The 72,089-nt window shown below is 38.0% G+C and overlaps 1 protein-coding gene across 1 annotated transcript; it reads right to left on the bottom strand.

Annotated features, from left to right (window-relative positions):
- Nucleotides 1-30,428: 30,428 nt before the first annotated feature.
- Nucleotides 30,429-32,112, bottom strand: LOC113346668 (U-box domain-containing protein 26-like). The gene has a single exon (XM_026590153.1). It carries the CDS (start codon nt 31,877-31,879, stop codon nt 30,632-30,634), a length of 1,248 nt encoding a protein of 415 aa, XP_026445938.1. The 5' UTR covers nt 31,880-32,112; the 3' UTR covers nt 30,429-30,631.
- Between the last annotated feature and the right edge of the window lie 39,977 nt (nt 32,113-72,089).

Here is a 72,089-nt window from a genome sequence, read left to right as displayed (position 1 = left end):
TTCATGTGGCATGGCATGCCTTGGCGCGGTTTGGCATGGCCAAAACTAGGGTTTTGGGCCAAAGGTTACCATGCGTTGTTTGGCGACCTTGGACGGCTAGGATTTGCATCTAGGATGGAAGGGTGGTTGTTGATCGTCGCACGCCTTCGTTTTGGTAGCCGCATAAGGAAGGCCGGCATGGTGTGGCGCGGCAAGGTGGTTGGCATGCCATTGGAACATGTGGCATGGCATGCCTTGGCGCGGTTTGGCGTGGCCAAAACTAGGATTTTGGGCCAAAGATTACCATGCATTGTTTGGAGACCTTGGACGGATAGGATTTGCATCCAGGATGGAAGGGTGGCCATTGATCGTCGCACGCCTTTGTTTTGGTAGCCGCATAGGGAAGGCCGGCATGGTGTGGCGCGGAAAGGTGGTTGGCATTCCATTGGCACATGTGGCATTGCATGCCTTGGCACGGTTTGGCGTGGCATGCCTTGGCGCGGTTTGACGTGGCCAAAACTAGGGTTTTGGGCCAAAGGTTACCATGCGTTGTTTGGCGACCTTGGACGGCTAGGATTTGCATCCAGGATGTAAGGGTGGTCTTCGTTTTGGTAGCCGCATAGGGAAGGCCGTCAAGGTGGGGCCAATGACAATGGCGTGGATGGCTTGGAATAGTGGGGCAAGGGTTTGGTACGAACGACTTGGCATGGTGGGGACAAGGAAAGGTGAGGTTGGCTTGGCATGGCGGGGCCAAGGTTTGGCATGCCATTGGCGCATGGTGCGGCTAGCATGGTTGGGGGAAAGGCAAGGTGTGGTTGGCTTGGCATGGTGGGGCCAAGGGTTTGGCATGTCATTGGCGCATGGTGCGGCTAGCATGGTTGGCATGCCTTGGCGCGGAGATGTGGCTGGCATGGTTTTCCATTGGCACAGTGGTGCGGCTGGCATGGTTGGCATGCCTTGGCGTGGAGATGTGGCTGGCATGGTTTTCCATTGGCACAGTGGTGCGGCTGGCATGGTTGGCATGCCTTGGCGCGGAGATGTGGCTGGCATGGTTTGCCATTGGCACAGTGGTGCGGCTGGCATGGTTGGCATGCCTTGGCGCGGAGATGTGGCTGGCATGGTTTGCCATTGGCACAGTGGTGCGGCTGGCATGGTTGATATGCCTTGGCACGGAGATGTGGTTGGCATGGTTTGTCATTGGCACAGTGGTGCGGCTGGCATGGTTGGCATGCCTTGGCGCGGTAGCATGAGTATTAGGGTTTGGCATAGATGATGTCGGTCAGTTTTAAGGTTTCTGTCGTGGAACATGACACATAAAAAAAAAGGTACCCTGGTAATTCTTACATAGGTATGCTGATCGATTCAATAAATGTGCTAATGGTCATAGTGACGTCATGTCAGTTGTACAGTTTTACGATTTTAACTCTAAGCTAAAAACCACCATCAACATTAAGTCCCCTGATTAGCTTGGAACAGGAGCATTATTGCGAGGTAAGCATAAGATGGTGACGGGAAAGGACAAAAATCGAAACGACAAGTCGTGGAAAGATGGTCAGGAAGGTCCGATTAACCTTTTTCGAGAGGTAAGGAGAGTCCATGATCCTCGTGTTTGGAGGCCTTGCATAGATTCTATTCATGGTGTAGACCGTGAAGTAGTGAGATGAAGATCGTCGGATTAGTATGGCTATGCATCACCTTGGATGGGTTAGGGAACATCATGACGCTGGCTTGGCAAGTTGTCGGTGTTGGTGCGGCAAGTCATGGCGCAGACGGCTTGGCATGATGGGGCCAAAGGAAATGTCGCAGTTTGGTAAGGCAAAGCATGCAGATGGCTTGGCATGTGGGTCCAAGGCATGGAGCGGTCCTGGCCAGGAAAGCATGGCGGACGGCTTGGCGTGGTGAGGCCAAGGCAATGGCACAGTTTGGTGAGGCAAAGCATGCGCGGACGGCTTGGCATGTATGGACAAGGCATGGCGCGGTCCTGGTGAGGCAACCATGGCGGACGGCTTGGCGTTGTGGGGCCAAGGCAATGGCGCGGACGGTCTTGGCATGGTGATTGGTCTTCACGGGCCCGGTTGCCTCTTTTCCTTACTTGACTTAAATATGAAGTCCTTTCCTTATTCAAACCCCCAAGTATCACGCCTATAAAAGGAGGGTCGGCCTCTCCTTTTACTTCACACCTATATTTTTTTTTTATTCTGGCCGTGTGGTAATAGTAAAGCGGACGAGAAAATCCCAGGTATGTCTTCCAACACTTCCTCTTTAACTTGTTTTTCTTGTTTTGTTTTTTTTTGTTAGTGCAAACCCTAGCTATAAGCGTACCTTTTCGTGAACTTGTAGAAATGTTATCCTTCTGCGTTGGTATGTATCCTAGGCGTAGGTATGCTTTGCACGAACTTGTAGTAACATTTAGGCGTGAATACCGTAGTGATGTTGGCCGCCTCAATTACCGTGTAAAGTAGGCATGCATGAGCTGGTAACTGTCATTCCTTTCTCGCGAAAACCTAGCTTCTAGGGTTTACTCCTTTTTCCTGGTGTGACTGTGTGTATAGTTCCCGTGGTGGGGCGCGCCTCCTCGGCCGGGCGCAAATTTCCCGCTGCAGGGTACGGTCTTGGAATGAGGAGGTGATGCAGGGTCTGTCAGTCCCCATTTATTTGCCTATGCACATTATGACTTTAAAACAAATTGACTTGCATACAGGATGGATCTCCTGTGTCTGATAAAATAATTTCCATGCACTTTCCGTAATAATTTGTATTTGTATTGTTCCATTGTAGTTATTTCGAAGGTGGAAGTAGCGTGAGAGAATTTTCGCTAGGATGTCATTTGAGAAAATTTCTGCCGTACCGAAAGATGTTGGCAATTCCAAGCCAAACATAGATGATGAGTTCTTTACAACATCCGCCACGATTAGGAGAAATCATCTCAAGTATGTGTTGTTTCTTCTGACTGGTCCGGAAAGTGAAGGAGAGGCCCGGTCGGTTCGGCCAGGAGGTGTAATAAGCTTTTGTCTTCAGAGGAAAGAGCATCATGCTTCTCCTATTGAATTTAAAATCTTTGTGAGTCTGTTGCGTCCCTTTGAGAAATGGATGAGATTCATGATGAGCCAGGAATGTGTAAAAGCCAGTTTGACCAAGGCGCGGATCATTGATGCTGTCGCGGCTTCCGCAGTACTTCAAATTAGGAAATATATTCCAGGCTTGGTTGCTTTTATTTCCAGATGGTGTCCAGACACTCACACGGCCATATGCAGGTGAGGTGAAATGACTATCTCCTTAGAGAGCGTGGCTGTGTTGCTGAACCTTCCTGTAAAGGAAACCTCGATGTCAAATTGTCTGCAGATGAAGAAGAAATGCGCGCCGCTCTGGTTGCGAAATCAAAAGGATTCATTCGGAAATAAAACGAGACGAGGTGCTTATATGGCTGGTGGGTGTCTCAGTTGTTTCCGGATGGGTTGGAGCCGAATCAGAAGAATAGTACGCTTCATGTCGCGACGTTCTTGGCTCTTTGGTTATCCAGAGATATTTTCGATGAGGACTCGGGTAAGAAGGAGATAAGACATGAACTTATCAAGTTTGCCATAAAATTGGAAAAAGGTGTCGTTCTCCCTATTGGCGGCTTGTTTCTTGGTTCTCTGTATACACACTTGGATCAGCTGGTCGCGTACATGTGCGCTTCAAATGGTTACATGAAAGTGGATTCGTATATTCATGCCGCCTTTCTCCAAGCGTGGATGTGGGAGAACTTCGAAAGGTATGCTCCAAAACCGTTGGTCGTACTTCCCGGGTCTTGGGGTGGCTCTAGGATACTGCGCTGGTCGAATATGCGCCCAAAGATAGGTTCGAACCTGGTTGGATTCCTTGACAACTCGCACACGGTCAATTTTTCGTCCATGGGCTCCGGTGCATGCATCCATAACTCAGATCAGTACCTTTGCTCCTGCTCCGATCATGTCTTTGTCTTCTGATAAAGAGGATATGAGTGTTGGAGAGATGGTGTTCATGCGAAGCTGCACGCCCGGTTATGTGTCGTCTTTTTTTCGAGGATCTTGCAAAGCAGTCTCTTATAATATTGATAGGGCGGCTCGGCATATGGGTTTTGAGCAAAGGGTCCCACTTGTTCGTCAGCCGGTTGTTCCAGAAGTCTCATTGCCAACTGTTCTCGATGCTACTATTCTTATGTCGGGTAAAAGTCTCCCTTTCCTACTTGTGGAACAAAATCCATCAACAACCTCCAAATATAACATATTTTGGCAGGATGAGTTTCTCGTTTTCTATGGATTCGTGAATAATGCGGTAGAAAACTATCCCGGTAAGCCTTCTCCTGCGGTTTTAGCGGAGCATCCACTGCTGAGGGATCCTTCTTCGCCCAAGAGAAAATCCGTTATCCCGAATGCAGATAGTCCCCAAGTGAAGGAGCGAAGATCTAAAAGCCGTGCAGATGGTTCCCATTCAGTTTCGACAGCCCTAACGACTTTCAGTTCGTCCAATACGCGGGTACGTGTGATTTTCCTCTTGACTTTAGTTGGATCGTGTATATCCTTGTTTCTTTCCCGAGTATCCGTCTTTGTATCTTGCCTAGGATCTCAGCAGCGCTAACGCCTTTACTAAACTTGCAAGTAGTCATAAAACATCGCTTCTCGAGATGGATGGTGGCGGTGCTGAGCCTATCCGTGGCGATGGGGAACCCGAGAAGGATGAAAGCTCAGAGTTCGGTGATGGCGAGAGTAGTTCTTCCGACAGCAGTGCTGAATCTTCCTCTAGCCAGTCTGAAAGCGAATCAGTGAGTCTCCCGCATGTTTTTTTCTTTCTCTTTGGAAAATATCTAATCCGTGATGTCATAGGGGGAAATCGTTTCTGAAGATGACCCCTGGGACGAAGAATGGTGGTGATACAGCTTTGTCTTCAATTGTGGCAGCCGCACCGGGCGACCTTGAAATGGATGTTGATCGAGATGAAAACGTCGTTGTGACTCAAACAATGGAGATTACTCCAGTGGCCGCAGGTGCAATTGTCATTAGGAATCCCTTGTTGGTTGCTGATGTAGACGCGGGAGCCACTTTCAACCCTCCATACCTAGTTCCTTATCCGGATCATATGTTGATCGGGGGATTTAGCATTCCAGCCAAACATGCGGCGCTATACACCAAGATATGGGAAAGCTACGGAGATATCTCCACGACCAAGAAGGTTACTAGTCGATTTGCATTGGTTAAGCGTGTGGAGGAAGCTTTGTCTTCGATTGACGACATGTGCAACGTGACCGGTAATAATGTTTCTGAGGATGTAATCTCGATCTGGAGGTTCCATCGTGACATGTGTGTAAACTTCGAGTTCAATGTTCCTTGGTTCATTGACGGTTTATCTGAGGTTGAATAGTTGATGGTCGAAACAGTCGAAGGTCCTTCTGCTGATATGGTGAAGAAGCAAGAAGCGTAAGTCGACTTTTTTCCAAGAAGCTGAAGTTGAAGAGGGCGGCTCTCCAAAGAACGAAGGAGTCTCTTGCTAAGAAGAGCAATCCATTGTTGAAAAACTTTCCTTGAATGTATTTCTGTCTTCTGAAATTCTTATTTTTAGGGTTTTTTTTTTGAAAGGCAAATGAAACGCCTAGTTTATGGTTTTGATTTCCTGGATTTTTGGGTTGATAGACAAATGTTACCTTGAAGGTTTTGGATTATTCTTTTGGAATGAATTTTTTTGTAATGGATTGTTTTAGGAATGATGTTATCTTGGTTACGATTGCAAGTGACACAAACATCCCAGGAAAACCATAGAACCGTGAGCATTGCGTGTCGGTAGATGACATGGGGTGAAATATAACATGGTTATCGGTTTTATCATTCCCGTGAAAACTTGAAATATCAAACCATGTATTTTTTCTAGGTAAGACTTACTCGGTGTTTCAGGTCTCTTGATGAAAAGGGAATCTTCCGGGTGTAAGACCGAGATTTACGGGAGGCACCGCCGTGATTGTGGAAAGTCCCCAGTCATCTCATCTAATAATTGAGTCGTCGATTCCTGGTTGGATCGTTCGATTTTAACCTCTAGGCAGTCCCCAGTCATCCATCGTCGTGTCAATACTGATAATTGGGTCGTCTGGTAACTGAGTCGTCGATCTCTAAGCGGATCGCCTGCTTCTACTGCCTTGAGGTCTGGATCGAATCATGAGATCGATGGTCGAAAATTTACGTTGTAACCAAAATATCAATCTCCCACTCTGGTCGCCAATTGTTTGAGGGTGAAAACGGTTTCTGCTGATTTCGGTAATTTCGGGCGTGTGGGTGTGAAACGAGTCTAAACCCTAAACAATGTACTACAAGGGAGTACTTTAGATTCGAGAGATTAATCTGTACAAATCCGTCCTAACCCAAGAAATGGTTGTTCCAGACTTTCTTCAGTCATAAAGAGGAGGAGAAGGGTTGGTTTTTGGGAGGGAAGCGAAGAGAGTGTTGAGACCAGAATAGTTAATTCTGGAAGAGTAGTTGTTTTGTGACTTGTATCAGAAAGTGGGAAGCTAACAGATGGGAAAGCTATCAAACATTTTCTGAGTGTTGTATGCACCTGACTAGAACTTGTTGTTCGGTGAAATAGGTAATGCCTATTTATACAAGTCGAAGTGAAACGTATTCTGGTCTCATTAAGAAATGGAAAACGGGTGATTAAATGGACGGAGGTGGTAACCGGTAACGCTTGGAATTGATGTTCCATAAAATAAATCGTTTCACCATTAATCCATGTATTTACTAACCGCCTCGTCCTTATGGCACTTTCTTATAACGAGCGTAGTGTACGCCGCACGCTGTAAACCGCCAAACTAATACCCAATGAGCATCCCCCAGTTTGTGACATGTGTTGATGTCTCGAGTGTTTTCGTGGAAAACATGTAGCATGTTGTTGTTGTCTGGCAAGTTGATCTAGGGAGACTTACCGGATCGGTGGTGACCTTAAACGGTCGAGATTTTGCATCTTAAGAGGAAGGTATCCGTTAACTATTACAACCTTTCGTTTGGTAGCCAGTGGCATGAAAGTATGATCAGTAGGGCTTTAATGTGGCCCGATTTAAGCGCGGCCAAAAGTTAGGGATTTGGCTTTGTTTAGGCGCGACCAAACTAGGTCCAAAGGTTGTCATGCGTTAGCTGGTAACCTTGGACGGCTAAGATCTGCATCTTAGATGAAAAAGTGGTCGTTGATTGTTGCAGGCCTTCGTTTTGGTAGCCGCATAGGGAAGGCCGGAAAGGTATGGCGCGACAAGGTGATTGGCATGCCATTGGAACATGTGGCATAGCATGCCTTTGCGCGGTTTGGCGTGGCCAAAACTAGGGTTTCGGGCCAAATGTTACCATGCGTTGTTTGGCGACCTTGGACGGCTAGGATTTGCATCTAGGATGGAAGGGTGGTCGTTGATCGTCGTACGCCTTCGTTTTAGTAGCCGCATGGGGAAGTTCGGCATGATATGGCGCGGCAAGGTGGTTGGCATGCCATTGGCACATGTGGCATGGCATGCCTTGGCGCGGTTTGGCGTGGCCAAAACTAGGGTTTTTGGCCAAAGGTTACCATGCGTTGTTTGGCGAGCTTGGACGGCTAGGATTTGCATCCAGGATGGAAGGGTGGTCGTTGATCGTCGCACGCCTTCGTTTTGGTAGCCGCATATGGAAGGCCGGCATGGTGTGGCGCGGCAAGGTGGTTGGCATGCCATTGGAACATGTGGCATGGCATGCCTTGGCGCGGTTTGGCGAGGCCAAAACTAGGTTTTTTGGCCAAAGGTTATCATGCGTTGTTTGGCGACCTTGGACGGCTAGGATTTGCATCCAGGATGGAAGGGTGGTCGTTGATCGTCACACGCCTTCGTTTTGGTAGCCGCATGGGGAATGCCGGCATGGTGGGGCCAAGGCCAATGGCGCGGTTGGCTTGGCATAATGGGGCCAAGGGTTTGGTACGGACGACTTGGCATGGTGGGGCCAAGGCAAGGTGCGGTTGGATTGGCATGGTGGGGCCAAGGGTTTGGAATGCCATTGGCGCATGGTGCGGCTAGCATGGTTGGGGCCAAGGCAAGGTCCGGTTGGCTTGGCATGGTGGGGCCAAGGATTTGGCATGCCATTGGCGCATGGTGCGGCTAGCATGGTTGGCATGCCTTGGCACATGGTGCGGCTAGCATGGTTGGCATGCCTTGGCGCGGAGATGTAGCTGGCATGGTTTTCCATTGGCACAGTGGTGCGGCTGGCATGGTTAGCATGCCTTGGCATGGAGATGTGGCTGGAATGGTTTGTCATTGGCACAGTGGTGCGGCTGGCATGGTTGGCATGCCTTGGCGCGGAGATGTGGCTGGCATGGTTTGCCATTGGCACAGTGGTGTGGCTGGCATGATTGGAATGCCTTGGCGCGGAGATGTGGCTGGCATGGTTTTCCATTGCCACAGTGGTGCGGATGGCATGGTTTGCCATTGGCACAGTGGTGCGGATGGCATGGTTGGCATGCCTTGGCGCGGAGATGTGGCTGGAATGGTTTTCCATTGGCACCGTGGTGCGGCCGGCATGGTTGGCATGCCTTGGCGCGGTAGCATGGGAATTAGGGTTTGGGATAGATGATGTCGGTCAATGTTAAGGGTTCTGTCGTGGAACATGACACATAAAAAAAAGGTACCCTAGTAATTCTTACGTAGGCATGCTGATTGATTCAATAAATGTGTTAATGGTCATAGTGATGTCATGTCAGTTATACGGTTTTACGATTTTAACCCTAAGATAACAACCACCATCAACACACACATATTGGTTGTTCATCATATATGCAATGAATAACAAAACCAATAACACCTGGAAATTTCCTTTTCGGTTCATAAACAAGTTTATGAACTTACTTCCTTAGAACACATGTAAACATTGTTCCCTAGGATGAATCCTCACCTCATACCTATACATAATCACAATAGCATTCAAATAATTATGGCGATGTCTTATCTACAAAGTTTAATGGTTAAGCAATAAACCTCGTATTGTATTCCTTAATAATATGTCTATCTAGAGTTCAAATAAGCTTCGCAGTTATGTTTTCAATATGCACGACTTGAAAGATACGTTAGGGAATGAAACAGCTCAAGTCAAATATCACTAACCTCAAGTGGAAGGATGATTTTTGTCGTTGTAGCTCCTTGCTTCTTCACATCTTCAAGACTTCGCAATACTTGTAATGTTTCATATCCTAATACTTTCAAGCTAACCTATACATAATCAAGCGACTCTTAACATGAGTTTTGATTCACTAAAATATGACAATCAAACTTGACATACCAACGCTTGGTGGGTTCAACCGAGCAATGCTCTAACAATCTCCCACTTTGTCAATTTTAGTGACAAAACTATTACATCATATGGATAAACAAATTACAAGAATTCATTACAATCCGCTTGATTCCCGATTCAACAGCACAGTAAAACTGCTTACATTCAATCCTTGAAAATGTCGTTGTTGACATTATAATAACAAAGATAATACCCCCCTAAGGAAGATAGGTAGATATTCAATCCACACGTCTTTGTTATACCAATTTATATGACATGTTACCCCCCCCCCCTTAGTCTGTGCTTTCACTCTTTCGTTAGATAAAACATTCAAGTACCAATTTTCTTTTTCCTAGCGATGCCAATCAATATAAAATCAGTGCCAGCATCACCTGTTTACTCCATATATTTCTCCCTCTTTTTGTCAAAAAAATGACAAAGAAACGAAAAAATAAAGGACAACACGAAAAGAATCTTACAAATCTAATAGACTTGCAAACCTGTAGAGTTAGGCACGAGGGTTCCACACATCACGTTCTGATAACCAATATCAAAACCGAAACTACAAGTAGTCTTATTTTGATATGTTACCAAGGAAACAATTGTCTGAAACAATTTTTCCAATTTAGTTTTGCAAACAAAAAACAACTAATCACATTAGTCCCTTTGCTAAACCGATTGTTCAAAAACAACCACTTAATTCGATAAGACCAAAATAAAGATAAACTCCATTTTTCTCATCAGGTTCTAATTATCTATAAAATTAGACCTTTTAATTTTAAACAAGACAAGTACTAGGTTAGTTAACTAGCATTCCTTGTTTAGGCATTCGATTAGACTTGAATAACCGAAACCTCACTTTGATAAGACAAACTAAGATCAAAATTAACTTAGTTTCTTATCTGGAATCGAATTGGACTAAACAACTCATCCCGTACACAAATTATTTTGTTAATCCATAAATAATTCATATAAACCAAAATAAATCAAATTGCATAATTTATTCACCTCAACCGGAAGCAATTGAAACAACATAGACATTAAAAGCATCGCAATTGCATCGTAATTTTGTAAGCCTAAACAATTGATACCATACAAAAGCAAGGTAAGAATGGTTTTTCTTAAACATAACCAATTGAATCACACACACATCAATTGTACCGAAATTTTGTAAGCCTAAACAATTGATACCACACAATAAAGCAAGATAACAATAATTTTTCTTAACCGGAATCAATTGAAACACACATCCACACACACATCATGGAATAAATATCAATTCAACCGAAATTTTGTTAAGCAAAAGAAACAAATATATATAATATAAACTCAGGCTTTTCTTAAACAGGAAAACAATTAACTAACAAGATTGTTACCTCAAATTTCGCATCCACTTCTCCAATATGATAACATCTTCGTCCAGGGAGAATTATTATCGAAATATCACCACGTTGTCATCCTTATGCATAAACAAAGGAATAACAACACACCTCAACCTTTACCATAGAAAGGTTGAAAAACGGTTTTAACAATTGCAAGCAAAAGTTGAAAACCGTCGAAACACATATGCTTTTATGTTAAACCAAAACCGATTCAACATATTATGTCTTTTTCACATATTGTTTCTATCATAACCCCTCATGATCCTTTGGTAAAGCCCACCTACTAGGGCTGGAACTTAATCCCGCTAAATCAAAAAGTCACCCAAACCATAAGGGTTCACAATATATGAGATCGAATATTAAGGTAGTAAAACCGAAATCAAGCATCCCATAAACATACATAGCAATAAGGTAAAAGAAATTAAGCACAAGCAATGTAAACCGAAAACTATCACAAGAAAAATTACTCAATCAAATAATTTTATTCATAATAGACCAATACAATCAATGAAATAACTCAAAAATTGATGTTTATTATACTAGATTAAGTATTACAGCAAATCACTTAATCTCTGGTGACCTTATGACGGGAGTTTTTCAAAGGTCATCCTCAATTTCCTCAAATTTTTAAGGATCTTCATCAACAGCATCTCGACTAATATCTCGGATTCTGCACAGAGTACCTTGGTTATGTTCACAGGCTAAAGCATTAACCTTTCGACTAATATTCCTAGCATACTCCCTATTACCGATTCCAAGTTTAATCAGCTTCCTTTGGTTACGGATAACAGTTCTTAGTAATGCTGCCTGTCTATGATGAGTTTCGATGGTACTGATGAGGACTTGTCGAAGATTGATAATATCAACCTTAGCATCCAAACTGTTTTGGACAAGAAGATGAGTCATATCATCTTTTTCATTATCGATGTTTTCACAACCAGATTTCTTGAAGGCATTATCAAGATGTAAATTTTCCTTAGAAGTCATTCCACTCAAGGCTTTCAGAAGATGTGCTTGAGATATGGTTTGAGAGTACATCCTTTTGTATAAGTTCTCTGACACTTTGAGTACTAATACAAGGAATACCTTTAACACATTCCAAATTTACATATCAGCCTTAAATTAATAGTTCTGACAATATTTGAAAAAAAAAATCGCATCTAATGTGTTACAACAACACAATATTTTTCAAAGAGATTATCCCCAAAATCGGTATTAATAGATACTAGCTTATCCTTTTTACACAAGTTGTTGTAAGACAACCTTTCTACACATAAATATGAATAACAAATCCTTAAGGTAGATTGTGTAATCTCTCTATGTTGAATAAGATATATTAGTTGGATACCAGTTGCCCGGGTATGTGTGCTTCCTTACATCCGAGGATTGGGCAAGGTAAGGATGCACACTCCAATGCGGTTAAGCACTGGGATGAGAATAATCCTCATCATACACTTCAGGAGGAGATCTTTCTCCCTTTTGAACACAATCATGTTCTTCTTCGTGGGTTCTGAACCCATCCTTTTTGTTAAGGAAATTACGAGATACAATATCCTTAATCACATCTTGTGCCCAGGATGGTATGTTCCTTGAACTTGAACCCGTTTTGTCTAGATCTTCCAGTCGAAAGTTTGCTAACATCTCTTGTTCAAGACGTTCTATATGTCCTCTTAAGGTTTTCATCCTTTGTTGGAAATGTTTTTCCAAACGCTTGTTCAGATATACCTCTTGACATGTTTCAGTAAGAAGTTTCTCAATAAGGACCTTATTCCTTATCTGTGAGTGTTTCAGCGAATGAGTAAGATTTTCACACTCTATAGTCTGTTGATGAACTTCATTGCATAAAACCATTTTTTGTTCCTCATAATCTATTAGATTATTTTGAAGACTAAGTGTTTCTCGCTTTCCTTCACATATTCTTACATTCATTTGAACAATAAGTTATAGGACATCATCTAGACTGTCAATGGATTTACCCTTTTCTGAAATTTTTTCAATATGTTTGAAAAAGCTTTCCATCATTTTAGCAAATTCAGAACTCGGGCTAACAAGTGAATTGAATCTCTTTTCAGAAGATTTCTCACAATGAATTGGAGATGAGTCCAAACCATGTTTCTTGAGTTTCGAACTCACCCCTTTTTACTCAGGAACCTGATTCGTAATCAAATTATTAGTCATAGACTTTTTCTTTGATTTTCGAAAAGAATTTTGAGACCAACTTCCATTGGTTTTCCTTGAGATCTTACTCTCACTATCTTGTCTTACGTTAACTGAATCATCCTTTGGATTCATTCTTATAGATTGGATCGCACCAAACACAGATTGTTAGATATTCGTGTTTGCCCGCTCTGATACCAATTGAAAAGGCGAGGGTACCCAAATATACCTCAAGCTAAAACTTTTCCAACCTATAAGTCCTTTCACCAAAAGTGATTGTCTATGGACTGAGTCAAGACAATACAACTAATCGGTTCACACTTCGTGTGATCGTCTATGGATACGAGATCGAGACAGTACAACAACGAAGTATGTTTACTTGATACAAAGGTTCGGACTTAACCAAACACAATAGAATTGCTTATCAAGTAAATAGGAATTAACGTTTATGTAATTTACTTTAATTATAATAAAACAATTATAATGTGGAATATAAAAGTAAATGACACATCAATATTTTGTTAACGAGGAAACCGCAAATGCAGAAAAACCCCGGGACCTAGTCCAGAATTGAATACTCTCAGGATTAAGCCGATATACAAAATTACACTAACTTCGTATAGTTGATACCAAGTAACTAACCCTATAGTTCACCTAGTTCCTTCTGTATTCCCATGCGGCCTCCAACTTATAAATAAGTCACGTACTTGGAACAATTCCTTTGGTCCGTATTCCAAACAGTAAAGGAACAACAAATCTGTTTGGTATCAACTTTATTCAACCAAGTGATACGAGTCGGACAAAGGCTCTTTCGTTTATCTCAACATAAACTCCTTCGTCAGGTCCTTAGATCTATCTTATGTTCAATCACCCAAAGGTAATCGAATAAGATTAAGCCAACAACACATTTAATCCGAAGAACCGTGTTGATGCCGATCTACTCAATTAATCAATCCAATCTACCACAAGGATAAACCGATTATTAATTGGACCCTCTTTTACCGAAACAAGTATTGTGCACACCAAAGATTATAAAACCCAATTCAGATCTTCAATATCTTCTTTGTCTTCAAATCTTCTTAAATCTTCAATAAAAACCTACATACAATCACTTGAATCTCTTGTGATCAATAACGCACAGAACAGAGTCTGTTAACAATGGGTTATCACAAGATCGTCTTTAGAATTAATAACAGTCTAAATATCCCTGTAAAACTCTGAACTAGTTTGAGTGAATCTTATATCAGAATAGAATATTCTCAAGAATAAACAAACTAGATGCAATTAGATTTCAACCACGGTTAGTCAATCAAATCAATCGAAAATAAAAGATAAACCGCAATTATCTAGTTTCCCACCAACGGGTCGCGCTAGAGCTTCTCAATCCCAAAGAAGACTTTAAACTGAGCGGTCGTAAGAGATTTCGCCTAATTACGTTACTCTCCTCTCCGAATAGGCGGCTACACCAGTAACAACAACAAAAGAGTAAATTTGTTGTTACAAAGGATTAGTTTGCTAGAAAGGCAAACTTCAAGTATTTATAGACAAGGAAGTTGGACACCAAGGAATTTCTAAAACCTAAAATATTCACAAGATATTCACTAAAGCACAAATTAGGTTTCCATAATTCATGGAAATGCTCTGTCCAAAAATAACGATCGAAATCTCCCGGAAAATCTAATTAGTAAATGCACATTACTAATTCTGTAATTTCCCTACAAAATGAAATTAATAACCTTAATTAAAAGATTCTTAACTTATTTATGTTTCGATCCTGGGATTCTCTTCCCTTATCCGTTAAGGAATATCTTTGAACAATTAAAGAAATAAACATTCACAACACATGTTTAAAGTTTGTCGACATCTTAACTTTGTAAGTTCTCTTTCACACTTACAACCTTGTAACCAATTTGCCACACTTCCAAACAAGTTTAGAATTGGTTTATCTGACTTTCAAGAACTATGTATTGATCAAACCAACATTCAATCACAATCATGGGTTTACGGTTATACCAAAACAAGTTTCGGTTCTACCTCAATGTGAGTACTATGCATAGTCACACTAGCTTTCCAAAAATTCGGTTGACTAGGTACTAGGATCGGTTCCCCACATATATATATATATATATATATAGTATATAACTTATATGTGTTGCACATGTCCATAGGATCGGTTACCCTTTGCCTAAAAACGTGTTGCACATATCCATAGGATCGGTTCCCCTTTCTGCCATAAACCTTGCTGCACCCCATATAAGGATCGGTTCCCTTTGATGTACTGCACCCCTTACAAGGATCGGTTCCCCCTTTCCTTTTAATTGGTCAGACATACAAAATCCGATCATACCACAGGTAATTACTTAAGATCGATTTTACTAATAAAAGTTATACCAATATATAAGTCAGGCCTTTATGAATAGTTCTACCAAGAACACAACAAGTTGTGAGCGGTTATACTCTATCACATATATTGGTTGTTAATAAGATATGCAATGAATAACAAAACCAATAACACCTGGCAATTTCCTTTTCGGTTGACAAACAAGTTTATGAACTTACTTCCTTAGAACACATGTAAACATTGTTCCCTAGGATGAAATCCTCACCTCATACCCATACATAATCACAATAGCATTCAAATGATTATGGCGATGTCTTATCTACAAAGTTTAATGGTTAAGCAATAAACCTCGTATTGTATTCCTTAATACTATGTCTATCTAGAGTTCAAATAAGCTTCGCAGTTATGTTTTCAATATGCACGACTTGAAAGATACGTTAGGGAATGAAACAGTTCAAGTCAAATATCACTAACCTCAAGTGGAAGGATGATTGTTGTCGTTGTAGCTCCTTGCTTCTTCACATCTTCAAGACTTTGCAATACTTGTAATGTCTCATACCCTAATACTTTCAAGCTAACCTATACGAAGTTGAGTCTAGTACATAATCAAGCGACTCTTAACATGAATTTTGATTCACTAAAATATGACTACCAAACTTGACATACCAACGCTTGGTGGGTTCAACCGAGAAATTCTCTAAAAATAGTTGTAGTTAAAGTAATAGCGTTGTACGTTAATCAAACACTTGGTTTGATCCGCATTTTGGTTCGGATTCGAACTTACGCTATATAACAAGTGTACATCCTGTTTAAGTAATCTCTGTGATAATTCTTGCTTGTATTAAATTACACAAGGTGTTTCTTGAATAGGTTGGTATATAAAAGATGATGGTGCACATGGTAACCTCGTTATTTGACTTAGTATATAGAGTTGAAGTAAAAAAGGTTGTAACTCCACCATCTCAGAAAGGTTACATGTATTGAAATGACCCTTTGGTAAGGCATAAATGAAAAAACTTGCAAAAATCACGTATACCATATAAATTGATCTTTCATACAAATCGATGACTTACATATAAAGAGTAGCTTCTCAATGGAACAAAGCCTGATTCACAAATATGCGTTTGAAGACCTCTTCTTACAATGACAATAGTACTATGAGATGCAATAATATGGTATCGTATTTTTTAACCTGCATGGATAATATTGAAGACATTTTAGAAATGAATTTCAAAAATTATGGATTTTTATGTCAATTTGGTGTTAGTTTTTTGTTATGAAAATGTCACTTCATTTGGGAAATCAATCAGAAAATTCCTGAATTTATTAGGAAATGACCAAATCCAGTGATATTGTTTCTATTTACACAACTACTGTTATCCAAAATAATGAGATTTTTGAACTGGCGCTACAGTTACTCATTCATAGTTTGTTCCTAAAACTGCAGAGTGTTTTCCTAAGTCTAAAACTAATTGTGTCGATAATGCATTGATATTGGAATACATTAAATATTTACATTGTCGAAACAATCCGCCTTCGAGTTTAGTCCTCCTTGACTGTGGAATATTTTATTTGGTCGTTACAATACAGATATGTCTTCAACAATGCAAGTGTATTCCATGAAGACATACTTGCATTGTAATGACCAAAAAAATATTTCATTGCCTAGACGTACTTGTATTGTATTGTAATATCACACAGTAGTGATAGGTTAGGCGAATGCAAACGTAGATAACACTTGGAAAACATTGGGAAGGCTGATCGCTTTCAACAAGTTGAGGTGCAAATGATGAGTGCCAAATATTGTATATATTTATCCCTTTTTGTTGGCATTTTAACTCATCTTTTGTGCAGTAATTCTACATTTTATCCCATATTCTGTATTTTCATTGTTTTCAAGAATAAATATTTTTATTAATTAATTTTGAATTTTTAGGTAATAAATAAAGTTCGGATGAGTCGTGGAGCGAAAAGAGCAGAAAAGTAGTGAAAAGCCGGGAGGAATTACGCAAGGAAGCCGCGAAGAATGGTGCGCACAACCTCATTTTCTACACACAAAAGCGCCTCCGTTCTCAGCCATCAGATCAGTTCTCAGGAGCATCCGACGGTCGCTCCTTCATAAAGCATCAAAATCTGATGTCTCCGCCGAGCACCACAGCGCTGAAATTCCAAGCCTTCAGATTAGATGGTAGTTGAATCCAACGGTCGCTCCAATGCCTGTGCATCAAATCCCGATGATTCCGCCTTACACTACAGTACCTAACTCCATCTGGTGCCGTTAACTTCGTTGCACCTCAGAATCCGACGGTCGCTTCACACATCCTTCCATCTATCCGTTCGATTCCACTCAGAACCAATGATCCAACATCTCAGATTCGCCAACATCTAAACTTGAGGTCTCCGCCTCACACCATAGCAACACATACCCTATTCCCAACCAAACAACCCCTAATCCTAATCCCATCGAGCTCTTCTTCCCCTTCTTCCCAAAAAAATTGCAGAGCTCTGCAACACCACCTCCCCTCTCTGCCATGCCGCCAACACCATCACCTCCACAGTTCTGCCACCACCACCAGTTCCATCACTGCCACTACCATCTCCAACACCCGACAACACCCTAGCCTAGCTATTTTCTTCATCTCTCAACCTCTGAAACCCTAGGTTTTGGGGTGAGTAAAATAGCTAGAAATTAGGGGACAATAGGAGCAGGAAGAGCATCAGAGGGACATCAAGAAGCATGGGTCGATCCAATTTTGGGAGATTGTAAGCAAATTTTATGTAATTTAAAATTGCCCTAATTTTCTGATTTGGGGAAAATGGGTGTAAACCCTAATTTGCTAATTTGGGTATAAAAGGGGATGTGTATGAGATGTTAAAACTTGTTCTTGGACTAGCCAAGTTTCCCCCTAATTGGGTTAGGTTTGATTTTAATTTCATTGTCAATTTTCATCATTTGCATATTTTTCTTCTTGTTCACTGTGTTGTGTTGATGTTGTGTAATTGTTGATGTGTTGTTAGTTTAATGCTCCTGTTCCTTTGTAATTGTTCCTGTTTAGTTCTAGGTGTTAGCATGTTCTAATTCACCACTAGGGTGAAGATGAAACCTTAATGCCACTGTGTAGGAGACTACAATTTTGGCCTCTCATCACTTTGCTCTCACATTGTATGTCAGGCATACATTGTAGTTAGGATACCCCTGTGATTGAAAGTGCAGCAGCCCATGTTAATTGATTATGGTCCAAACCTCAGACTAGTTATGCTCTAATCAGATAGCTAGTACCTTGGGAGGATAATTTGGTTGCAATTGGAATATCCGACTTAGTCTAGGTTAAGAGGTGGAATCAATGCCCTAGTTTGCCATCAACCTTCATTCTCATCCACAATTCCATCTTCTACTGTTTAACTTTGCTTTCTTGTTTTCTTTCATTTGTTTTACTTTCACTTCTCATTTGCTTTACCTGCACTGCTGCATTACTACTTGCATTTCTGTTTTGCACTTTCTTTACTACTTGTTTGACCTGCAACTCTGTTGCATTTCTGCTTTGCATTTACTGCACTGCTGCTACAGCTCTGTTGCTACTGCACTGCTGTGCATTTTCTGTTGCTGCTGTAGCTTCTTCAGCTGCTGCTGCCTCTCTTGCACTCCTGCTGCTTGCTTTGCTCTCCAAGGCTCACTTCACTCCTGAGCCCAAGTCCAATTCAGTGAAACCAAAGGCTAAAGGCCCAACCAACTGAGCCCAAAGCTCAGTTCACTCCCAAAAGCCTCTGAAGCCCAGTTAAGGCCAAAGCCTAGTTCACTACTAAGCCCAACTCACAAGTGAATTGTTAAGCCCAACGCTCAAACCAGTTTCCAGAACCAAAGCCCATTTGCACTTCAAAGATAACTGAGCCCAAGCTCAGTTCATTTTATTTTTAACAAACCCACTAAGCCCAATTCATTCAAAGGGCATTCAAACCCATTAGTACTCAAGCTCAATTTAAGCCAAAAGGCTTCTAAGCCCAAAGCAAATCTAGGAACCCAATTAGCTAAACACTCCAAAACACACCCGATCTCTGTGGATCGACCCGTACTTGCACGAGCTACAACTGACGACCGTGCACTTGCGGTATTACTGTAGGCCCGTTTCCATTGCATCATTTCTATACCCTTCCGGGGCCTGCCAAGTTTTTGGCGCCGCTGCCGGGGATTCGGGTTGTTTTCTCTGTGTTTTTTTTATTAGCTATTTTTGCATTTCACTGCATAGCATTTGCATCTGCATCTGCTTCATTTCATTTGCTGTTGGACCTGCTGATTCTGAACCTGTTTTTCCTCTGCTGGGACGCCACCAAGGAAAAGAACCAAAACCCAACTGGGTTTTTGCAACAATATCAGAGCAGCTGGGCTGTGCTAAAAAGGTAAGCCTAAACCCATTCATTGAGAGAACCCAACCTGTGGGCTTCCAAATTTTTTAATTGTGGGCTTGTAATAATTAACCCAATTCTTTGGGCTTTTTATTTTTCTATTTTGGGTTTGTAATAATTTATTTGTGGGCTTGTTGTTTAATTTGTGGGCTTGTATTTATTTTGTGTGGGCTTGTTTAAATTTTTCCATTGGACTTGTATTTTGGACTCTGGGTTTAAACCCAGCTGATAACCGATTGTGGGCCGCAGCCTTCCTTCCATTTCATTAGAGGCTAGCACAGGGGCTTGCTCCCATTCAAAAACCAAATTTTAATTTTATTTTCAAAAAAAAAAAAAAAAAAAAAAAAAAATATTCTACTTGCTCCCAATTTTAAAACCAAATTTTTACTTGCTCCCATCTAAACCAAATTTTTATTTTTACTCCCATTTTAAACCAAATTTTCAAATGTCTCCCACCAAAACCAAATTTTCCCAAAAATCCAAACCCTTTAAAACCAAATTTTTCCCAAAAATCCAAACCCTTTAAAAACCAAATTCTGAGCTTTGTAACATAGTTACTTAGCTTTTGAGCCAATCATGTCTGGATATTGGTCTGCTCCTGGGGATGGAAATAAAACTCTTAGAGAACTTGCTTATGGGCATATGCCACGTTATGAACCTTCCACGGACCATGATGTCAATAGTCATAGGAATTATTATGGACATTTTCAAAGTCCCGAGCCGCAATACATGAACCCTAATGACTATTCATACATGCATCATTCGCCACAACGTGAAAATGAACATTTTGCTAGTGCCTCACTCACACAATCATCACTTATGGATCAAATAGAAGCTCGAATCACAGCTTTAGAAATGCAATCACATGAGGAATCTGTCACATCTAATTTTCTTAGGCAACCTGAAATCTATGCATGTCCCGCATGTGGTAGTTTAGACCACCCTGTTGAGAATTGTCATATTTTGCATAATTTTAGGCAATCTAGAGAAAATCCAAGGTATGAAATGCCCATAAATTGTGAGAATGGTAGTCATTGGGACCATAATCAATCCTTTGAGGGTTGCGATCAATCTTTTATAAACCCTAATGACCATGCACACATGTACCAATCACCACAATTTGAACATGAAGAATTTTGTACTCCCATGAATTTAGACTCCACCACAGAAGCTTTCAGACTTAGTGAGCAAAACTTCGATAGATCTACATCACGAATTCAGGCAATTTAGATCAGATTTTGCTTCACCTACAAAAGGAGGAAATTCATGAGGAAATGTATGTTGTCCCTAATGAAGTGTCTAGTCCCATTCATATAAATAATGTTGAATATGAACCTAATTTAGAGGAACATGAATCGACTAACGACACCACCACTTTTAATGAGGACCAATATGCATGCTACCATGATGATGATTATGATGATATGTTAGAAGAACATGAAAATATTGTGGAACCTGTTGGTTCAATAACATATGGCTTCTCGCCCTCGACCTTCATGAATGTTGTTTTTTCTAATACTCATTGTAATTCATATGATTTTGATATTGACATGGGATTCGTACAATTATTCTGTGAAGATGAGCATGACATAGGAATAGTTGAATCTTCTGTAGACACTAATATCATGAAAATATATTTGATGTGTCTGATTCTCTACCTAGGTCACATTGTGATATTTCTCCTGATTTGCCGATGCATGAGAATGAATCTGTTGATGATGTTGATGATTCTAAGTGTGAACTTGCCAATGTGAGTGATGATTGTGAGCATGATGTGACATGTGTAGATGAGTTAGAAGATTTTGATTTGATTGATAATGATATGCCTATTCTTCTACCTAAGTCACAATCTGATGGCCTTCCACCCAACCTAGATTTGGTTTGTACCAATATTATAAAACCAATTTCTCTGAGAATGCCCAACTAGGTTTGGAACTGTGTGCTTCCAAGTCCTCTTGGACTATTTTGCTTCCAAAATAATACATTTGAGGAACCACAGTTGGAAATAGCATGTTTGCCCGTCCCTAGCACAGTTCACTTTGAGCTAGACCTTTTGCATGATGAACCCCGACGAAACTGCGCGATTTTGTTTTCAAAATTATATCTTCTGTAAAATCCAGGTTTGGGGGTAGCTCATTTTGTTTCACAGTTTCACTTGCGTTTCTTTCCTGTTATTATTGTGTGAAGCTGTTGAAATGTCTACACTTCGTCTTTGGGTTGATCCTCAACTCTTTAGATTGTTAGTGTATGGTGAATTTTTTGTATATAATCCAGTAGATAAAATTTTAAAAACCCTTTTGTTCCTTTTGTATATATTTTGCTAATCCAATATGATCTCGGCTGAAATATGTTGGATTTTGCCTTGAATAACGGAGTTTTAATTCTGCTTTCGCCGAAATCGGGTATTCTCTCTCCTTTTACTCTACTCAGCATGTCCCTTTCCATATGTTGCATTTTAATTCTTTCCATATTTTGAAACATTGAGGACAATGTTTAGTTTAGGTTTGGGGGTATAGAGTAGATACCACGATAATATGCCATAATTGAAAACAAACTCCATCTTTTTGAAAAAAAAAAAAAAAAAAAAAAAAAAAATCCAAAAAAATTAAAAAAAAAATGAAAATCATAAAAAATGGAGCTCATTTACCTTGAAATGTTGACTTGTGCAAATATGTATTTTTTTTATTAGGAGTCTTAGTCTAGATATTTAGGCACCCTGATTCTAGCACAATTCACATAGTGATAAGAAATTTGCACGCGCACGATCTACCAATACATGTATGGCCTCGATCTTCAAGGTGTTGGATAGGAAGTTACGATTGCCAATCACTTTAGAATACTGAACGAAACTGGACTAGCTTGTTCTTTGGTTGGTTGGGATAGAAGGTGGAGGTTACATTAAGAAAGACAACCATCGAATTTAACTGGGTGCATCAAAAAGGGCTACCTCTTGCAAAGTGTCATGTAATCTTTTGTTTCTTTTTGTTATGTATCAAAAGTGTTTCCTTCGAAAAAAAAAAAAAAAAAAAAAAAAAAAAAAAAAAAAAGAGAAAAAAAAAAAAATCAAAAAACCAAAAAAATCAAGTATTTATCAATTCCATCATCTCTTGTTCCAAAAATAAAAGAGATTTGTCAATGTAAATAAGAGTCATGTAAATAGTCATTTTGTTGTTTCTTGTAATAAGCAAGGAGGGTGTATGCCATTGATGTACAACGCGAGTAATTGTGAAATACCTCCAACTCATTCACAATTCTCGTAAAGTCCGGACAGCTAGCTAGATTTCGACCTCAGTTCTTAGCCTGAGAAACTATCTCTTGGTGATTAGTAGTCATAACTTCAGATCTTTCTTTACACATGTGTAGATACACTTTACACTCTTATCACATGTCCTTATTTGTTATCAGTGCTAGGATTGTGCCTTCGATAGCTAGATTGACATCTCCATTTTGCTGTGAGCTTAACTGTTTTGCACATGTCACGTTTGATGGAATATGAGCTTATATTTTGTCCTTAGGTTTTGTAGGCACACCTCTGGTAAACCTTCACGAGACTTCAACTCGTCCACTAGGGACACTTAGTGGTTTAAAAGGCTTAGTGCATACGCTAAATGCATTCGAGAGACCAGCGACAGTGGTATAGTTAGGATTTCCTTAGTTTTGTTTTACTTGAGGACAAGTAAAATTCAGGTTTGGGGGTATTTGATGAGTGCCAAATATTGTATATATTTATCCCTTTTTGTTGGCATTTTAACTCATCTTTTGTGCATTAATTCTACATTTTATCCCATATTCTGTATTTTCATTGTTTTCAAGAATAAATATTTTTATTAATTAATTTTGCATTTTTAGGTAATAAATAAAGTTCGGATGAGTCGTGGAGCGAAAAGAGCAGAAAAGTAGTGAAAAGCCGGGAGAATTACGCAAGGAAGCCGCGAAGAATGGTGCGCACAACCTCATTTTCTACACACAAAAGCGCCTCCGTTCTCAGCCATCAGATCAGTTCTCAGGAGCATCCGACGGTCGCTCCTTCATAAGCATCAAAATCGATGTCTCTGCCGAGCACCACAGCGCTGAAATTCCAAGCCTTCAGATTAGATGGTAGTTGAATCCAACGGTCGCTCCATGCCTGTGCATCAAATCCCGATGATTCCGCCTTACACTACAGTACCTAACTCCATCTGGTGCCGTTAACTTCGTTGCACCTCAGAATCCGACGGTCGCTTCACACATCCTTCCATCTATCCGTTCGATTCCACTCAGAACCAATGATCCAACATCTCAGATTCGCCAACATCTAAACTTGAGGTCTCCGCCTCACACCATAGCAACACATACCCTATTCCCAACCAAACAACCCCTAATCCTAATCCCATCGAGCTCTTCTTCCCCTTCTTCCCAAAAAAATTGCAGAGCTCTGCAACACCACCTCCCCTCTCTGCCATGCCGCCAACACCATCACCTCCACAGTTCTGCCACCACCACCAGTTCCATCACTGCCACTACCATCTCCAACACCCTAGCCTAGCTATTTTCTTCATCTCTCAACCTCTGAAACCCTAGGTTTTGGGGTGAGTAAAATAGCTAGAAATTAGGGGACAATAGGAGCAGGAAGAGCATCAGAGGGACATCAAGAAGCATGGGTCGAGCCAATTTTGGGAGATTGTAAGCAAATTTTATGTAATTTAAAATTGCCCTAATTTTCTGATTTGGGGAAAATGGGTGTAAACCCTAATTTGCTAATTTGGGTATAAAAGGGGATGTGTATGAGATGTTAAAACTTGTTCTTGGACTAGCCAAGTTTCCCCCTAATTGGGTTAGGTTTGATTTTAATTTCATTGTCAATTTTCATCATTTGCATATTTTTCTTCTTGTTCACTGTGTTGTGTTTGATGTTGTGTAATTGTTGATGTGTTGTTAGTTTAATGCTCCTGTTCATTTGTAATTGTTCCTGTTTAGTTCTAGGTGTTAGCATGTTCTAATTCACCACTAGGGTGAAGATGAAACCTTAATGCCACTGTGTAGGAGACTACAATTTTGGCCTCTCATCACTTTGCTCTCACATTGTATGTCAGGCATACATTGTAGTTAGGATACCCCTGTGATTGAAAGTGCAGCAGCCCATGTTAATTGATTATGGTCCAAACCTCAGACTAGTTATGCTCTAATCAGATAGCTAGTACCTTGGGAGGATAATTTGGTTGCAATTGGAATATCCGACTTAGTCTAGGTTAAGAGGTGGAATCAATGCCCTAGTTTGCCATCAACCTTCATTCTCATCCACAATTCCATCTTCTACTGTTTAACTTTGCTTTCTTGTTTTCTTTCATTTGTTTTACTTTCACTTCTCATTTGCTTTACCTGCACTGCTGCATTACTACTTGCATTTCTGTTTTGCACTTTCTTTACTACTTGTTTGACCTGCAACTCTGTTGCATTTCTGCTTTGCATTTACTGCACTGCTGCTACAGCTCTGTTGCTACTGCACTGCTGTGCATTTTCTGTTGCTGCTGTAGCTTCTTCAGCTGCTGCTGCCTCTCTTGCACTCCTGCTGCTTGCTTTGCTCTCCAAGGCTCACTTCACTCCTGAGCCCAAGTCCAATTCAGTGAAACCAAAGGCTAAAGGCCCAACCAACTGAGCCCAAAGCTCAGTTCACTCCCAAAAGCCTCTGAAGCCCAGTTAAGGCCAAAGCCTAGTTCACTACTAAGCCCAACTCACAAGTGAATTGTTAAGCCCAACGCTCAAACCAGTTTCCAGAACCAAAGCCCATTTGCACTTCAAAGAACTGAGCCCAAGCTCAGTTCATTTTATTTTTAACAAACCCACTAAGCCCAATTCATTCAAAGGGCATTCAAACTCATTAGTACTCAAGCCCAATTTAAGCCAAAAGGCTTCTAAGCCCAAAGCAAATCTAGGAACCCAATTAGCTAAACACTCCAAAACACACCCGATCTCTGTGGATCGACCCGTACTTGCACGAGCTACAACTGACGACCGTGCACTTGCGGTATTACTGTAGGCCCGTTTCCATTGCATCATTTCTATACCCTTCCGGGGCCTGCCAGCAAACCAGATATGTTGGTATAGGGAAGGTTATTTGATAGTCGAGAAAACAATCCAGAAACTTACAATTATGAACATAACAAGTAGTTCTTTCAATAAAGATGATAATATCGGGAAATTTACAACACAGTCATTATGAAAATGGCTACATTAGTAACTCCTCGTCAATGAGGCATCCTCTAAAGATATTGAAAAATTGATTGACGGTGTGATGAACCGTAAAAACTAGCCGGCAGCGCCCCATCGTACATGTCAAAACTTTTTATGCGCCCTTCTGATGTAATGACTGTGCCATAAATCTTCAAGGCTTACCAGGTAAATGTATGTCGATTTTTCTTTTCAGACATGATTCGTAAGCATGATACTTTAAATGTATTTTCTAGACGTAGTTCCACACCATTCTGACTTATCCTTGTTCTACTAAAGGTGCAAGTCCATAACCGGCTAATGATTATGCATTTGACATGCATCACAGACTTTCGACTATTGTCGAGGCATTGGTCCTTCCTTGGGCTAGCGCATAGGCCATTACAAGCCTAACCTTTGAGTCTTTACTCCGCTTCAGTCATGTACTGGATGTATGCACTGATTTTGTTCGTTCTAAAGGTGCAGCATCTAGGCTTATGTCATCCATGTTATACATTATCTTGGTGAAGCAATTGGACTTATGTCATTCGTTTAGCTTTATTTTTTGTCCATGCCAATTCACAATGGATGCATGTCAACAACGCATAGCTTGATAGGCAATATGAAAATCCAGGAAATAGAATGCAATTACCGCATCAAGTGTGGTAAGCATCTCTTGTATAGCATGTGAGACATATGATATGAGATGCCTAAGGTGCTAGACCACAAGTGAAATATATTGTGGCTGCCTACGCACCCTACCTGTACCATGAAGGGTTTGAGCACATATCATAGTTCATCAGAGTCGGGACTAGCACCCAAAACCAACTCATGTTGCAAAGCCAAAGTCCGAGCAAATGTTATTTCATATAGGCCAGAGGACTTTCGCAAGAGATACATACACAAGATTGTGTTATCAAACATGCACTCTCTTGTCTGGGACATGCAAATCAGAACAACATTGATATTTCCTTCGAATTGCATCAAAAACATGCAATTTAGGTTTAGCAACGTAGTAATAATGATGCCTACTCATAAGCTTTCTTGAGTAAGTAACATGTCATAATGATGTGCTTTTGGATAAAATGTGCTTTATCGCCTAAACTTTGTAGCTTAGAAGTGCATTTTCCCTTGATGCACCTTCAACCAAAACCCTTTTATATATATGTCCCGTGAAATTTATAAAAGTAAAAGATTTAGGAGATGTTGGACACCACCGAGTCCCGTCTTTTTTGTTATACGATACATGTTAGAGGATGCATCTTCGGCAAGCAACATAGTACAATGTTACACCACTTTGTAAGAAACAAGCATAACGATTTAGTAGTATCAAAATGCTTCCTTGGGTAAGCTTCATAAAAAAAGGTTGCATCTTCGAGCAAGGGACAAGATTAGTATAAATATACCAAGCTGATGAATCATTTGCACCAAGTGTGCATCGCAAGTTCGAACCGATGCATCTTTTTCAAGGGCGCATAATAAACGGCACACTATTGCCGAATGGTAACCTTCGGGACAAGATGCATCAATTTACCAAGTGTGCAGCACAGGCTTAAGGAGATGCTTCAATGACACATCTCAGAGTACCCAACATAACCTGAAGGGAAGCTTCATCTCGTGTGATAACGCATTCTAGAGTTTGTGTCATGCGAAAAATACGGGTGTTTACAGATGGTGTTACTGACAAAGATACTACCATTCCTACAAATATCATTAAAGTATTAGAGAGAAAAAAATACCCATCTCATATATTTTAATCTACTCCAAATTCTAATAAATCGAAGGGGACTTATTGACTATATTTTGACATATGCAGAAATAAACAGTTATTGTCAAGCTCTGATAAACCTACAATGATTGTCGGTGTTGCTATTAATGGCTTTAGGATGCTAGCTATAAATATTTATTAAGAATATTACGAGTATCATCTATCATTATGTAGTGAAAAATATGGCGGTAAATCAAACTCCATAAAGAGTACCAATAAGTTCTTTCCTAGATGTTTTCACTATGTTTTGAATGGTTCTACGAATAAAAACGCTAAGTAAACAAATGGTGAATTTCAAAAAAAATAGTTGTCTTCGTATTAAAAGCTTAAGATGAATTCGTAGATGTTTTCTTATCCTACTTCTCTCTTTCTTTTTCTTAAATAGTGTCCGAGCTGATATATCTTTTTCAGGGGCGCGTAATAAACGGCATACCATTGCCGAATGGTGAACTTCAGGACAAGATGCATCAATTGACCAAGTGTGCATCACAGGCTTAAGGAGATGCTTCAATGAAACATCCTAGAGTACCCAACACAACCTGAAGGGAAGCTTTATCTCGTGTGATAATGCATTCTCGAGTTTGTGTCATGCGAAAAATACGGGTGTTACTGACAAAGATACTATCATTCCTACAAATATCATAAAAGTATTAGAGAAAAAAAATACTCATCTCATGTATTTTAATCTACTCCAAATTCAGGTAAATCGAAGGGGACTCATTGATTATATTTTGACATATGCACAAATAAACAGTTATTGTCAGGCTCTGATAAATCTACCATGATTGTCGGTGTTGCTATTAATGGCTTTAGGATACTAGCTATAAATATATATTAAGAATATGACGAGTATCATCTATCATTATATAGTGAAGAATATTGCGGTAGATCAAACTTCATAAAGAGTACCTAAGTTCTTTCCTAGATGTTTTCACTATGTTTTGAATGGTTCCATGAAGAAAAACGTTAAGTGAACAAACGGTGAATTTTGATAAAAACAATTGTCTTCGTATTAAAAACTTAAGATGAATTTGTAGATGTTTTTTTATCCTACTGTTCTCTTTCTTTTTCAAGGCTGCTAGTAAGGCAAACTGAAAAATAGTTTGTCTTATATAGAACTTGGTACCATCCTGGTAGATTGGTTTACCCCATTAATAATATTGTTTTTTCCCTCTTTTTATTTTTCCTTCTACTTTGTGCTTCTTATATTACCATATGTAGGTCGAAATTTTAAAAAAAAAAAATTCCCGGCATGAGAGCACGAATTCTTATCTTGCTACGGCCCTTAGACCTGATAGTTATAGGTCATAAACCATTTTTTTCTTCGTGGACCGTTGTTAGAAGGAGATATGAGAATGGTTTAGGGTATGGTTTTTTATGAGCTACTTCCTCCGTCCCAAATTAGATGAGCTAGTTGGTTTTAAATTTTGTCCCATAAATAGATGAGTTATCTCACTAATTAGGGGATACTTCTAAAACTACCATTTTAATTGATTATTATTACTATAAGAAATATGTATATTTTGATAACCATGTTTATCTTCGTTATGTAGGTGTTTTAAAATGCTTTTCAACGATAGAATGTTTACGAAAAACCGTGGTATAGTTTAAGAGATAAATCATTTCTAAGTTTTACTAGTTATTATCCATAAGAGTATAATCGTAAAAAGCATTTAAACATACTCGCATTTCCTCCTTGTCTTAAGAATTATGTAACCGTGAGCGGAAAGCCATGGAACAGTTTGGTATAGGACTTCACGATCTAAATAACGTAACCCAAGCCGAAAGCCATAAATTTAGCAGCCAAAGCTCGCATGCCCACATAATTAGATTTCAAAATATTGAGTCTGCTGATAAGGTTTCGGCGCTGAGTTGCATAGCATTATTGTATCTCAGTCATTGACTTCTACTTTGATCCAAACTCTCACCCTTTTCTTATCTTTTCCCTTTTTAATAAGACCCGGGCATGTGCTCAAGTTCTTTCTCTACGGCTATTGGTCGTTGTTCTGATAATCTTTTTTTTTATTATTAGTTTGGAACAGTGGTCCCTAGACTATTTCTAAATCTCATTCATTTAGTAATTTTAGTAATTATAAGGATTCGAATCTTGACCTCAGTAGTGGGAAGGATCATGAGAACCATCAAACCACTTTATGATTCTCCATTGTTCTGATAGTGAGTTGGTAGCTTTCGATACTAACTTTACTAATTTGTTCTTCATCTTTCTTAATTAAGGTTTCTTTCTTAATTATATGTTTTATAATTTTTTACTCTTCTGCTAATTTATTATTCCCTCAGTACCACATATATAAGCGGAGGGACCAATTCTCTTATATTAAGAAATTTTTATTGATTTTATTCATTTCCATGTTTTTTCCTGTTTTACCCTTAATTATATTCCCAATGTTAGAGACATATACTTATTTGTGATGATTCCCAAACAAATAAACAAGGATAATATAAATAAAAAATTATTTTGAAATTTGGACTCCTATATAGTGGTACAAGAAAAAATGAAAATTCCGCTTATATAATAGATACGGACGGAGTAGTTTTAGTACTGCTATAACTATTATCCGAACTTTGTTAACTTTTGACAGCGTTTGTGCTTAAAAGCTACCGAACTTAACAACTACCACAACCATCCAATTTACTGTTTCATCCATTTTTTTCCTATCCAAGGTTTGGACAACTTTTATATGCCAACCATGCGCCATAAATGCCAATCACCTCACTTTGCAAGTACAAAACATACCTATTCACGTTCAGAGTCTCATGCTGTACTACCACATATTATCAACTACTTTGGGGGCAAAAGGATCCTAATTAAGAGAAGTAATGAAGGAAAGTAAAAGAGATTACGAGAATACATAATTAAAACCAGCGCAAAGTTCGGAAAACTGTGGCAATTCTAGCTCAAACAACAGTGTCACGAATTAAAAAGAACAAAGCGAACCATTTATACTCCTCAAAAACTTGTTCTAATACTTTTGTGCTACCATTTAATCATCAAAACAAAAATTCTTAAATACAGAAATACATTACATACACATGTTTATGTACCCTTTCATTATGGAACTCTCTCACTTTCTCTAGAAAAATAAGCTTCTTCGATTAAATTTTTCGGACTAAAATTAACTCAAAACGGAACAACATCACTGCAGTTATAATCATCAGAATTAGCAATGGAATCATCTGGCCATGAATCCCTTAATAATTTAAGCAACATTTGTGCTTTACGTTTCGCCCTTATCGTACAATCACTCTGAACAAGTAACAACAATTGTGTGACGATTCCAGCTGCTACGGCATCTCTTTGTAGCGCTTCTGAAATGGTACATAGCGAAAGTAAAGCTCCAGCTGCGTACTCAGTTGCACGATCAGATATCTTCAATATAATTTTTACCAACAACGGCACCGTCAAGGCATGTGCCGCAAATGCAGCGCAACCGGCGGTGACTCTGCATAATAATTCGACCGTTGCTAATGCACGCTCAGCATCACATTTCTCAAAATCTGCCAGACGATTTATTAACGCTTCTGGAGCTCCGGATAAGACCGCCTTTTGTCGATTCTGTTTAACTAAACATAACGCAAAGAGAGCTTTAATTCCAACTTTTAACGCCCGTGGATAAGCTAATGGATAATTCAGAATTCCAATAATTCCTTCCATTAGTCCATCGGCATTTCCAATTTGAATGCGTAGATCTATCGACCGGGTTCCAGCCGCTACGATTTCGATAAGAGCAGCAGAATTTACCCGAACTTCAATAGATGGATGCGAAAGAAGAGAAGATAGGAATTGAATTCTATCTGATTGAGATGCTATAGAATTGCATTCTGACTCACTGAGCTGAAACATTAAAACTAACGCAAGAGATTCATAAATCAACTCGTTCTTTTCTGAATCAGAGAAAAAAATGTTTAGAAGAGGAGTTTGTGGGTTATGAGAGGAAATAAGAGATCTATTTTTATCGGAATCACGAGCGAGTCCTCTGAGTCTCCGAATAGCAGAAAGACGAGTTTCGAACAAGATTGATTGGTTTGAGAGTTGAGTTAATAAGGAACGAACTAAAATAGGTTCAGCAGGTTGTTTGGGTGTAGGTATACGTTCAACACCAAAAGAACGATTAGAAACACACCAGTTTTGAATTAAACGACGAAGTGTATGATTAGGAATAAGAACAAAATCAGAAAGAGGAACTCTCGTTACCGGACAAGTAGTATTACCAGTTGCAATCCATGATTCGATACTAGATCTATCGTATGTCTGACCTGTACTAACTGTAACTGGATCACTCATTAATTCTAATGAAATTGGACATCTGAAATGATATGGAATTTGAACTCCAATTATATCTAATGGCTCTATACTTCCTCCTCTCATTTTTTTTTCTTGATCTGATCTGGATGATTCTCTGTTGTTGTTGTTTTGTATTTCTCTCTGTTTAGAAATGAGACATTCTAAAGGACGGATTGTGAGGTTCTGCTTTTTCTTTGTCTCCAAATCTCATCTAATTGGTTTTACACTTTGCTTCTTTCTTTCTCTGCTATATATAATACGAATCTGAAATCCCCCAACAATTTCTGCTGTAAACCTCTGCACTTGTTATCTGACTATAGTTCTTTCTAATACCCTCACACACGTGTGTGTGTGGAGTTAGATAAACCTAACCCTAGGTTTGTTAAATAAACTATGGTCAAAAGTGGTCCTAGTTCCTAGTCCTACTCTTACATTGTCTTTTTTGAAATCATACACTCCCGTCACCATCTGGAAATTTGAATGTGTGAAGGTTAGGGAAAGGAAGTAGAGGTGGTGGTTGATGACTTGGATTGGGATGTGCTTCATTATTTTGGTAACTGCAAATTTCTATGCTTTTTCTTTTAAAGCCTGTAGTATTATTGCGTATGGTGGGTTTGGAATTTGGATCTTTCTGTTGTGCGGTCAAAGGTCAATGTTGTAATGCGCTGTGAGACCCACTTGATGTGTTTTCTTACCACCAAATTTCAATTGCTTTCGTTAGTTTGGTGGTGAGGCAGTGAGCCCTTTTGGTGTTGGATTCCACAAATCACTTGTGCAGCAGCCTAGAGAATTACTGTTTTAGCAAATATTTTGATTATTGTATTGTTAATTTCGTTTATGAATTTTGTAGAAAAGAAATTTGGAAAAGTTTTGGTTTAAAGAAGTCTTCGATTTTGAGAATTTTGTAATAAAAATGAATAATTTTAGTCAAATACTTCTAAAGATTGAAATGCACGAGGTTTTGTTGGTTTAATTCGTGAAATGATTACATGAATACGGACTTTCAGAATTTATTTCTGAAAAATTGACATATTTGACTGAAGAAAAAAAGTATGTCGACGAAGTACTTTCAGAATTTAGTCCATGAAAAGTCAGTATGCTTTAATGAAACAAAACATGACGACCAAACTTAATCGGCATGCTCGACTAAAAAAAACATGACGGCCACACGTTGGTTTTTAATTTTTCCGACTTAATATACCATTCAACGACAAAATAAAGTTATAAATAGACTTTGAAAGAATTAATCAAACATATAAAAAATCCAATCGACGATTTTTTTTCATTTAAAGACGATAAAATATAGAGAAGGAAAAGGAAATTGATCATTAGATTGATAAAGACGGAGAAAAAAAAAGTTTGGATCTGAAACCAAAAAGAGACTAGTTTTAGTTGTTATTAAGGGAAGGGTAATTAGATAAATTTATATACATTACACATCCCTTAGTATTTAATCTAGATATAACCCAATTAAGCTCGTTGAAGTGAAATTCCTTTTCAAAAATAATTACATAAATGAAATAAATATAATTGTCACGATTATCAACAATAAATTGAAGAAGAAAGGGTTTAGTATGTTCAAATATTTCGAATTACGTACTTTGTTGAATCCTAAAATGATAGATATACTTCGGAGAAATCCCAAATTATCTTCCCATATAGACAAAAAAGTGGATCCACTTCCCATGCATTCATCCTGATATTGAAACAGCTGCGCAATATCATTGAATTTCCCTTCGGGAGAAAACTCAAGATCATTTTCGGTGTGTCTAGCACCATTTATTATTTGGTACTTACTCTTTCGATAAGTACTTAAGGTACTTATTTTTTCTACAGTTCCTGGTCATCGTTATAAGTACTCGCCCTATTATATTGGTTCGATGTGAAGCTAAAATTTAAGTCTAAAAGAGGACTAACCTATACATTTACTAAGCCAGATAGAGCGGCATACCTAGTTTTGGGTAGTGGGAATATGCCTTATCATAAAACATTATGTCGACCATCGGACTTTTTAGATGACCATTTCAAGTTGAGGTGAGACTTATCTCAAGAATTTTCTACGACAACAATTAATTTTTAAAAGCAAAAAAAAAGACGGGTTAAAAACTCAATCTTTTTTACTGTTTTTCTCCACTAAAAATTCTTCCAACTTTTATTCAACTTCTTTAAATTTTCTCAATAAATATGTTCCAATCTCAAGATATTAGTCGACAAGTAAATAGAAAACCACCTAGGGATAAACCAATTCAACATGTATCGGTAACATAATCAAGTGTTGATAAAGAGAAGAATCCAAATCTGCCAAAAAATCAAGAGGTTGTTAGTACAAAGTTAGCCAAGTTTATGCAGAGCTACCTCATGGTGCTAAAATTATTGTCAATAAATTTTCTTGGTTACTTTGTACCATATTGGTGTGAAGAAACATTATCCAAATTGGCATTTGTGTTGGTGGAACGTTGGTGGTATGCTACACACATTTCATTTTACAGACTTCGAAATATGTATGTCAAACATTTTGATTTATAGTTTTAATGCAACCAATATGAAAATGTAAATAAAGTTAACAAAATTTAATGTTTTTACTGGAACAACACCATTATATTTGTATTTCCAACTTGGTATATCCTGCACTGTGGGAGATAATGTTTTATTTGAACAAGAAAGCATGTTGGCAGAAGACAGATGTAATAACGAATTTACCGTAATAACATCGACGAAACACAGGAAATTAAGAAGTGATGGAATTCCTAATTTCGGTGTAAAGACAATAATAATCAACAAATTACATGGGTGAGGCATTTTCTATTCAGATACAAAATGACCCTATTGGAAATTGATTACATTTTTTATGTCTTTCAGTCCCAATCCTCACTTTCTGTTAGCAATGCAGACACCTTTTCAAGCTTTCAGATAAACTCTTTTGTTTTTTTCCTTCATCCATAAGTAGTTTTTTTATATGCAGTTAATTTTTTGTAGCAGCTTTATCAGAAGTAGAGGAAATACTCATTTGTTGTTGAGTAATTGACCACAAGGTAGCTTGAATCTGTGTACTTCTTCCAGCTTGGTTAGTCAGTTTTTCTTGCCAGCCTTGCAATCCGAACTTCATCTTTTCCACAAACATATTAAAACATTGATCTCTATTTCTTAGTGAATAAGTTAACCCCCAAATATTTTTCCTCCAGTTTCACAATCTTCATCTTCAGGAGTCCAGAAATGTCATCACAAGCAGCTTGACCAATGTTGTCGCTGAAGAAAACACTTGATTTCTCTGGATTTATTAGCTAACCGAAAAATGAAGTGAAGTTGTATTAGGTTAAGAATTGAGCTTCCTGTGGTTTTTGTAAAAAGCATGTAATTTCTCTGGGTTTATTAGCTAACCGAAAAATGAAGTGAAGTTGTATTAGGTTAAGAATTGAGCTTCCTGTGGTTTTTGTAAAAAGCATGTAATTGTCGGCGAATAACGGATGTGTTGTTTTTTTGACCTTGTTAAGCCGGTTGAATAAAAAGGTTAAAGTTCTTTTGAGCTGCATTAGAGAGAAGTCTTTTGAAGCCTTCTATTTCCAAGATAAATAGATATTGTGAGATTGTATTTCCTCGGCGTAAACTCTTTTTCTTATAGGAGTAAAGAAATCCAATGAAAAACCATTTAACATTAGAAATATTTTGAAAGTACCTATGCATTTCATAGTTAGGCTACACTGTTTTGGTCACAAGAACAACTCGTTTTACCGCTATATGTTGACGAGACAATGAAGAAAAATGCGAGAGAAAAAGAAAAAGGTAAAATGTCATATGAGAGCCGGATGCTCATTATCGGTTGGAAGATTCTCTAATTCCATGTACAAAACGAATCAGGGAACCATTCGATCAGAGATATTTTTGACCAACATTTCAGCTCTTTTTAACAGAAAAATTGCTTGGATATGAAAAAAAGTTTTTTGCACCAATGTGGTTGTTCTCAATCTTTCACTCACATGGGATGAGATTATGTTAAAAGTTCGAAAAAGAAGGGTGCGAGTGAGTTGGCGTCGTTTAGCGGCGCAAACAGGCGTGCGAAATAGAAGTTTGTGAGCGAAAGGTGGCAGAGACAAAGTGCGGGGCCACAACCCACGCCCCAAAGGCTCCATTGTCGGTGGTCAACCAAACAGGATTGCTGGGTCCAGCCCAGACTTGGCTTTGTTTCCTCCCAATGCACGTGCTTGTACACTAACACACACACGAGTTTACAGCTAATAATCTTTGACCCCGTTTTTTACTCCTAAAACAAGCGGAAAACGAGATTGATTCTTTTTTACTTACATATGACTTCCACTCTGCTGTTAGTACGGAAACCCCACATTTCCCAACATGAATTCTCATAACCCTATTTTAATCAGCAGTAAGCCGATCTTCATATTACGTATTTGTCACAACGGCTCATGTGAATGTGGCCGGTGAATTATACTCTAACAGTCGTACGGCCTAGATACTTAAAGATTTTGTCTCTTAGGTGTTTTACAAATGGATGTGACATGGCACTGGCAGCAGCATATGAATAGATAAGATTTTCACAAATGAAGAGATGATGGTAGATTTACTATCTTGGAGATTAATCCAAGAGTAAAAGTCTTGGTCATGATTTGGGTTAGGGTTTTAGCAAAGTTTAAGGACAAGTCAAGGTCTTGATGAGTTGTGTGAGGGCCACACACAGCAGTTATGCATCCCACTTTCCCTCCCAGTGAGGACTCCTCCTACCAAAATGTGTTTATAGTATTATATTGTACTGTATTAGAATATATACTCTAAATAGTTATCAAAAGCAGTCTGGTTTCGGCACCGACCAGTTCTGATTCGCTGGAGAATTTGTTCTTCCCTAGTCTAATTTGGCCCCTAGTGTAAACGTAAGTAACGTACTCTTGGTTAACTGCGGTATCGATGTTAAACAGAAGGTAGTCAAAGTCATACATGGTCAAGCCCAAAAACCAACCACTTCCTGGTCTTTGTTTTCTTACATAGCGTGGTTCACGAATTCCAGGCAGTTCTTGGTTGTTTCCACTTTTAGGATGTACTTTATATCTGTTAAAAGTCCGGTTCTTAGAAATCTCATGTTAACATATCATAATATCCCCTTAACATAGCAAATATTCCACTTAATCAACTGAGCAAACGAGTAGGAAGTGCTTCTAGGTAATGTTTGTGCTTTACCAATGAGTAGGAAGTGCTTCTAGATTCCGCTTCTCTTGAAATATGTAGGGAAAGATTTAAGACTTTGAAGTAGTAGATAATAATCTTTAAGAGTAATTAAAACAACCAAGAAATATATAATATGAGTCTGCTTGCGTAGGAGTTGTAGATTATTCTTTCTCCAGCCTCCAGTACTCTTGTTTTTCCTTCTGGAGCCCTTTTCAAATCTTTAATCTTCATTAAGAATACTGGTTGGTAAATATATGATGGTATTTTCTTATATACGCTACGTGATGTTGGTGATGATTGAAAAAAGCAGCGACGTAAGACTATAATGGTGATTGATAATGACGATCATAGTTAATTGCTAATTTTTTTTGTATTCGTCTTTGTTTTGACTACACGGTGATCATGTCGATGGTGATGATCATGCATTGACCCAATTTTTACCTACTCTTCTACTACCGCCTAAGTCTACATTAACGATACAACAGAAAAACAAGAAACAGGAAACAAAAGTTTAAAATCTATAGACCGGAAATTCAGCAGGAACCCAACGAGGCACCCACAATGGGAAATATTTATAGACACAGTGAGAGCATATGTTCCTTTTGTATATACCTAAAATTTGATTCTAGGGTTCTTTATGTTCGGGATCAAAATTGTATAAAACGAGTCTAAACCAAAAAGATGTCCGCTCATATTTTGCTTCGATTACAACAAGAGAAGATGGGTTGATCTTAGAGAAGGGAAAACAGAAAAAGTTGATGAAATCAGTGGTTTGTGTGCAAGGTTATCGGACTATGAAAGATCAGAGCTTGAGAATAGTAAGCTTGTTTTGTCTTGTTGGATAGACAAAGGAGTCTATTTATAGTTGTAACAGTCAGACACTGGTTCCTCGCAAGTAGTGGAGGTAGTGAAGGGATGGAGACCAGGGAAGCTTCTACACCATCATTCCTTTAATCGTTGTTATCTATCACCATTACTTGTTACTTCCTCATCATGGGGTGTTGCCACGTCGCATGTTACTGTAAACCACCAGACCAATGCGCCATGAGAATCCCCCAATGGAACATGTTTTGATCTCGCGTATGAATTAGTTGAGTCATGGACTACCTCTTGCTTTGGTGAAGTCACAACTTCACAATGTTGTGGATGTTTGCAACCTTGACATTGGCCAAAATACAGGGAAGACTAAGGTGTCATGGATTATTATGGTTTGGTTATGATTGAAAGAGTATAACCACGATGTTGTAGCCCATGATAGCTTGGCCATGTTTGGCCATGACTGAATCGATAACTTGGCCATGGTGTTATGGCCTAAGATAGCTTGGCCAAGGCTTGGCCATGACCGAATTGATAGCTGGCCATGGTGTTGTGGCCTAAGATAGCTTGGTCAAGCTTTGCCAGCACCGAGAGGCAAGAAATAGCCAAGGTGCTGTGGCTGCTAGCTTGGCCATGGCCGAGAAGTAAGGATGGCCACGTTGTCATGGATTGCTAGCTTGACAAAGGCCGGGAAATAAGTGTTAGAGCAATGCTCGGTTGAAACCACAAGTTTTGCTATCTCAAGCTTGTTATAAATGTTAGTTGAACATAACTATATCTTGATTCAAATCTCTCCTCAAAATCTCGGATAGATTCACATGATAGGCACACGCCTTACCTAGTTCTCAAGCCTATTTCTCATCCTCTCAAATACACTCACGGCTAGTAAATTGAGCCTGAACTATACATGGTTATCCAAAACGTGGATAAGCTCTCTTGAGCTCCGCATGCTCCACAAAGGGACCCACAAACAATACGGAAAATGGGTCATTTGTCCAAATATTTTTAAATCACTGTTCAAATGGACGAGTAAAAAATAGTTTGGGTGAAATGGCAAAAAAAAATAGTAAGGATGAAATTGGATACATCCTGTGTAAATTAAAAATAAGAAAAAATATTTGAAAATGGGCACGATGAAACTGGTTACATCCTGCCTATTTTTACATTTTTGTCCATTTAAACAGTATCAAAATCTAACTGTACATTTCACCCAGAAATTGTTGATTTTGATCTTTTTAACCAATTTTTTGCAAACAATAATACTGTCTTCACATGACATATGTGATCGGCCACGGAGAGAGAGAGATCAGTCTCATCTCTTCTCACACTCTGCACACGATTCCTAAGGAATTCCATGCCTTTTCACGTGACTCATGTTAGTCATTCTCACACATCATAGAATATCTCTTTATCTTGTCCAACTCGGCTAAAGAGAATATTTCTCTCTCAACATATCATCACAAAGGCTGACTCAACTTCACACAAATGGGGGGATATCAATTAGGGTTTTGGTATGGCGGTCTACGGCACGTGTGAGAAATACCCGGCTTATTTCTCACCGCAGAAGAGAATAAAGGCGGTGGAATAATGAGATAAACTCAACCTAGTTTATCCCTATTCCTGAAGAGACGGGAGAATTGTTCTGCACGGTACGGAAAGCAATCATTATCTTCATCGACTTGAGATTAGAGAATTCAGCTATAAACAGGTCATCTATTTTCCAAGATACGATCATCTTTCTCATAACCGCTCAGAGTAATAACTTGTTCTCTGATCTATGTCTTCATCTGCTTACCTCCCTAAGACCATCCCTAAACCTCCATCCTTGTGACTGAAGCAGCCTTTGAACGACCATTGTGCGTGGTTTAGGCGAAGACTGTACGTTCATGCTCAACCTCTCGAAACTCACTTTCAAAACCCTCGAATCTCATCTTTAGCCTCTCACCGATTTTAGGTAACTATATTTTGGCGACCACAGTGGAAGGTTGTCCACTCAGTCACGGTTGCAAGTCAATCCCAGATCGTATTCATCAATCTTAATCATGGTCACTACCAGGGGAAAGGAAGTCGAAACTTCAAAGAAGAACGATGTTGTTTCCAACACTATTGGGACTAACACCAACACCGAACGTCATGTGGTTACGAAACGTCCTAATGTTAGTCCTGATGTTACTGAATGTCATGTTGTTACATAATGTCCCAATATTGGTCCTGTTGTTACTGAACGGTCTAATATTGGTACTACTGGTATTAATATTGGTAGGTAATCCTAATATGGCTAATGCAAGCACTAAGCGTCCTGTCACCAACCTCGAGCGCCCTGTAGAAACCACCCAGTCAGATCCACTGACTCTGGAAATCTTGGCTACAAATCAAGAACAACTTTATGAAGCACAGAAGAATATGAGAGAAACTCAAATAACAATATTTGATAGTTTGAAAACTCTGATCGAAAAGTCAGCAATCCTTGATTCTTCGCGAGGGAAGTTTTCGTCCTTATCAGCACAAAGAACCTGAGTCTTCCAGAACTAATGATAGCAGAAACTCGTGTACACCGATCCCTATTCGTGATCACGTCAATTACCGTACTAGTGATACTCGTGAGTCCCAGAAAGACAAACAATCACCTGAATATTTGACCCTGGCAGATCTGGAGAGGTTGCTGAATGCTCGAGAAAGAGATAGAGACAATGTTGATATGCTACATAGTCATCGTCATCCTTAGCCAGTCGAAATACAGTGTATCCCTCTTCCCAGGGATATACGTCTCTGTCGTTCACGCTATACAATGGAGTTGGAAACACCCGTGAGCATGTGTCTCGATTTTTGGAAGCATTAGGAGAACACGAGATAAATCATGTCGTGTGGATAAAAGAATTCTCCAAGTCTCTAACTGGAAGAGCTTATACGTGGTACAAAAATTTAACACCAGACAGTGTCGCTAACTGGAATCAGATGGTGGATATCTTTTACAAGAAGTACTTTTTTGTCTCTGAACATACTATCCTGTCTGATCTAGGAAGAATAGTTCAGAGAGTTAATGAGAATCCCAATGATTTTGTGTTAAGATTTAGATTTCAGGCTTTGGATTGCCATGACCCGAATGCAACATAATCTCATCTCGTCTAAGTATGCATCAAAAACTTGCTTCATGTGTATCGATCCCTCCTCGAGAATCTCGGTTTACAGACCTTTTCGAAACTCCATGATGCTGCAAAGCGATCTGCTTCGTCAGCACCCACGCTACTGGAGAAACCAAGAATGACCAAAACATAAGATGAACATCGAGTCGATCCTAGGAGGGGAAAGCATTCGTTTGAGAAACGTGTCGATTTTCATCACTCAGCTGTGGTCACTAAAGTAAGTAACAAGAAGGGACAGAATCAGGACACCAGCCCTTCGAAATGCCCAGCTTATGATCACAGCAATGTCAAAGGCCCTCCAGACTTTCCGTGCAAGTATGAAGAAGTGCTAGATTTGTTAGATCGTGGATCCGAGATGAAACAATTAAACTTCTTTTTATATGAAGAGAGCCAACGACAGAATCTATAGCCAATACAAAGTAATGTCACTTTTATAGGTGTGTCGGTCATCCAACCAGAGATTGCAAAACATTGAAATATATTTCAAAGAAAAGATTGAGTCCGGAGAAGTTATACTGGATGACAGAGAGGGCGTACATAAGAATCCTTTACCTCAGCACCAAATTAGAAGTATCTCTGCTGATGAGAAACCAGTCGAAGAAGTAGCTGCCTCACTAATGCATGGTCTATGCGAACTCCTCCACTTCTCCAAGCAACAACGAAAAGAGGTTTTTGATATGGTGAGTCGTATTTCACTGGAGACTCTCACCTCACCGCCCGAAGATGTTCAAGTTTCATTTGCGATGACAGCTGTTGTACAAGACATTACCTTCACGTCCAAGGGCATGATGACGGATAAAGGGAATAACCGTGCTCTGTATGTCCCAGCATTCCTTGGAGAAAAAGAATTTAAGCGTGCCCTGGTAGACACTGGAGCCTCGGTTAACCCCTGATAGCCCATATTGTGTCAGTAGAGAACCATGTCGAAATCAGGCTTATTGAATACCTTACTCTAAAGTTTCTAGCCGTTAGATCTTGCTGAAATTTTAATTTGTAATAGGCTAGGTTCTTATGGGTTTCTGATGGTTTTTCAAATGATGTTGTAGTTGTGGTAAAAACAGGGTTCTTTTCAGACTTGTGAAGGAAATAATTTTTAGACTTAATAAAAATAAAGATAAAACAAATTAAATTCAAAGGTGATGTAAATATTATGGAAAGACCAGGGTTCGGGATTTCACCATACACCAAAATTCATGTGATTCAATGATAATTCTTATCATGCAATTCTAGACATTATAATTCCAATCAAAAGTAATTGTGATTCTAATCATTGCCTAAATCAGATTTTCAAAACATCCATTGTTAATCGCAAGCATGAAATATCAAAAGCAATATACTAAGCATACTCCATCAAGAGAAAACACAATTGATTCATAAAAATCATTTACTCAATTTTCATTCGGTGCAATTAATCATAAAAGAATTGCATAAATAAATTTTACCACATAACTTTTGGAAGAATGGCTTCCTCCATCACCCCTGAGATTGGGTTTAGCTCCTCATTTTAATAACTTGCTCAAGATACATGATTATAGCCAAAAAGTTGATTAAAAGATGAAGAAGTACTAAAACAGGAAGTTTAAGACTCACAGAAAGTGTCACAGATAAACGACACAAATAAACTGCTTCTGTCTCCGTTATTCTAAGACCGTACAGCCACTGTCGTTGTTACTGTTGAAGAATGACGGACTCTGCGAGTCTATTCTTCGTCTTCTTCTTCCTCCTCGAGCAGCAACAGCAGGTAAGTTTCCTGTAATTGATTTCTTCGGCTCTAAACTTCTCCTAAATCTCCCCTAAAACTTTTCCCCCCTCTTTATGACTCGACCCAAACCTTTTATAGCTAACAGCCTCCAAAAATCTCGAGTAAATTCGAGAATATTTCTGTTTTCTTCTCCCGTGTTGTTGAGAGAAAATCTCACTTCAATCCTCTCTGTACGCGTCTTCTGGCCTATTCTAACTCTCCAAACTTCTCCTATGACTTGAACAAGACTAGGTACATCTTTATCCAGCGTAAAACTCTCCCAAAATTCTTCACAAAATCTTTGAAAATAAACAGAAAGAATACGTATCCCTGTTGAACTTTGATTCACTTCTCCCGGCCATTCTATCCCAATATGTTCGACCCAAACACACACACAAACCCTGTTTTGCTCTAGTAAGTCTAGCCCAATCGAATTCCACAATTGAATCTCTTTAAAACTGCCCAAAGATTCTCACACAAAAATTGCTCCCCGCTGCTGCCAGTTTCCCGCCAAAAATTATATTTGAATTACGAAGATGACCTCCCCATATCCATTTCGAGAGTCCCTTTAGTACATGCCCTGAAATGGGGTGCCCCTTATCCAACTTAGGGGTGCCTTTAGCAATTCTTCTAGGATGTTTTCCGCACTTTTTCGGGGTTCCTCCGGGGTATTTCTGGGGTGTCTCCAACATACTTCTGAGGTGCTTCTGGTAGTTCCTCTCGGGGTGTAAATACCACTTTTCGAGCCCATTTCGCCGCAAAAGCTTATTTCTCCAAAAACACCTACAAAAGCGCAAAATAACCAAATAAGTACAGAATCGAGCACTAACAATACATGTAAATGAGAGCAAATAGACACATAAATGCGTCTATCAAATACCCCCAAACTTATTATTTGCTAGTCCCAAGCAAATCAAAACTACAAAATAAAATCCTAACTCACTAGGTGTCCCTAGTGACCGAGTTAATCTCGGGAGGGTTTACCAGAGGTGTACCCACAAAACCTTTACTCCAGACCCTAGATATCTACGCAGATCCTTGGAAAGCACTAAAGAACCTCCTTGATTGGCATACTTATTGATTATTGGAGGAAGTACCCTGACGCGAAATTCCAATTGTTGTACACGAGTTTGCACTCAAGCATACTAAAATTCATATAAGTGACAGAGCTCTACTAAGATAGTTTCACTATGGACATCATATTCGGAGTCAACAAATCACATGGATAGATTAAGAGATAGATATAGAAAAACATATATGGTTTTGATGTTGACTAAGTGAATGGTAGGGCTGCACATGGTTCGGTTTTTATCGGTTTTTGGCAAAACCTAAACCGAAACCAATGTACTCGGTTTTCCAATAATTAAAACCAATGAAACCGTATAGCCTATTCGGTTTATTTGGTTTCGATTTCTACTCGGTTTTGTTAAAAACCAGACGGTTTTTGGTTAACCGAATGATTTGTAAACAATAATGTGTCAGTGCTTTAACTCGAATAATCCTCCTAAGAGTCCTAACCATTCATTAACTATAATTCATCAGTGTGAAAAGATTCATTCTGCTATGAGAAATTGAAAAATAATAGAGGTTCGCAGTATCGAGCTAAGAAAAACCCCAAACACATTTTAATTACATATTAATTGAAACAAAACTAGTGCAGTTGCTGGCTCCCAAGCTACCTCTCCTCCTTCCACGGGAACTCCTGCGAATGATAAACAAACAGAGATGAGCATACAAATGGTGGATTCACAAATCATTTTCAACATTCCCAAGCAATAACAACAATAACAAATAACAACATTCCCAAGCAAAATAAACAAGATCAGCAGCACATGGTCGACATATTTCCAATCATTTTCAGTCGATAAGCTAAGTCTTTCGCAGAAGGACTGATCACTTCTCTGCACTCTTTTAATTGATCTACCAAACCCAAACCATACTCAGAGTACATAATACGGCCTACCCAGAATCAAAACTTCCAACCTAGTTGAACTACCAGGTGTAAATCATTCTCATTGGCATAATGGGGATTTCGCAGGAAAACAATGTCAAGAGTCTACTACCTAGTCAAAGCTATGAATAAGCAATTAACAACTACTGATTAGTCAAACTGAGGTAACTAACAACTATAACCTGATGCTAACCAACATTTATAGGCAAGTATTTCTCAACTTAATATAAAAAATCAAAGACATATCTATTCACAATATCTTAGGGCACTACGAAGTTCAGAGGATATAAAGTTTAAGGTTCATTAAAAGGAATATACATATGGAAAACAAGTCAGTACACAAGCCCAACATAAAGTGGTGTTTTGGATGATCATACTGTTGTGTGTCATAGTGCTACTAGAAAAACTTACCGCTAACCCGTTAAATCATTTATAATCAACTTCACGATAACAAAGTTTAATCTTCTTCTTCTTCATCATCTATGTCAATGCGGATGAACTTAGAAGTTGCAAGAGAACCTAAAAATTCTGCAAGAAATTACATCAATAAGTGACAAACAATGAGTAGAGAAAATAACAAATCAGAATTTTACAAAAGTGAGTAGAGAAAATACCTGAAACATCTTCGGCATCATCAGTTCCTAAGGTGTTTGGATCAAGATCAACCGGTTTCCGTAACCAGCTTTGCGTGCAAATCAACGCCTCAACTGTCTTAGGCAGCAGTGAACTTCGATATGAATCAATAACTCGCCTTCCAGTACTAAAGGCAGATTCCGAGGCAACAGAAGAGACTGGTATGGCTAGTATATCTCTCGCCATGTGTGATAATACAGGATACCTTGTACTATTAGTCCCCCACCAACCTAAAATTTCAAACTGAACACCGGTAGGGCTAATTCTCGGTTCACGTTTCTCCTCTAAATATAACTCCAACTCAGTTTTCCCCTCAACATTGTCATCCTCCTCATCTTCTCTTGATCTCTCTGCTATTAGACTAGCATACGCGGAATCTTCATCATCAGTAACCCCAGAAGATTGAGTAACATTATTACAATCACTTGTGGCACTAGACATGTTTTCATCATTTGCATAGAGACACTTGTACTCTTCGAAAAGTTCTTGAAAATCAGTTCTCACATAAGTCGATAAGTGTTTACGTAATGACGGACCCATGATATCTAAAGTATCAAGAATAAAATTTAAACCTTTCATTTTCTCACGTGGATCAAGCAAAACAACAATGAACATGAGAGTGTTTATTTTCTCATATTCTCCCCAATACTTATTAAACTTGTCTAGCATTTTAGTGCCCATACCATATAGAAATGGATCTGAACTTTTTACCCATGTGTTCATTGTTCTATGAATGACACTTACGTTAAAAAAGAACTCATGTGAAGTAACACGAGTACAGTAAGAAAACTTGACAGTCAAATCATAGAATACCTTTAAAATTTTTCTAAATGATCTTGCATTGGCCCAATCTTCCATATATGGAGCATGTATAGGAGGCGGAGGAGGGGCCTTCTTCTTGCCTTTGTTATGAGCAAGAGTACAAGATTCTTCCATGTCAACATCATCACTAGCACCGGTAGAAGTAGAAAATACAGGAGGGATGGATCTTTCGTTGAAACAAAACTTCTTTTTGAAATCCTTATCTCCCGTGCTAGCCTTTCAAAAGCTTTCTGATATCTACAAGCAGCTTCCAACATCATGTAAGTGGAATTCCATCTTGTATCCACATCTAAAACTAAACCTTTTTCTGCAATCTATCTTTTCTTGTTTAGCACAATCCATAAACTTACTCAACCTAGCAGGAGAACTCATCACATGCTTCACCACTGCCCTTACTCTCTTAATAGCCATGTGATACTCTCCCAAGCCAGCATTCACAACAAGCACAAGCACATGAGCAGCACATCTAACTTGCATAAACTTAGTATTCAGTACACCATTTGAACTAATCACTTGCTCCTTTAAATGACCATCCTCCCTTAGATAATCAATAGCTAAATCATTAGCACTAACATTGTCAAGCGTAGTAGTAAAAACCCCAGGAAGTTCCCAATCTAACAGACATTCCTCTAACATCTTCCCAATTACCTCACCTGAATGACCTAAAATTTGGAAAAAGTTGATTTCCAGTTTGTGCAGCTTCCAATCTTTATCAATAAAATGCGCAGTTATAACCATGTAGCTTTTGTTTTGGGCATTTGAGGTCCATGTGTCAGTGGTGAGACAAACTCTCACATTGTTTTCCTTGAAGTAGTTCTTCATCTTCTCCTTTTCAGCTTCGTACAAATTTAATACACCCTGCGAAATGGTCATATGAGAAGGGATCTTGAATCTGGATTCAAGTACCCTACAAAGTTCCTTGAACCCTTCTCCTTCAACCACTCTAAACGGCTGCTCATCTAAAATCACAAATAAAATCACTGCCTTTGTACATGCATCTTGATTAAAAGTTGCCGCAACCAATTTTCCTTCTTCTCCTAGCCTAGCCGGTTGAAAATCAAGAGTTTGTTGTCCTTTTTCCTCCTTGGGCTTCTTTTTACATATCTTCAAATGATTATTCATACCACATGTCCCATACTTGGTACCCTGAGCTGCAATCTTTGTCTTACATTAGCGATATTTTGCATATTCCGAAGGCTTGGGGTCCATATCAAAGTGGTTCCACACATCAGAACGTTTCTTTCCCTTTGGTTCTGTCACTTCTGTGTCATCTTCAGTTGCATCTTCAGGGGTTTTACGCTTATTTCTATGTGTTTCTGTCACTTTTATGCCAGCTTTAGTTGCATATCCATCTGCACTAGCATCTCCAGCAACACTAGCATCTTTAGCAGCACTTGCACCTCCAGCTGAATTTGCACCTCCATCTGAACTTGCATTAGGTGGAGGTCGAGGTGGACGCTGATTAGAAGAAACAGAGGCAGTAGGTGTCGAACTGGATCCTCGCATTGTCAAAAGGCAAGTCTGCAATATGATAAACCATACATTTATGTTAATCGTAATTTATGTCAAAAAGAAAGTCTGCATTTAGCATTTGTTCTAGCAATTTAATCGTAATTTATAAATAGAAAGGGAAACAAAATAACTCAGTTAAACAATGTCAATGTACAACCACTCTAAACGGCATACTAGCAAAAACAAGTATCAACTATAGCAAAAATCCAGGTCAAGTGCATACAAATATCAACTACAGCAAAAACAAGTATCCAATTCACAAACAAAGCATCAAAACAGACGGGAACGAGAAGTACATTTCGTAATCCGTCCTTGTGCTCAAATCTACACCTAAGCTTACAACTCCACCACTAACAAATTCAATCTGAATTAACTTGTAAAATTTATTAAAAATTAAGCAAAACCCACTGTGTAAATCAACCTAAATGACCTTAATTTGAAATCCCCAATTTTTTTTCAATTTTACAAACCCTAATATCATAATTAAAATCATAATATCAAAATCATTTCAAATGATACACACAAATACACAATCGCAATAACTTTATCAAAATCAGTTCAAATGATACACACAATACCTTTTTCAATTTTCGGTCTCTTCTACAGTTCTACTCCAGCTTTGTTCGACTGATTAGTGATTAGGACTTCGATAGATTTGTTACTTATCAAACTAGAAGAAGAAGAAGAAGAAGTAAAACTAGAAGGTGATGGTGGGACTTTGATGGACTGGGAAGACTCAGTCGTGACTCGTGAGGAAGAACCAAAGAAGAAAAGAACGAAAGAAGAGAAGACTCAGTCGAGTGAAGTAAGTTATTAGGGTTAAATATCCCCATCCACGGCCTAAAATCATTTAATCCTATGGTCACTATTAATCGGTTAACCAATTGGTTTTTGGTTCGGTTTTGAGATAAAACCTAAACCGAAACCGATATTGTCGGTTATCTGAAACTGGAAACCATTAATGAACCATATGAATATGGTTATGGTTCGGTTCGGTTAAAAATATTCGGTTTCGGTTTTCGGTTATGGTTCGGTTTTGTGCAGCCCTAGTGAACGGTGTTTCTCATATCTGTCTGAAGGCCTCTGCCAAGATGAACCTAACCTAAATGACTGAGTTATCGGTCTGACTAATATCAACACACTGGCATATACAAGGGAACCAATGGTCAATAATCCTAACTCTAGGTCAACACAACTGGCATATACAAGGGTACCAGTGGTCGACTTTATTGAATTTTATTCCGTTTGGTCTAATGGTCTGGTCTCAAATTATTATTTTTTTCTTCATCATTTTTTTTTTATCTCAGTCACTCTATTTCACCCTAGCAATGGTAACAACTTGAATCATGAGCTCCACCTAATCACTTAGAGAAACATAGTTTAAAATGAAAAAAATAAAAACAGAAGTGAAAAAGACTCGACGAGATATGGTGAAACTATCATGTTATTTCTAACACATGAGCTCTGTGATTTTATGAATAGACTCTTTAGATGTTTCCATCTAGTCAGATTGGTTCCTCAACTCCTAAAACCAAAATGCTTCCATCCACTTAGATTGGTTAGTGCTATCCTTAATAGGCATAAATTTCTAGGTTCTGGAGTTTATTTATTGCAAAAAGGTGACAAAAAGTGTTTCTTCCCCACCCCCAAACTTAAATCTAACATTGTCCTCAATGTTCTAAAGATGAAATTAAAAGCATGAACAAGGAGAAACTATTACCACTGGAGGGAAAAGAAATAAGGAAGGATATTACCGTATCACATGAACGCGGGAGCCTCCCAGTAAATGCTAAATTTATAGTCATTAGCTAGACATCAAATACCTCTAAAAGAATTGTCACCTTCCAAAGTCGTATACCAATAGTCGAAAAAATTGTGAGTCCATAAGACCAAATAGAACTGCCACGAATAGGAGACAAATGCTCAAGATCAGAAAAATGAGCAGATAGAGCACAACCTAATCTAAAGTTTCTCGCAAGACAACTGGATTTATCTGAGGTCCCCACTTGGGCTTCATATGAGTGTCTCGGCAAACAGATTCATCCGAAAAACGGGTCTCTAACATATGGATTTTCTCTTGGACAGTATCAGTAGGATCGGGTTGTGGATTCTGAATAGACTCAGGGAATACCTCACTAGGCTTGAGTCCCAAGTTAGGGACTTCCAATGGGGATACTTGACGATCACAAGAATCATTACTATCCCCAAACTTAGGGTTTTCACTACTCTCAGACGAACCTTTAATTATTGCTTGGATTTCCGGATCTTCCCAGTCCTTAAAATGCTCAAGAGATTCTTCTAGTTCTCTACCCCCAAACTTAGAATTTTGGGTGCCTCTACATAGACTAGTCACAATGTTCCTAATTTCTAGACCATCGGGTTCTTGAAAAAGGTCAATTGTTTTCTCTAAGTTATAATCAGGTTGTTCATCCTCTACTTGCTTCATAGCTACTATGGTCCACTCTAAAACTTCCTTATTTTCTTGAAGCACGGTCTCTGGCCTATTCTCCTGATCACTATCCAAATCGTATGCTACAATCACAGGAAAAGACTTGGGTGGGCCTAAAAATGTATAATTAGGCTCCAACTCAGGAGGCTCTTTTAAACAAGGTATTAAGGTAGACTCGGAAGCTAGTAATGGTTCAAACCTATATTTCCATATATCAATATCTAACACAGGAATGAAATCTAACAGAGCATTTACTTGTTCAATGTTACTACCATCGTCGAAATCCAAGATAAAATGGGATAGATAACTCTCTAACGGATCTTTCGATACGATGTTTGGTAATGACTCCTGAACTAAGGTTCCTATCATGTTTACCTCTTCTACGCTCGATTCATCTAGCTCGGAGGGTAGCTTACTAATATTAAAATTGTTCAGCTCAATAGTCATATTACCAAAAGACAAATTCATTATACCATTTCGACAATTAATGATCGCATTGGATGTAGCTAAAAATAGGCGACCTAAAATCACTGGTATTTGGTTCTCTGGGTCAGGGACAGGTTGGGTATCTAGGATAACAAAATCCACTGGATAAATAAACTTGTCAACCTCTATGAGAACATCCTCGATCACACCACGAGGAATTTTAACGGACCTATCAGCTAACTGAAGTGTCATCTGGGTAGGTTTCATCTCACCAAGTCCTAGCTTAAGGTACACATGATATGAAAGTAAATTCACACTGGATCCTAAGTCAAGCAAAGCTTTCTCAACACGGTACTTACCTATTGTACAAGCAATGGTAGGGGACCTTGGGTCTTTATACTTAGGAGTAGTGGTATTCTGAATAATAGAACTCACATGACTAGCTATGAAGGCTTTCTTCTGAACACTGAGCTTACGCTTTCGCGTACACAAGTCCTTAAGGAACTTGGCATAAGAGGGAATCTGCCTAATTGCATCTAATAATGGAAGGTTGATATTAACCTGCTTAAAAAACTCAAATATATCATTAAAGTTGGACTCCCTCTTAGTCGGAACTAGCAGCTGTGGGAATGGGGCTCTGGGAACAAAGTCGGGATCAACAGGACCCTCATTGGTCTCTTTAGAGACTCTATCAGTCTCTTCATTCTCTGGCTCAGCAGGGTGAACTACAACATGTTCACTATCAGGCATGGCAACCTTGTTGTCAACTTTCTTTCCACTCCTAAGGGCTATAACAGAATTCACATGATTGTACGATTTCTCTCCTTTGGGGTTAGGATCGGTATGACTAGGGAACCTTTCATTTTCTCTCTCACTTATAAACTTAGATATTTGTCCTACTTGAAGTTCTAACTTGGAAAGACTCTGGGAAGTATTCTTCAATTCCTGCCTAGTTTCTTGTTGAAAGCTCATGTGGTTATTTGATAGCATGTCATGGTTACTTACTAACATAGTGATAGCTTCCTCTAAGGTAGAGATCTTTTTCTCGGAAGTGTTCTGAAACTGGGTTTGACCTGAAGAGTTCTTAAAACCAAATCCTGGGGGAGGCTGAGAATTGCTAGACTGACCTTGACTCTGGCCCTTATTCCAAGATAAATTGGGATGGTTTCTCCAACCAGGGTTCTAGGTTTCTGAGTACGGGTCAAACTTCTGACGATTTTCATACCTAGAGTTGTTATAGATAGTATGGGCTTTCTCCTCACTAACCTGAACTTCCCAAAAAGAATCATTGGGTTCTATTCCACAACTAGAGACTTGAGAGGCTCTATTCCTATCATCAGGTTCAACAAGAGACCTATGTTTAGAATGATTCAATTCCAAAGCTTCTAACCTTCTAGAAAAGGCAGCAAACTTAACATCTGTCCCAAAGCTTGTATCTACCACATTGGTGCTACTTCTATTGACCAAGAGTCTTTTAGGGGGTTCAACACAAGATTCCCACTGTTGGGATTTTTCAGCGATAACTTCTAAGAAGGTAAAAGCAGCATCAGCATTTTTACTAGTGAACTCACCAGCGCACATAGACTCAACCATGGTTTTGGTCGAATAATCTAAACCATCATAAATAATCTGTACGAGTTTCATCTTATCAAATCCATGGTGAGGACACTGAGATAGGAGATCATTGAATCTCTCTAAAAAACTATAAAGAGACTCTCCCTCTTGTTGCGCACTAGCACTAATTTTCTGCCTAACAGTTACAGTTTTATGCTTAGGGTAGAATTTCATATAGAAAGCAGCAATAAGTTCCTGCCATGTTTCAATGGATTCAGATGGTAGGTTGTTCAGCCAGGTCTTGGCTTTATCTCTCAAGGAAAAGGGAAACATCTTAAGTTTCAAGACTTCATCAGTAAGGTCTTTTATTCTAATTGTCCCACAAATTTCCTCAAAGTCCCTAATATGAAAATAAGGGTTCTCATCATCCTTTCCTAAGAATATAGGGATAATCTGAAGATTACTAGGTTTTATCTCAAAATTAGCCGTAGTGGCTGGCAATTTAATGCATGAAGCTCGGTTGGTCCTAGTTGGGAACATGTAATCTTTCAAAGTTGTCATCGTTGGCACAACTGGAGTACTAGGGGTACTTTTGTCACTCAGAGATAAATTCTCAAAACTGAAGTTTCCAAAAACAGGGCTCTCAAAAGAAGAATCTTCGAGCTCCCTGCTTATATCAGAAGAACTACTAGGTTTTTCGCTAATCAATCGACCTAGAGTATCTCTTTTCCAAGCCCTATTAAAAAAATCGGGCATACAATAAAAAAAATTCAAAAAGAATAAAAACCTAACAAGGAAGGTTGTTCTAACAAACACACAGCAGGCTGACTTGACTTCACCAAAGAAAACCTAAAGATTTCTAGCAAACAAAAAGCATGATGGCTCCACTTAGATTGTTTCTAGACCAGCTTCTAATCCTTCGAAAGGGAATTCGTTACAGTTTGAGCAACCCCTCTGGATCAATCCAAGCTAATGTGAGATGAAACTGAGGCGAGGGAAGCTCAATGGAGCTTTGATACCCAAGGCCTCACCGCCGTTAAAAGGCGGCTTGTTTCAACTCCTAGAAGTCATCATGAACTTTGAAGTTGCTTAAAAGGTGACCAATATCCTTCGAAAATTTTTCCTAACAAGCTCGATACCCTATAGGTCTCTTTCTAATCAGATTTTAAAGCTTGGGTTCGCGTTAGGTTTTGTTTTCCTAAGGCGGGCAAGAAGGGAACGGTGATGAAATCTGAACCCTTATCTTGTTTTGGCCAGGCCTTGCCCTTTACTAGGAATATAAAAACAGTCCAGTTCTTCCTCAATCAATCATCACCTTAAGGAATACAGTAACCCGCTTGCAGGAGATTCGCGGGTGTTTCGATTGGACTTACCTCCCGTACCAGACGGGGGATGAACTGCTGAAGTCGACTCGGGCCACGACTCCTATGTCATGTGCGAACCCGAGGGGCCGAGACGATATTGTAATCGTCGTCCTTCCCTGCACACAGTTTGTATTTAAGGGTACCCTTCCGTAGGGTTTAAAAATTAAAGTCCCAATGTCCAGTCCAAAGTTCAAAGTGCAAAAGAAAAAGAAAATTACAAATATTTCCTACTACAATTCTAAAAAAATAATAAAAATATCTAAAAATAAAAAATTAAATTAAATCCTAAAAATTAATTTGTCTTCTTTTCTTCTCTTTTCGCTTTAAGCTTTTTTTTTTCCAAGTCCTTAGTGTTCCACTTCAAACCTGTAAATCAAATACAAAAAGACACATAAAGAGGAACAAATGAAAATAATAAAAAAAAAAATCTAAAAATGCTACCTAAACACAAATCCCCGGCAGCGGCGCCAAAAATTTGATGGTTTTTCAAATGATGTTGTAGTTGTGGTAAAAACTGGGTTCTTTTCAGACTTGTGAAGGAAATAATTTTTAGACTTAATAAAAATAAAGATAAAACAAATTAAATTCAAAGGTGATGTAAATATTATGGAAAGACCAGGGTTCAGGATTTCACCATACACCAAAATTCATATGATTCAATGATAATTCTTATCATGCAATTCTAGACATTATAATTCCAATCAAAAGTAATTGTGATTCTAATCATTGCCTAAATCAGATTTTCAAAACATCCATTGTTAATCACAAGCATGAAATATCAAAAGCAATATACTAAGCATACTTCATCAAGAGAAAACACAATTAATTCATAAAAATCATTTACTCAATTTTCATTCGGTGCAATTAATCATAAAAGAATTGCATAAATAAATTTTACCACATAACTTTTGGAAGAATGGCTTCCTCCATCACCCCTGAGATTGGGTTTAGCTCCTCATTTTAATAACTTGCTCAAGATACATGATTATAGCCAAAAAGTTGATTAAAAGATGAAGAAGTACTAAAACAGGAAGCTTAAGACTCACAGAAAGTGTCACAGATAAACGACACAAATAAACTGCTTCTGTCTCCGTTATTCTAAGACCGTACAGCCACTGTCGTTGTTACTGTTGAAGAACGACGGACTCTGCGAGTCTATTCTTCGTCTTCTTCTTCCTCCTCGAGCAGCAACAGCAGGTAAGTTTCCTGTAATTGATTTCTTCGGCTCTAAACTTCTCCTAAATCTCCCCTAAAACTTTTCCCCCCTCTTTATGACTCGACCCAAACCTTTTATAGCTAACAGCCTCCAAAAATCTCGAGTAAATTCGAGAATATTTCTGTTTTCTTCTCCCGTGTTGTTGAGAGAAAATCTCACTTCAATCCTCTCTGTACGCGTCTTCTGGCCTATTCTAACTCTCCAAACTTCTCCTATGACTTGAACAAGACTAGGTACATCTTTATCCAGCGTAAAACTCTCCCAAAATTCTTCACAAAATCTTTGAAAATAAACAGAAAGAATACGTATCCCTGTTGAACTTTGATTCACTTCTCCCGGCCATTCTAGCCCAATATGTTCGACCCAAACGCACACACAAACCCTGTTTTGCTCTAGTAAGTCTAGCCCAATCGAATTCCACAATTGAATCTCTTTAAAACTGCCCAAAGATTCTCACACAAAAATTGCTCCCCGCTGCTGCCAGTTTCCCGCCAAAAATTATATTTGAATTACGAAGATGACCTCCCCATATCCATTTCGAGAGTCCCTTTAGTACATGCCCTGAAATGGGGTGCCCCTTATCCAACTTAGGGGTGCCTTTAGCAATTCTTCTAGGATGTTTTCCGCACTTTTTCGGGGTTCCTCCGGGGTATTTCTGGGGTGTCTCCAACATACTTCTGAGGTGCTTCTGGTAGTTCCTCTCGGGGTGTAAATACCACTTTTCGAGCCCATTTCGCCGCAAAAGCTTATTTCTCCAAAAACACCTACAAAAGCGCAAAATAACCAAATAAGTACAAAAACGAGCACTAACAATACATGTAAATGAGAGCAAATAGACACATAAATGCGTCTATCAGTTTCCAGTTTGAATTTCATGAAGATTAGGTAAGTGTAACTTCACTTTTTACCATGTACAGTTAGCTATTACAACTTTGAATGTTTATGGATTATCTGTCATATATGTTATGGTTTGTGTGTTTGGTTGCTTTGCTTGTCGACTTGGGTATTTTATGAATTGTCGATATCATGGCCACTTCTACTTATTGTGAAGGTAGAAGGTGGGTCGCGGTGGGCAGTGGTGGCAGGAACGTGTTGTTTTTGTTAATCGTGGATATCAGGGTTACATCTATATTAAAAATAGTATGTGAGTCGCGGTGGGCAGTGGTTGATTTTGTTAGTTGTCGAGATCAGGACCACATCTATGGTAATAATAATAGCATATGTATCACGGTGGGATATGGTTTGATTTTTTTATTTGCCCAGATCAGGGGACACAACTATGCATTGTAGATAGCTTGTGCGTCGCGGTGGGAAGTGGTGGTATGATATTCGTCGCGGTCAGGGATATAATTATTCAATAAATAGATTATGTGTCTCAATTGGATGTTCTTATGTATTTTGTTGTCTTGTGCATATGTGGTTTTAAAGAGTTACATGGTAAAGAAATTTTTCAAGCTACTGAACTTGATCTTTGTAAAAGGTTACAAACTAGTGAAATTTATTAGTGTATACGATATTGTCTCATAGCTAGTTTAGTTATTCTTACATGATATTTTGATGGTTTATATTCAACGGTTGAAATTATGGATTAGTAGTGAATTTAAAATTTCCAAGGCTCTGACCTTATGTTTATTTTCAGTTTCAGGTAGCTGAGTAAGTAAGTGATTAATCTTGAAGTTTTCTCGAGTTTCCGCTGCGGTATCTGGGAAGAAGTGGACCTCTTCCTTGATGAAGTTTTCTTTTGATTTTGTTTTCCCTTATTTTCAACAAGATTATCACATTGTTAAATATTATTTTCTTAGTAAGTTTTCTTGTCGAAATTTTGTTAAAACATTATTCTTTCAATAATGGAATGTGTTAGTCTATTTCATAACTTGTTAATGTGATAAAATTCTTTCTTTTATATTTTATTTAAAACAAATATTTTTCTCAGCTAGTGTGTGCTATGTGAATCTACGTTCATGTAGTAAAAACCTTGAATTACTGATAATAGGGACGGCAGACTATTGTTATTGATTCGGGTTCTCACAACAAAGTAAACAAAGACAAGAAACAGAAAGGTTTTACGTGGTTCGGTTGTTAATGAAATCTACATCACAGAATAATAATAATAGTGTTTATGAGGTTATATAAGATGATATCTCTCTAGGTGAAGCTGTTATATAAGATGATATCTCTATAGACAGATAAATGACGACATATTGGATTGTTTGTAAGGTAGATTTCGAGAAAGCCTTCGATAACATCAATTGGAATTGTGTGAATATTTGCCTAGCTAAATTTGGTTTTGGGACTTTATGGAGAAGATGGATCAAGTGGTGCTTGTATTTTTCCAAATTTCCTGTTCTTATCAATGGCGAGACTACTTCAATGTTCAACATTCAAAAAGGTGTCAGGAAGGGAGATCCAATATCTCCATTTCTTTTCATAATGGTGACTGAAATTCTCTCAATGATGATTAAGAAAGCTGCTGATAATGGTCTTATTACTGGATTTTCCGTTGCCCCTCATGGTACTATCATAAATCATTTGCAATTTGCGGATGAATTGATTATTTTACTAGATGATTCTGTTAACCAAATTGAAAATCTAAAGAGTATCTTGTTCACTTTTGAGTTGGTGGCCGGCTTGAAGGTCAATTTTAGGAAAAGTGTTATTGCAGGGATTAACGATAATCATAATGGTGATTTGTGTGCAACTGCATTTGGATGTCATTTAACAACTTTCCCAATAAATTTTTTAGGCATTCCACTTGGGAGTAAGTTCAAAAACAGGGCCATACGATATCTTATAATTTAGAAGTGTTAACAGAAGCTGAACACATGGAAAAGGAAATATTTATCCAAGGGTCAAAGGCTGATTCTCATCAATAGTGAAAAAGCGGGGGTCTAACAACCACACCCAATATTTCGCTTAGCAATCTGTATGGACTAACTCCAATATACTTTCATGAGAATCAACTAGACATTCAGACTCAATCTTAAGAATAGTATATCAAAGAGTTATATCTCAATTTCTCAATTCAATCTGCAATCAAACAAGTAAGAATTTGCGAGCCTGATTGAATGTAAGAAATAACTTGGACGGTATCAAAAAGAAATATACAAATATCAATCAATTTATATCAACAACCAAAGGTTGGATTATCTAACTGATTGAACTTGCGTACAACCTGTGATATTCAATTATATAAACAAATATAATGCGGAAAAGAAATAACACAGACACTAGAAATTTTGTTAACGAGCAAATGCAGAAAAACCTCGGGACCTAGACACTAGCCTACTACCAGTTAACTCCGGACAGGAATGTAGTTGATCCCTAACCACTCTCACACTGATCTAGGTACAGTTGTGTTCCTTACGCCTCATGAACCACGCCAGATTCGGCGCACTTGATTCCCTTAGCTGATCTAACCCACAACTAAGAGTTGCTACGACCCAAAGTCGCAAACTTAATAAAGAAATTTGTATCACACAGAAAAGTCTATTGAATAGATAAATCTGTCTCCCACAGATATACCTACAAGTTTTGTTCCTTCTTTTGTTAAATCAAGGCGAACATGAACCAATTGATAAACCGGACTTATATTCCCGAAGAACAACCTAGTATTATCAATCACTTCACAATAATCTTAATCGATTAACAAAACAAGATACTATGGAATCACAAACGATGAGACAAAGATGTTTGTGGATACTTTTCAATCTTGCCTATCGGAAAATAAATCTTGAGAAAATCTTAGAGAAGACAGTACTCAATCACAATAGAAAACAGCAAGATCAGAACACACAACTACATATAAAATAATTGGGTATGGCTTCATAATCCCAATGAAGTCTTTAAGTCGTTCACTTATAATAGTTTTAGGAAAAACCTAGGTTAAAGGAGAGTTGACTCTATTCACAACTAGTATCACACATGAGGTGTGGGAATTAGGTTTCCCAGTTGCTAGAGTTATCCTTTATATAGTCTCCAAATCAGGGTTTGCAATCAATGTTACCTTGGTAACAAAGCATTCAATATTCACCGTTAGATGAAAACCTGATTAGATTCAAACTAATATCTTTCAACCGTTAGATCGAACTTAGCTTGTTATACCCAAATGAAATGTACCATCATTTAGATAAAGATGACCGTACTTAAATGTGTATACTTAGTTGGTCCAAAAATAGGTAACCAATGGTTAGCCATATGAGCACTTTCATATCAACCTTATTCATCTTCATCACAACTAGTTCAAATGACTCAAATGAAACTAGTTAGAGAGTTGTTCAATTGTTTATATTCTCATAGAAGTATACAAGACACAATTGAAGCAAAACCGATTTTGATTCACTCGAATCATTTCATGAACATTATAGCCACGGTTTACAAAATATTGCATTCTTTGTTATATATAAATGTATTAGTTCATGAACAAACCGATTTTAGAACATAACCTACTTAAGTATGCAAACGGGTACGCATACCTAAGTAGTCCGACTGAGTTTGGTTACGCCGGTACGCATACGGGTACGCATACTATACTACACTTCCAAACTCCAGCAGAAATTCACGGAACTTGAACTTCCGCCAGTATGTGTGCGGGTACGCATACTTAGTTTCCGGACTTCCAACAACCAACCAGTACGTGTACGGGAATGCATACCATGGTTCCCGGTTTTGGAGTTTACAAAAATGTAAATATACACTATGTTTATATACAATCATGGTTACATGTTCTAAACCCTCATTTCAATCATTGAAATATTCTAGGAATACGACAATAGCTGTCTCACACAAACTATTAGCTTGAAAGCAATTTTCAAGTGATCGAATGATCAATACGAAACATTCCGAGTCTACATCAAATGACTGTCTCACACAAATCATGTAAGATGTTACAAGGGGATTTCACATGATCATCTTTTGAATTTCGTCAAGAATAAAAGATGAACTTGGTTAAACTAAAGCTTACCAACACATATTTCGAGAAATAGATAAGCGAGATAAACTCGGCTCGAAATATGAAATGTGTTCCACAAATTTCCTTGAGTAGTTTGTCGTCTTCATTCGATGAATGTCGTGAAGTCTAAATATCAACTACACTTACTATCCTAATCCGAGACTTAGCTATAAGTATACTATAAATCAAGACTTATAATTTTGGAAACTAAAACTTGACAAACAAGCTTGAGATACCAATGCTTGCGAGTTCGACCGAGCAGTGCTCTAACAGTCTCCCCCTTTGTCAATTTTAGTGACAAAACTATCAATACATATGGATTACAAAATAAATAAACTTTGTAGCTTCTCATCCAAATGCTTGATCTCCTTGGTTCTTCAACATTACTTGAAATCTTCGTCACTTCCAAGTACTCTAATGATTCTAAATGTGTTCAACTCAGCATCATAGTTATTGAAGATCCTTAGATATAACAATGAGAACAAAATAGCTCTCGATCATTGTTATACAGTGTCATAATATTATTACACAACATCAAAGTTCAATTGTATCACAACTTTGACAACAATACTATGGTGATATGTACCACTCCCTCTTAGTCAATACTTCATCTCCCATGAAAACCACTCCCCCTTATATAATGATCCGTAAACCATATGTATTTGTAGTGTGAAATACACATTAATTCTCCCCCTTTTTATCAATATAAATTGGCAAAGGTACGAAAACTAGTGGGATCCTAATGAAATTTACATAGAGATACTTCATGACCAAAATAGAACCACATATCAACTTTGTTTAGATGCAATCATATAGCCGAAACTAAATGCATTCATCAAGGAGTTTATAAAGATACAAGATAACCCCTATAGTATTACACAGCCGCACTTCGCTCAAAGATTTGGAAATTAAGCACAAGTTCAATTAAGAACTCTCCCCCATAAAATTTCATCCCCAAAGGAACAACAAGAGCGACCTTACTTTCACAAGAAAAGAAGGATTTCTTTGGACATTAAAAAATCACATGAAACATGAATTTGTATCCAAAATACTCAATTAAATTAACCACAAGAGAACCCATGATTAATTTAATCGGAAATGCTTAACATAATAAAACTTACGGAGCCGCACAGTATTTACACAAAGATGTTGATCATGACAACCAATACTGCGGAATATTCAAAGATTGATTCTATTTTTCATCCATATTTGCATAGAGACATATAATAGACTTAATCTTTGTAAATAAAAGTTCATCCTATCTTCCATCAATATTTGCATTATGACATAATAGGCTTAACTTTTGTTTGTCAAAAGTTCATTCAATCTTTTATCGATATTTGCATAATGACATATGAGAAACTTAACTTTTGACCACATATGGGACAATCATAGTTCACGGACGCAAACACACATATCCCATAACAAGTTGAAATATATAAAACCATAAAGATTAATACTGCAAAATCATCTTCCAAATAAACTTTAGAATTCAAATAAATAAATCTAAAAACATTGTAATATGAAAATCGTTGGAATTAGTTATGTGTACTGACAATAATGGCTATTCCAAACCTTAGTTATCCTTCTTAAAACACAAGAATAAATTCTCATAAGAAGTTTCCTAGACATTAAGACCTTTGAAAAATTCTTTATCGTCCCCGAACTCCTTGTCATCAACAACAATTGGAACATAAGGTTCATGAAGATAGGAGTCAATTTCAATGAACCTTCTTGACTGATGTCGAGCCAGGTCCTTCCAAATTTCAAGAGTCCTAAACACAAAATCCTTCATTTGTTGCATCTCCTTTCTTATTTTCTTCAACTCTTCAAGAACACCAGAAAACTTATGAAGATTTGAAGGAACAACCCTTGGTTTTCTCACATTCCTCCTTTTTCTTTTTAAATTTGAGGGTAAGGGAGAGATACCAATTTGTCTTTTTCCTTCATGATTGGTGGTTTAAGAATCATATTAACATATTTTCCATCAGAAGTCATGATGCTTGGAGTCTCCATAAAAATTGGGTTTGTGAGAGAAAATCGCTGAACAAGCTCTACAAGCAAACTTGTGATGAAAAGAGTTTTTTAGAGAAGAAAAAAGGAATGTAGGGTTACAGAAACTTTATACAAATTAAGGATTCACGTACGCTCAATTCTCAGCCCTAAAGAGGGTAGAATTATCGATTTTAACCCTTCTTTTTAACAAAAAAGGAAAGACCATTTCAATACCAATTTGTGATATGAAAGGATCAACCAATTTCTTTTATTGAACTAAAACAAACAAACAAAAGAAAACAACCAAAGAATATTATTTTTTTTCTTTTTAAGACCTGAATGTGCTTTACTCTTGTCCCTTTGAAAACATGCACTTGAGTCAAGATGCACGGCCGACACAATTATGTTGTGTTGGAGTGAACAATGATTTTTCCTCCGTGAACCTTTTGTAAAGAGTTCCTAACTACTTCTTCCACAGAATGCTTAGACCTTGTTATTTTCCGGATAGGTCTAACTGGTTCTTTAGAAATTAACCTTTTCGGAGAGGGATTTAGTTTAATACCTCAGACGATTTCTGAACAAGTTTAAGCTTGTTTGCTAATCGATTTGCTCTCCGTTGAAGTTTGTTGACATATATTACTTTATGCTTGTACTTGAAGAAATTAGAGAGTTCGTGACCCTTAAGAGTACAGTAAGAACATGTCAAAGTGGAGGATGGTTCAGACACCATAGCGGAGCAGGCTGCTAGACAAATTGTGGTACCTGAAACATTAGAAATAAAATCTCTAGTAGATAGAGAAAAATCCATATTATCCTCCAAAACTGTTGAAGAAGTTTCTCCAGGAAAAATATCAAGATTGATGTGAGTATTGTTACAATTATAAAAATTAATATTTTCAGCAAGGAGCGCAACACTTGATTTTTCATCTTTATTTGAATCATAGTGATCAGACATTTCATCAAGAGTTGCATCAAGACCTTTGTTTCCAGTGTATTTTCTACGATTTGGACACTCATTTGAAAAATGACCAAAGCCTTTACACTTGAAGCACTGTGGCATATCCTCGTCATCAGTATCGTCAATATCCCTATTTTTAGGAGGAACACGATTATGAGGTTTAAATGATGACTTAGGTTTATCTCTAGTGAACCGTTTAATTCTCTTCAAAAGAAGATATCTAAAATGTCTTGTGATCAAAGATACTGACTTGTCAAGGTCTTCAGAGATGCCAACACTTTTACTTTTATCAAGTAGTTTAGTGTTCTTTTATGCTTTGAAAGCAATATCCTTTCCAGATTTGGATACATGCTCATGATCAAAGATCTTTAACTTCCCAACGAGAGTATTTCTGGAAAGAACATCAAGGTTATTTCCTTCAACGATGGCATGTTTCTTAGAATCGTATTTATATGGCAATGATCTGAGAATTTTCATCACAATGTCCTTTTCAGGAATAGCCTTACCCAACACAAAAGATGCATTAAAATTTTTAGAAGCTTTGTGATTAAACTCTTCAAATGAATCTTCATCTGCCATACGAAGGTTTTCCCAATCAGAATTTAGGTTTTGAAGCCTAGTTTCTTTTTTCACAGGTATTCCCTTGAAATACGGTTTCTAAGATATCCCAAGCATCTTTAGACTGAGTGCACGTAGTCACATGGTGTTGAAGATCTGGGGTAATGGCATGGATGATTGCTTTCAATCCTCAGAATTCTGCTTTGTAGCAAGAATCACGACATCATCATAATCACCGATATCCTTTGGAACAGTTACAATGCCCATTGTAACAACCGGAGGATTATAGCCATTAACAACGTAAACCCATGATCGAAAATTACGCGCTTGAAGAAAGGCACGCATAACAATTTTTCACCATAAGTAATTCGAGCCATCGAAGACTGGCGGTACGTTTATAGAGATAGCATTTCTGTTCATAGAATCAGATCGCCACAAACACAGACTTATAAAGTTTTAAACGGGTTTGGCTACTCTGATACCAATTGAAAAAAAGGGGGTCTAACAACCACACCCAATATTTCTCTTAGCAATCTGTATGAACTAACTCCAATATACTTTCAAGAGAATCAACTAGACAGTCAGACTCAATCTTAAGAAAAGTATACCAAAGAGTTATTTCTCAATTTCTCAATTCAATCTGCAATCAAACAAATAGGAATTTACGAGCCTGATTGAATATAAGAAATAACTTGGACAATATCAAAAACCAATATCCAAGTGTCAATCAATTTATATCAGATACCAAAGGTTGGGTTATCTAATTGATTGAACTTACGCACAACCTGTGATATTTCAATTATATAAACAAATATAATGCGGAAAAGAAATAACACAGACACCAGAAATTTTGTTAACGAGGAAACCGCAAATGCAGAAAAACTCCGGGACCTAGTACAGATTTGAACACCACACTATATTAAGCCGCTATAGACACTAGCCTACTATCAGTTAACTTCGGACTGAAATATAGTTGAGACCTAACCAATTTTACACTGATCAAGGTACAGTTGTGTTCCTTACGCCTCTTGAACCACGCAGGATTCTACGCACTTGATTCCCTTAGTTGATCTCACCCACAACTAAGAGTTGCTACGACCCAAAGTCGAACACTTAATAAAAAAATCTGTATCACACAGAAAAGTCTATTGAATAGATTAATCTGTCTCCCACATATATACCTACGAGTTTTGTTCCGTCTTTTGATAAATCAAGGTGAACAGGAACCAATTGATAAACCAGACTTATATTCCCAAAGAACAGCCAAGTATTATCAATCACCTCACAATAATCTTAATCGATTAAAGAAACAAAATATTGTGGAATCACAAACTATGAGATGAAGTTGTTTGTGACTACTTTTCAATCTTGCCTATCAGAGAATAAATCTCGAGAAAATCTTAAAAAAGATAGTACTCAATCATAATAGAAAACAACAAGATCAGAACACGCAACTACAGAGAAAATAGTTGGGTCTGGCTTCACAATCCCAATGAAGTCTTCAAGTCGTTAACCTACATGGTTTTGGAAAAACCTAAGGTTAAAGGAGAATCAACTCTAGTCGCAACTAGTATCACACAGGAGGTGTGGGGATTAGGTTTCCCAGTTGCTAGAGTTCCCCTTTAATAGTCTCCAAATCAGGGTTTGCAATCAATGTTAACTTGGTAACAAAGCATTAAATATTCACCGTTAAATGAAAACCTTATTAGATTCAAGCTAATATCTTTCAACCGTTAGATCGAACTTAGCTTGTTATACACAAATGAAATGTACCATCATTTAGATAAAGGTGACAGTACCTAAACGTGTACACTTAGTTGATTCATTAATAGTTAACCAATGGTTATCCATATGAGCACTTTCATGTCAACCTTATTCATCTTCATTACAACTAATTCAAATGACTCAAATGAAACTAGTTAGAGAGTTGTTCAATTGTTTATATTCTCATAGAAGTATACAAGATACAATTGAAGCAAAATCAATTTTGATTCACTCGAATCATTTCATAATCATTATAGCCACGGTTTGCAAAAGATTGCATTCCTTATTATATGAATGTATTAGTTCATGAACAAACCGATTTTAGAACATAACCTACTTAAGTATGCAAACGGGTACACATACCTAAGTAGTCGGATTGAGTTTGGTTATGCCAGTACGCGTACGGGTACGGGTACACACACCATACTACACTTCCAAACTCCAACAGAAATTCACGGAACTTGAACTTCCGCCAGTATGCGTACGAGTACGGATACTTAGTTCCCGGACTTCCAACAACCAACCATTACGCGTACAGGTACGCATACCATGGTTCCCGGTTTTGGACTTTACACAAATGTGAATATACACTATGTTTATATCCAATCATGGTTACATGTTTTAAACCCTCATTTCAATCATTGAAACATTCTTGGAAGACGACAATAGCTGTCTCACACAAACTATTAGCTTCAAAGCAATTTCCAAGTGATCAAATGACCAATACGAAACATTCTGAGTCTACATCAAATGGCTGTCTCACACAAATCATGTAAGATGTTACAAGGCGATTTTCACATAATTATCTTTTGACTTTCGTCAAGAATAAAAGATGAACTTGGTTAAAGCGAAAGCTTACCAACATATATTTCGAGAAATAAATAAGCGATATAAACTCGGCTCCATATATCAAATGTGTATAATTGAAGTCTATATAGCAATACGACTTTAGGAGATAGAGTAGATAGACTTTTGAGTGATAGATGAGTTCAAGTATCCACATACCTTTTGTTGATGAAGTTCCACAAGTTCCCTTGAGTAGTTCTTCGTCTTCATTCGATGAACGTTGTGAAGTCTAAAGCTCAACTACACTTACTATCCTAATCCGAGACTTAGCTATACGTAGACTAGAAATCAAGACTTATAGTTTTGGAAACTAAACTTGAAAAACAAGCTTGAGATAGAAACTTGCGAGTTCGACCAAGCAGTGTCTAACAAATAGTGCCTTTGCAAGTTTTCATATTTACTACCTCTCAATGTTCGAGATGCTGGCGTCAGTGTGTAAAGGAAATTGAGAAGATCATTAGGAACTTTCTATGGGGATTTTATGATGCAAAGAAGAAAAGAAGTTGGGTGTCATGGTCAAGAGCAGTTTTACTAAAGTCTAAAGGAGGCATTCAAATCAAAAAATTAAAGCTTGTGAATAAGGCACTCCACTGCAAATGGGCATGGAGATACGAGTCTGAAAAAAATGCACTTTGGAAGCGTATTATCCGTGAGAAATTTGGAGGTACTCAAAACTTTCTTTTTCCAAATTCTTATTCAAAAGCTGTAGGCCATAGCCTTTGGGCAAGTATCCAAAAAGCAAAAAATTATGTTATGGAAAACACTAGACTTATTTTGCACAATGGGATGAGTATTCACTTCTGGACAGATAAATGGAATGAGGATGTAAGTTTAAAAGAGAGATACCCGACTATATATAATATCTCTAAAACCAAAAAAGCTACCGTTATAGAGAGAGCCAGGAATTTTAACTTTAAGAAAAGATTAAATGAGAATGAAGTTGGAGAAGTTTTTGACTTACTTCTACAACTAGGGGATTTCTCTAATTCAGTTCTAGATGCAAAAATTTGGGCTTTTGGCTCAAATTTCTCTGTTTCTAGCTGCTATTCCTCTCTGGATTTATATGGATTTCTTGTGTTTCCGTACAAACAAGTCTGGAATCCGAAAATACCACTTAAGGTACCTTTTTCTGGACTTTGTGTCATAAAGATGCTCCAACTCTTGACTACTTATTCCGAGCAGGAAAGGTTAACTCAAGCCAATGCCTGCTGTGCATGACAGAACAAGAATCAAACAATCATCTTTTTTTTTTGCATTATTCGGAAACAAGGAAGATTTGGCATTATTTCTTGGATAACTTTGGTATGAGATGGGTTTTTGCGGAAAACATTAAGGCTAGCATTTGGGAGTGGTCTAACAAGAAGAGAAGACGCATGGTGAACATGATTTGGGGACTTCTTCCTTTCGCTATTTGGTGGAACATATGAAAGGAACGTAATGACAATCTTTATAGAAACTCTAGAAGAAATATTATCCAATTAATAATATCGATTATGTGTACTTTGTTTCATTGATCGCTAAATACCAATCTTTTTGAAGGTTACTCTTTGAGAACCTTAATATGTAATTGGGAGGTTGTAGTTGGAAACAGCTAATTTCTATTCTCTCCATTAGTCTTCATCTTTTCAATGAGGTCCAATTTTTAATCTATTTTGTCCTTTCTCTGTCAAAAAAAAATTTAATAAGGTGGAATATCACTGTTTTATGGTCTCAATCTCTTCTCGTTTATCTAATATCACACTTATACATATGGTACTCTTTTACTCTTTTCAATCTTCCTGAAACATACACAATTGCCTCCACTAATAATGATCTCGGGCTTCACATTTATCGAGTAACACTTTCCACGTTGATATCGGGTGCGGTCCCAATTATACTGGTCAGCCAATCCGACGAGGCCTATCTCTGCTTGACACGTTATCTAGCTACTTGGTCTTCTCCTAGTTGACTATTCTGACCCATTATTAAATTCTCCCAATGCTCTCTCTGATCTCAGTCGTTTATCTTCATATTGCTTTTATACGTGTCATTGTTTTTTCCTCTTGGTAGATTTCTTGATTAAAGCATGCACGTGGGTGGGATGATTCTATGATGCTTTCGCAGACACACTTTGCTATCTTGTACTTATCTTGGATGTCTTCCACATATACATCAGATATTTATCTTGTACCGAATGCTCCAGAAAAGACTAGTCTATACCCTATTGGAACGCTCTTAAATGCTCAGCATACTTTTTTTTTGTGGTAATTGAACTATTGTCCCTCCTTCTGCTGGGCCTTCACAAATATCCCCAGAAAACTTTACAAATATCCCCGATGGTACAATTGTAAATTTTTCCAAAAAAATTATTATTATACTACCTTATTTAACCTTCCTCTCTTTCTTCCATTCTTCTTCGTTTCTATACAGAAACTTCATTCTTCTTCGTTTCTATACAGAAACTTCATTCTTCTTCTTTATCGCCACCACCACAAACCAGCACCACCAGCTCCGCCGCATCAGCCACTACTATCAACAGATTGATCACTAATTTTGTTTCGATTTCAACTAGTTATTAATTGTTCTTCATCATCTTAGGTTAGGGATTGATTTCGAAACCAGATGCAGAGATCGATTTTATTTTTAGGGTTTCGATTTTTGAATTTCGAGTTGAAGATTCAAAGACACCTTTGCATGTTCGATTCATTGAAGTCAAATATCGATTCAATATTATGGTTTAACTTGATTTTTTTGTTTTATTTCAATTTAATTGAGATCGAGATTATTGATTCTGAAACTGGTATGATTAAGTTTTGATTTTTAGTTTTTGGTAAATTATTGATACTGAAACTGGTGGTTGCTGCTATGGATTATAGATGGTGGTTGATGGTTCTGTTGGTGGATCTGAAACTGCAACTGGTGGAGGAATGGGTCTGTGTTTTAGTATAAATGAATTGCTGCTAATGTATGTCAGAATGGATTGGAGATAATTGTTGTTGTTTATACGTTTATGAAGTCTGGATTGCTGTTTATGAAGCTACATGTGATGATTAATTGTTGTTGTTTATACGTTTTTATGGGATCAATTGTTATTATTGATCCCATTTATGGATCAACTCCTGTTGTTGACCCAATTTTTTATGGATCAACTACTGTTGTTGATCCATTTATCGGATGAACTCCTGTTGTTGACCCAATTTTTTATGGATCAACTACTGTTGTTGATCCATTTATCGGATGAACTCCTGTTGTTGACCCAATTTTTTATGGGATCAACTACTGTTGTTGATCCATTTTATGGGATCAACTCCTGTTGTTGACCCAATTTTTTTATGGGATCAACTACTGTTGTTGATCCTTTCAACTCCTATTGTTGACAACATTTTCTTGGATTAGTATAATCATGTTTGTAGTTTAAATCATACTTGTAGTTTAAATAATGAAAATTTCTCCAAATGTTGAACTTGTGGTGCAATGGTAGCATGACTGACTCCATGTCAGATGATGCGTGTTCGAATCACGCCAAGTTCACTCCATTTACATGGATCAACTTCTACTGTTGATCCTTTTTTTTTTGGACCAACTACCATTGTTGATCCCCTAAATTCGATCAACTTCTACTGTTGGTTCTATTTTTATTTGGATCAACTGCTATTGTTGATACAAAAATATTCGAGCCAGTGGTGGAAACGATGGTGGCGGTGGTGGTGGAGACGACGGACTAGTGATGGTGGCGGCGATGGACTAGTGGTGGTGGAGGAACTGGTGGTGGTGTAATGGTGGTGGTGAAGGAGTGGTGGTGGCGGTTGGTAGGTGGTGGTTGTTGAACGGTGGTGGTGGAATGATAATTGAATGTTGGTGGTGGCGGTGCTAGTGGTGGTGGTGAAGTGGTAGAGGAAGAAATTTGTTTCATTTTGAAATAAAAAAAAATATTATATGGGTGAGGGTACTAAGATAATCTAATTTTAAATAAATAAGCTTATTAAAAGGTATGAATATATTTATTATTATATAATAATATATTTATAGGGTGTCAAAAATAGGGACATATAAATAATGTACCTTTTTTTTCCATCCAAACCCATGTACCGAGTGCATAACCCCTCGCTCACACAGCCTCAGTGGTACCTAAAGTGGTTGGATGTACGGTACTTGTTGAAGGACCCCCGCGAACGATATTCCCAATTAAAGCCGAAGGCCCGAAGGGCAAGGATATCCACTGAGTTAGAAAGCCCAGCAAAACGGAGCCCATATCCTTGCACTTGATCACCAATGTTATACATATTCAAAACAGAACTTTAAAGTTTAAACAAACAGACACTTACATCTTAACTTCCATTGCAGTTCGGATAATCAGATTGGGCTTAAAATTATTACTTTTTATGTCTCTTTTAGTCTAATAATTATGAAGATTAGGATTCACTGTCCCTTTTTCTTGAAGGCCGTTTTTAGATATACGTAAATCTTTCTAGGCATATAAAAAAATAGTTCCATCTTATGTGATTTTATAAGGGGTATCCTATGGATAGTTCAATTACCTATATACCCTTAATACAAAAATCTAAAATCAGTTTTCTAAAAAATCAAAATCAGTTTCCCTTAACATCTCTTCTTCTTCCTCCTCTAGCCGAACTCTTCCCCTCCCGCGAAAAAAAAAAAATTCATCACCGTGATTAATTGTCGATTCGTAAAAATTTGATCGTCGATTAAAACTCAACTACATAATGACTCGTACAAAGAAAAGCAGGGACTAGGCAAACCAAATCGTCTTCTAATCCATCAATTGAAGAAGAAGAACCAATTGAAAATGAAGGTGTAGAAACTGAAAATCAACCACTTGAACCAGAAATTGAACCAACTGCATCTCCAACTCCGGAAATGAGGATAAGAAAGTAAGTTTTAAAAACCCAATTTCCTATTTGCTGTTTTTGATCGATTAAATGACGGTTACGGTGTTGGGTTCGGCTCAAAATTGAGTTGCGTTTTTAGCCGAGATGTTCTTCACAAAAGCTTCATGTAAGTGTATATGAACAGTTCGGCATGAAATTTCATGAAATTTCAAGCCGAACCTAGTCACAGATAGAGATGCATAGGGGTTCGGCGTATTCGATAGTCATAATATGTGCCGAACCTAGCACATTTAAGAGGCTCGGCTATTACGATATTCACATTATGTGTCGAACCAATACAAAATTCTTACCCCAACAATTATCAAGAATATAAATGATCAAGTTCGACTTATATAATACTTATGTAAATAGCCGAACCATGTATTACCAAAAGGTTCAACGCTTACGATTTTCTCAATATAAGTCGAACCTCACATAATTTTTCTTCCAGATCATACAGGATTAGGTTCGGCTCATTATGACATTTTTAAACAAGCCGAACTAGGGATACAAAGTGGGTTCGGCTCACAATAATAACACTTTCAGCTTGCCGAATTGTTCATTAGTTGTCAATATCCAAGTGGGTTCGGCTGATATATTAAGCCGAACATATTCCAGACTCGCCGAACCTTGGTGAAAAACACAAACTTTTTATGATTTTAAGCTACAAAAGTGAGATTAAACATAAGATAGAAGTGTACCCTCCTCATCCATTGAATCAAATACAAGCTTTTTTTTCATTTTCCCCTTCTCCTTCTCCAAAAAAATCTAACTTTTTTTCCTTACTCAAAAATTTTCATCTACACAAATTTATAACTAAATAATCTTAAAATTAATCACTAATCAGAATTATTTTAACTAATCATTAGTATTAACACCAATACTAAAAGGACAGATTTGCCATTAACAAAAATATTTGGTTAAGGGGCTTTTGATTTTGCTACTTACAACCCTTTTTTTTATCGTTATTCATTATGCCCTGAAAGTTTTAGGTGTATCTAAAAACAGCCTTTCGTAACGGTGATATTCATATATTTAGCTATCAGCCATCTTTGTTGAATATGTTAAAGCCAGTTTGAAGAAATTGTCTCCAATCTGGAAAGGCATCTGCAGGTGTATAATTCCAACAAGCAAGCGACATAACCAATGGTTCTGATCAAAAAGAAAAAAGAAAAAGACATAACCAACGGTAGAAAAAACAAAAACACGAACTAGCAACACGTCCAGTAGATGCATTAGTTGTATTCAAAGGGATGTGTATCCTTCAATTCTACCACCGCTCACAGAAAGAAAAAAAGAAAAAAAAAACAAAACAAAACAAAAACTCAATTTTCTCCCGTCACACCCACTAGGCCCATTAGCACCTCAACGTCCCCAACAAAATTAATTAAAATCAAAAGGGGAAATTAGTGGGAGATCCAAAAAAAAAAAATTCTCATTCTCAGACCCATAATTAATTTTAGGTACCGTGACACCCATAAATATATGAAATTATTAAAAATGTATGCATGACGGATTATGCATCCGCATGACGGGTTATGTATCAGGGGTATAATTG

Source organism: Papaver somniferum, chromosome 2 (genome assembly GCF_003573695.1).
Source record: "Papaver somniferum cultivar HN1 chromosome 2, ASM357369v1, whole genome shotgun sequence".
NCBI lineage: Eukaryota > Viridiplantae > Streptophyta > Magnoliopsida > Ranunculales > Papaveraceae > Papaver > Papaver somniferum.
This window is presented reverse-complemented; position numbering and strand designations above follow the sequence as displayed.

Bases quoted from the DNA above. Each gene is read 5' to 3' on its own strand.
- LOC113346668 (XM_026590153.1), bottom strand. From the start codon at position 31,879: ATGAGAGGAGGAAGTATAGAGCCATTAGATATAATTGGAGTTCAAATT.